The sequence below is a fragment of the Tigriopus californicus genome, chromosome 2, assembly GCF_007210705.1.
Source record: "Tigriopus californicus strain San Diego chromosome 2, Tcal_SD_v2.1, whole genome shotgun sequence".
Taxonomy (NCBI): Eukaryota; Metazoa; Arthropoda; class Copepoda; order Harpacticoida; family Harpacticidae; genus Tigriopus; species Tigriopus californicus.
Genome location: NC_081441.1, coordinates 11,819,268 through 11,876,558, shown reverse-complemented (window position 1 = coordinate 11,876,558; position 57,291 = coordinate 11,819,268). Strand labels below are relative to the sequence as shown.

The 57,291-nt window shown below is 41.5% G+C and overlaps 4 protein-coding genes across 4 annotated transcripts; all 4 read right to left on the bottom strand.

Moving 5' to 3' along the window:
- Positions 1-14,077: 14,077 nt before the first annotated feature.
- Positions 14,078-16,082, bottom strand: LOC131892681 (coagulation factor IX-like). The gene is made up of 6 exons (XM_059242506.1): positions 15,528-16,082; positions 15,258-15,330; positions 14,956-15,188; positions 14,715-14,886; positions 14,363-14,633; positions 14,078-14,285 (listed from the first exon to the last, which is right to left on the bottom strand). Exons 1-4 carry the CDS (start codon positions 15,851-15,853, stop codon positions 14,778-14,780), a joined length of 741 nt encoding a protein of 246 aa, XP_059098489.1. The 5' UTR covers positions 15,854-16,082; the 3' UTR covers positions 14,078-14,285; positions 14,363-14,633; positions 14,715-14,777.
- Positions 16,083-23,368: 7,286 nt separating this feature from the next.
- Positions 23,369-27,524, bottom strand: LOC131892810 (venom serine protease-like). Its single transcript, XM_059242662.1, has 6 exons — positions 26,971-27,524; positions 25,891-26,158; positions 25,576-25,814; positions 25,337-25,508; positions 24,950-25,223; positions 23,369-23,685 (listed from the first exon to the last, which is right to left on the bottom strand). The coding sequence occupies exons 1-6, from the start codon at positions 27,330-27,332 to the stop codon at positions 23,501-23,503; spliced, it is 1,500 nt and encodes a 499-aa protein (XP_059098645.1). The 5' UTR covers positions 27,333-27,524; the 3' UTR covers positions 23,369-23,500.
- A 659-nt stretch (positions 27,525-28,183) lies between these two features.
- LOC131892811 (aliphatic nitrilase-like) lies at positions 28,184-33,021 on the bottom strand. The gene is made up of 5 exons (XM_059242663.1): positions 32,895-33,021; positions 30,254-30,376; positions 29,981-30,126; positions 29,210-29,412; positions 28,184-28,468 (listed from the first exon to the last, which is right to left on the bottom strand). The coding sequence occupies exons 3-5, from the start codon at positions 30,089-30,091 to the stop codon at positions 28,243-28,245; spliced, it is 540 nt and encodes a 179-aa protein (XP_059098646.1). The 5' UTR covers positions 30,092-30,126; positions 30,254-30,376; positions 32,895-33,021; the 3' UTR covers positions 28,184-28,242.
- An 8,366-nt stretch (positions 33,022-41,387) lies between these two features.
- On the bottom strand, positions 41,388-54,211 carry LOC131892809 (nonsense-mediated mRNA decay factor SMG8-like). Its single transcript, XM_059242661.1, has 16 exons — positions 53,941-54,211; positions 53,572-53,719; positions 52,840-52,980; positions 52,184-52,335; positions 51,989-52,113; positions 51,781-51,922; positions 51,593-51,711; positions 51,357-51,526; positions 51,036-51,284; positions 49,630-49,901; positions 49,356-49,556; positions 47,900-48,087; positions 46,734-47,024; positions 45,567-45,747; positions 43,757-43,947; positions 41,388-41,832 (listed from the first exon to the last, which is right to left on the bottom strand). Exons 1-16 carry the CDS (start codon positions 54,054-54,056, stop codon positions 41,714-41,716), a joined length of 2,805 nt encoding a protein of 934 aa, XP_059098644.1. The 5' UTR covers positions 54,057-54,211; the 3' UTR covers positions 41,388-41,713.
- Between the last annotated feature and the right edge of the window lie 3,080 nt (positions 54,212-57,291).

Sequence of the window (57,291 nt, the reverse complement as noted above, 5' to 3'; positions counted from 1 at the left end):
GTGACGGCACTACTCCACAATCCACACTGGGCATTCTTACAAGATAGGGACAGACGTGCGGACGATCAATCAATTAAAACAATGTCGAATAGACAGGCATATCCACAACTTTACGATGGGATAATCATCCATTGAGCAGTGTACGGCATCATCCACAATCAGGGGTAGACATCCTCCCACAAAACAGTGTGGGCAATCTCATATATACTCTCGCGTGGCATTTCTTCACCAAAACAGTATGTAGGCATCATCCACAATTCAATTGCTTTTGGCATTCCTGCTACACATGTCACGTGCGGCATCATCCATTCGAACAGGGGGTATCAGATCAACACATAAACGGTTGGCATTCATCGAAAACAGTGTGCGCAACAAATCATTTCAAAGTTCGTGTGAATGGCACAACTCATTCTCTACAATCTCAGAATGACGACCATTCTCCACCATAGCAGTCGTGAGGACCCACATCCACAGAGTTTGCGCGTGGACCATTCTCCACAATACACGTTTGGTTCATCATACCACAATACAGTTGAGGGCCATCACTCCACAATCACCAAGGTGGCGCATTCTCTCCAATTCACGGTGCGAAATGAGCGCCACTCATCCTATGATACACACGTCTTCGACCCGGCATCAATCCACATATTCACAATGAGGCCTCACTCCAGTTATTAGCAGTGTATGGCCATCATCTACAACACTCATTGGGGACAATCCTCCACTTGAATACGAGTGATGACCGCCATCATCCACAATCAAATGTTTTCTAGGCCGATTTTTTGCCAGCTCATGTACCCATCTCTGCTTCGCCGTCTCTACGGACATTGTGGGCTGTCTCAATCAACGAAGAAGTGTAACCTCTTACATTCTACCCTTACCATCGATCTATTGATACAGTGTGATGACACCGGATCAACCAATACTACCGATTCTCGCCTATTCCTCCACGGGCAATACAGAGCGCTTTGTGGAACTATCATGCAGAATTCATGCCGTGCAGGCTCGCCTCACATTCCACTACGATGCCGAACATCTCCACAAAACACAGCGTCTGTGCGGCATCATACCATGTGACAGTGGACATTCCTGCCGACACAATAAAGTGTGGGCATCATCCAACAATTTCCAGTGGGCCGAGCTTTCCTCTAACAATCTCACGGTGCGGCCATCTAATCCCCCAATTCACAATGGGCCCATCATCCTATTAAGCGCCCATCTAGTAAGAGCCCATCATTCCACTACAATTCACGGTGGACTCGCTATACCCAATAACAGATGGAGCCATTCATCCACAGTCTACTAAGGAGCTATACTTCACAATACCAGTGTGGGGCCATCCTCCAGAATTCACGAGAAGTGGGCAATAATTCATGAATACAATAATCATAGCACTGACACGTAGACAATATACTCAACACCTATACGCTGGACAATCATCCATAAAAAAGTGTGGGCATTGAGTCCACAATTACCCCAATGGGTAATTCATCACAATTGAGCCAGTAGTAGGCCCATCATCCACAATTCAGGCGGTGCGACCATCCTCGACAACTACACTGCTGCGGCATCATCCGTCAGCATCTTCACAGGTGGGCCATTCTTCACGAAACGTACAGTGGTGAGCTGCTATCATCCAGAGGTTTATTGATGCGCCGGCAATTCTCTAGTCAATCCAACACTGACTTTAAACAGTGTGGCATCATCACAGGCAATTTCGCGGTGGACGAATTCTCCCATCCAATACAGAGTGCGGCCATCATTCCAACATTCACAAATGGGCCATCCTCCACAGTTTCACGATGGGCATTCTCCACAATACAGTGTGGACATCATGCAGAATTCCAACGGTGCGCCGGCACTTTCAAGTACAATCTCTACGATCGACAATTACCTCTTACATACATCAGTCGGGAATCATCCATGAAAACCAGCCCAGTGGCCCGTAGGGGAGTCATGCCACAATTGCAATCCACACGGCACGTTCTTCCGCACCACCATTCATCTGCACGGTCGGGAGACATCATCAATAAAACTGTGGCGATTATCCACCAATGCGTCTTACGAAATGGAATCATCCATTGAGCAGTGCTAGGCCATCACCCCACAGTTCAGCGGTAGAACATCCTCCAACAATACAGTCGTGGGTATTCATCCACATCTCACAGTGTGGCTTATTCTCTACAAATTCACAGATGGATATTCCTCCACAACACAGGTTGTGACCCCATCATCACATGCTAACGGTGGCCATTCATCAAAATACAGTCTGAATGGCATCTATCCACAATTCAATGCCGTTGCGCAATTCTGTACAATTCACGTGCGGCATCATCCAATAAACAGACCAGCGGGTGGTTATCAGTCAACAGATAAACCGCCGTTGGCATATCCCACAATAGCGAGTTGCGCGGGTGCTACCTCATCCATTAAAACAGTGTGCGGCCATCATCAACTAAGCCAGTGTAGCCATCAATTTTTCGGTGCGACATTCTCCGACATACAATACAGTTTGGCTATCCATCCTCACAAATTGATTGGGGCATCATTCCATAGAAACAGGTGCTGCGCCCATCATCAGTTATAGCAACGATAGTCATCACCACAACTGTCCATGGATTGCCACTTATTGTAACGGCGAATATCACGGTAGGCAATCACTCCATTAAACAGCATCGAGCCGAGTGGTATATTCAGATTAAATCAAGTTCACAACGGTTGGCCATTCTTCCACGATACATGTGCGACGCTCATCCTCAGAATTCACATATGGTGCATTTTCTACACAATCACAATGGACATTTCCTGTCCAACAACTACGCTCCAGACACTGGGACATCATCCACACAATTTGTGCTTAGCGTGGAACTATTCTACCACAATACTCATGCGTGATGGGCACTCACCAACATTCCAAATGGGCCCAATCCCAACACCAGTTCAACGGATGGGCATCTACACAATACAGTGTGGGCATATCATGCAGAATTCACGGTGGGCATTCTGTACAATTCACGGTGGACATTCTCCACAATACATCGTGGGAATCATCCATAAAACAGTGTGGGCATCATCCACAATTCCACGCTGGGCATTCTTTACAATGCATAGTGGCATCATCAATAAAACAATGTGGGCATTATCCACAATTTACGATGGGAATCATCCATTGAGCAGTGTAGGCATCATCCACAATTCAGGGTAGACATCCTCCACAATACAGTGTGGGCATCATCCACATCTCACGGTGGGCATTCTTCACAATGCAGTGTGGGCATTCATCCACAATTCATGGTTGGCATTCTGTACAATTCACGGTGGCTCATCAACAATACACGGTGGCATTCTCCACAATACAGTGTGGTATATCATGCAGAATTCACGGTGGGCATCCTCTACAATCACAGTGGATATTCTCCACAAACAGTGTGGGCATCATCCAAAGTTCACGGTGGACATTCTGGACAATAAAGTGTGGGCATCATCCACAATTCACGGTGGGCATTTCTTACAATCCACGGTGGGCATCATCCATAAACCAGTGTGGGCATCATCAATTAAGCAGTGTAGGCATCATTCACAATTCAGGGTGGGCATTCTTCACAATTCAGTGTGGGCAGCATCCATTAAACAGGGTTGGCATCATCCATGAAACAGGAGGGACATCAATCCACAAGACGTGTGCTTTTGGGGGAATAGGCTTGGTTTTGGGATTTGGCGATGATGGGGGAGTGTTAGTAATGTTGATTCAGGAGCAGACGACGAAAGTAAGTCGCAAAAACCGACGATTTTGCTGGAACTCCCTGCAGGCTTTGAGATCATGGATGAACGGCCATTAGAAAGGCGCTCAATGACCTGTCCTTCTAAGGACCAGTTCTTATCTTTTGGTGATTGAAAAAGAACTGAGTCGCCCGTAATAAGAGGGATTAGGTCGACACCACCTGCAGCAGTAGCTGCTTGGTCGCAGAAGCATGGCGAGCATTGGTGAATTCAGATGTGTAAGAGATCAAGGAGGCCGAGCATCTGGAAGTTTACCACAAAAGTGACGTCCAAAAAAACCCAAATGCTGGGCTCAAGCCATCAGCTCGCGGTCTTGTTCGCCAGGCAAAGAATGCTTCGCGAAAAGTAGGCCCCTCTCGTCCAACTTTATTCAAAAGGGACTGACTGATTTCACCGCAGCTTTTGGCAAACTGTTACTTCTAGAGTTGTATGGGGATGACGTAATGTGACGGATGTGGCGAACCTTTCAGAACTCTTCAAATGGGCGTCGGACTTGTGGCCCGTTGTCACTTTTGATCCAAAAAGGAAATCCATACTCCCAAAACCAGCCCAGGAGAATGGTGCAAATGAAGGAGGTGGTCAGTAAACGAAGTTCCGAAGCAGGTGGAAAACCGCTATGCTGGTCCCCATCAGGAGATAGTGATGTCCATTAAGCTCAAGAAGATCGACGGAGACTCTTTCCATTGGAAGGTAGCGACAGTCTGTTTAACAGGTTCACAAGGCACTGAAGGCAAAGCTGATAAACAGGGCTCACAACCAGCAATCCGTTGACGAATCACGGTGGTTATAATTCCTGATTAAGTGATTGCTCAAATGCCAAGATTCTAGTTTGCCAATTTCTATGCTAAATAAACAAAAGGAGCAATTTTTGTTTCTAAAGTATCTTTAAAAGTAGCTCTATTTAGTATATAAATGCACTTAAAATACATTTTGAAGTATCTTTGTGCAAAACCTAGCCAAACAATATTATCAGAACTCTTAGCTATGCTCTGATATCAAATTTTATCAATATCTATTCAGCAGATGCTTAGTTATTACACTTTGAAAGTTGCATTTTGCAATAATATAGATCGAAAAATGACATAAACCTAACTTAGTTAATTGCAAAAAAACAAATGATGTGCTTTTATGATAGCATGAAAATAAATGATATTCTTTCAGTTTCATAAACATTTCCCTAAAGCCTAAAATAAATTAATATAGGCACCTAAACTCTCCTAAGTATTTGAAATTTCCAATTATTCTTTCTTAAACTTGGCATGGTAGACTAGCCAATCTTGTGGTTTAAATTTTACAAGGATACATCTGCCAGTTTAATTTTCAAATTTGCCACTTTTTGCACGGATTATTTTCTACGTACCAAAAGCATTTTCATCAAATGGTAATAAAAATGCCTTAAACTTCACGATCACAAATAAATGAACTCATGGTTTAACGATTATGATATTATAGTTATGAATGTTTTATTTTAAGTAAGTTTTAAATAATATTATATACTATCTTTTGGTTGTCTTCGCATGCTTTGAGAAATGGAACGTTTTCATTTATTTTTGGGACATTGAAAAAGCAAATTATATTTCGTGGCAATTTCTGTAAGGTATAACCAGAGCATTTTGCAGCCAAATTTGGTGCAAATTACAACCTTTGAAGGGTAATAATATCAGAGCCTGTTCAATGGATTTTTTATGAAATTTGAATTGAAGACATAACTAAGGATGCTCACAATAGTCTATTAAAAACGATTTTAAAAAATACTATCTCTAATAGGTTTTCAGTGGATTAATATCCTTATAAGAGCTTATCTTAATGAAACATACATTTCCAAACTTGATCCTTGTGCTGTTTCAACAAGGAAAAACGCAATTAGAATGCTTGGCATTTGAGCACAATTTTTTTAAGTGTAGTCGGAACCACCGTGGGAATGTTATTGGACATGCAGGGCCATAAATATAATTGGCGAGCCAATTCACATGTCTTTGTCATGCCAGAGTGGGATGCATGGAGCATGTCCAAGATTGGGGAGCGGACAGGGCCGAGATCCCAAGAGAATCAATCCATCTTCAACTCGCAGAAGAGCAAAGATGCTCTTGTATGTGCTCAGGGCTGCCGAGAGGATCCTTCAGCAATACAACAACGTAAATCACGATACTCTCCATCGAAGTTATCACAAATGATACCAAGCGCAGGGTCCGAAACGTCAATAGCTGCACACACGGCGATATCCAGGTCTTGATCATAAGGGAAATATGGAGCTCGACTGAGGGCATCAACAATCAAATGGAGTTGCCTGCTGACCATTTCAAACGATGAAAGAGTAGACGATAAGTCGCTCTCTGATGCGTTGGAGGCGATCATTTGCCAAAGTATTGAGAGGTTTCTCAAAAATTCCGAGCAGAGGAATATGGTCCGCAATAACCCGAAAGTTCCTGAGACCCCGGAGATAAAAATCACACTTTTGAATTGCCCATAATATAGCCGAGCATTCCAACTCCACTGTTGCATAATTTTTCTGAGCAGGGGACAGGGCCCTGGACCCACACTGTATCAAACGAGGTTGTCCTTGTAAATTTCTCTGCATGAGAGCGTATCCCAGACCATTCAGGCGGGACGCATCTGTCAGGAGCTTGGTCCTGAGAGCAGGGTCAAAGGGAGCCACAACTGCTGGAGAACACAATAAATCTTTGGTGTGACGAAACTCTAATTCTGATTCTGAGACTGATCTAGGCGTGGGATAATTTCTGATGGAATCAGTCTTGGAAGGATTGGGTCGAACTCCCTCCGGGCTGAATACAAATCCAGCAAATTTCATAGTTTGGCCGACGTCTAGCTTGTTCAGTGACAGTTTGATCCCTGCATCACGACAACGTTTCAGGACAACGCGTAAACGGGGGAACAATTCATCTCTGGTTGGTGCTTGAATCAACATATCGTCAACTATTTTCATTAACCATTCCAGGCCAGATACAGCCTCGTCCGATCTGGTGTTGAAATGGTCCGAGCTAGAATTCAACCCCATCGGTGCCACGGTATATCTCCACTTGCCACCTTGCCACTGGGGAGAAGGAATACAGTGAGGAGGGAGTCGTAATCAAGTGGCACTTGAAAGTAACCATGCAGCGTCTATTTTAGCGAACCAACGCGAATCAGGTCTAATTTGTTTGATAAGATCCGGTGCTGAATAAAAGGGATGTATTGGGCGTTTAACTGCCTAATTGAGTTGTCTATAGTTGGTCACCAACCGTACTTTTGTTCCACTGGGCTTCTTAACAAAATGAGCAGGCGATGTCCATTCGGTTGCTTCAGTACAAGGCACCACTACTTTTGCTGAAATGAGTTCTTTCATCAACAGATCAGACGGCCTTTGAATGTGGATTGGGACTGGACGAAGGGTTGTTACTTTCAAAGGTTTAACCGTCACCAATAGGTCCAACTCAATTGTCATCTCTGGCCCCCTGATCGCCCCCGAGGCATTGCCCAAAATTGTGACCAAGACATCAGAGAAATCAGCCTTGACCTTCTCTATGGAGTACACATTCAATGAGGACGACTTCACCACCGTGCAAATACTCGCAGAGGGGAATTCTGGTGATAGAATGTCCAATTTGATCAAGTCATACCAACTGATTAAAGAGCAGGTTAGATCAGGGGACACAATGGCGGTGACAGCTGCTTAAGGACCACCACCAACAGAAAAGGACAATGGAGACAGTGCCCACATTTGACATCGGTGATCCATTGGCAGAAACAAGTTTGATTCGAGATGGGATGGGCTTAATGTCACACGGTATTAACGATCCAGGGATAACAGTTAGTGTAGTCCCCGTATCTGGAATAGCCCTCAGTAGAATATTAGCCCCCAAGACCGAAAACTTGCATTTCAAGATGATGGTGGCCGTAGGATGACCTGCATCAGTAGTCACAGCTGAAATGCGAGCTGGAGATGGAGTGCGATCACCTTGATCACGATGTCCCGGTGTGATATCCCTGCGGGATCCCTTTCGACCCCGACTCCACGAAGGATTTCTTTCCCTGGAGCCTTCGCGGCTACCCTCCCTTGATGAATAACGTTGAGGTGATGGCAGACGGTGACAAACGCGTGCCAAATGGCCTGGCTTGCCGTAGTCATGACATCTCATCTCCCTGACGGAGCGATTAGTACAACCATGACCTTGGCGCCCACACCCATCACATTCCAAAGCAACAAATTTCTTCTTCGGCATTCTTCTTAAACATGATAATGACCCAAGGTGTAGAGAAGGTTATGAAAAGACGAGGATTTTGATTGGAACAATCCACGTCCAAAGAATTGGAAGCCAAGGTTGGTAATTGCAAGAGTAAAAGGGCGAGACAGCATGGGCATCATCCACAAAACGCGCTGGGCATTCTTTACTCGTACAATACAGTGTGGGCATCATCCACAATTCACGTTGGACATCGCTCTTCCACAATACAGTGTGGGCATCATTCCCAATTCACAGTGGGCATTCTCCACAATGCAGTGTGGGCATCATCCACAATTTACGGTGGGATCATCCATAGAACAGTGTGGGCATCGTCAACAATTCACGATGGGCATTCTCCACAATACAGTGTGGGCATCATCCAGAATTTACGGTGGACATTCTGTACAATTCACGGTGGACATTCTCCACATACAAGGTCGGCATCATCCACAATTCACGGTGGGCATTCTCTACAATTCACGGTGGGCATCATCCATAAAACAGTGTAGGCATCATCCTCAATTCACGGTGGACATCCTCCAAAATACAGTGTGGCATCATCCACAATTCACGGTTGGCATTCTCCACAATACAGTGTGGACATCATCCATAATTCATGGTGGCATTCTCTACAATCAAAGTGGACATTCTCCACAATACAGTGTGGCATCATCCAGAATTCACGGTGGGCATTCTCCACAATGCAGTGTGGACATTCTCCACAATACAGTGTGGACATCATCCATAATTCATGGTGGGCATTCTCTACAATCCAAGTGGACATTCTCTACAATACAGTGTGGGCATCATCCAGAATTCACGGTGGCATTCTGTACAATTCACGGTGGCAATTCTCCACGATACAGTGGGGCATCCTCCACATCTCACGGTGGGGCATTCTTCACAATGCAGTGTGCCCATCATCCACAATTCACGGTTGGCATTCTGTACAATTCACGGTGGACATTCTCCACGATACAGTGTGGGCATCCTCACCATCTCACGGTGGGCATTCTTCACAATGCGTGTGCCCATCATCCACAATTCACGGTTGGCATTCTGTACAATTCACGGTGGGCATCATCCATTATACAGTGTGGGCATCATCCACATCCACGGTGGGCATTCTCCACAATACAGTGTGGGCATCATTCATAATTCACGGAGGGCATCCTCCACAAAAACACTTTGGATTGGTCTTGTAAGCTTTGGATTTGAATCTTCATTGCACCAAACTCCAAGATCCGGAGCCAGTTATATTTGATTTTGGTGGACATCTATGAATGCCTCCTGGGATATATCCATTCCCATGGCTAGATTCGGATCTACTTTTGATTGAACATACTTCTGCCATGTCTGCGAAAAGTTCTTGTTCAATTTTCTCTCGCAAAGAGAAATGAAAAGAAGGTTCTCAGGTCATCCGCCGTGAGTTGCAAACCCGGAAAACTTTGTATGCGTAGCTTGTTTTAAAAGGGAAGCCTTATTGCTTTCGATTGACGGCATATCAATAAGTATGTCAACAATAGTCTTAATCTGAACTGATGGATCATCATAAACTTGTCGGATCTGAGCGATAGCTGTGGTATAATTGTCGTCGATTTCAGGGAGAAATTCAACCAGTTGCAACGCTTGTCCTTTAGAAACCCGTTTGAATTCTCATAAAAGTTCAATGGGACCCTTGCCAATCTGCTTAAGCCTTGACTCCGCTCTATTCCATTGTAATTTAAACGTGGGATAGGCAAGGATATTCTCCCTAGAGAATGGCGCACGTCCCGGGTAACATCGTATTGTAAACCCATAACGGCTGCTAACTGAGGAGTGAGGCCCACTACGATTCCTTCCGATTGAGATCCCGACGATTCTTGACAGTTAGCAATTCCTTCGGAAAACTTGTCAACTTCCAATCGCAGCCCTCCGAATGTTTGTATTTAGGAATCAATTGCTTCGGATTCCGGTTCATTGCCACTGCCGTCGAACTCTGCCAAAACGTCTTGATGGCAATTATCGAGTTGTTGAAATTTCAGCTCAAGATCGCCCCAAAGCAATGATAGAGTTTCAATCCTATGAGGTTTATCTTCAATTGCCGAGGCAGCAGCTCTCAATCATGAATTTTTTCAAGGGTATTCGAAACTCGGGTAAACGTCGCTTTAAACACGTCGGCTCTTCAAAGCACTAGTTCGAGAGGCTTTAATCAGACAAATTTGCCGCATTTTGGCCTTTTTGGCGAGCACGCGCTTCCCCATTCTTCGACAAGTCTCAAGTAAAGGCCCGATATCGCCCGTGTAAACTAATGAGATTAATCTTAGGGAGGATCACACCCGCGTGATATTGGCAAATGGCGCCAACTTGGGGGTGTGTTTCCAAATATGTTCAAAAACTGATGAATGTTAATCGTCGAAGCTATTGAACGACATTGACCGACTGGGGGAGCAATTTCACTGTTAAGACACAACTTTCAAGGGTTTTACCGATTCAGATTTCCGATGATTGGGATGCACCAAGATTCGCCAATATGAACCATAAGATTGTATACTTCGAGTATCTCTTGCATTGAACTCTCCGGGGTAACTTGGAAAATAGCCCAAGGTAACCAATCCGAATGTTGTACTTGCCACCGGAATATCACGTTATCGAAGGGCCATGTAAAACTAATTATTGTGGGCACGTAATACCTACACTTACAGTTATATTTACTTTCAGAAATGAACACTGGCTCTCAAAATGGCTTTTTTTATTTTCCTATAATCCCTAAACAAAACACAAATTTGAACATTGGCCTTAAAAACTGTCATTAGGGTCAATTTATTTTTGATCTTCAAGCCAAATTGAATTTCAGGGCCGGTTAACAAATTATAAATGGTAACCCAGTTCATGGGCAGACCCTCGAGATTGTGACTTTCGAAATAACAGTTTGACAAGAAAACATATAATTGCAGCGGCTAATACTGTACATCTAATCATTAATATAGTCAATTGGGGAGATGGATGGATGAATTTGTCCTTCAAGTGTCAAAGCTAAATTTTGAAGGCAAAAAAAACAAATGGGACGGTGAAGACTCATAATTTTTCTGTTAGGATAAGTTGTCAAAAGCTTATCTGATCAAGAAAATGGGACGGTGAAGTTTGACTCTTAATTCTACTCTTAGGATAAGCTGTCAAAAGCTTGTGTCTCTGACCCAGACGCAGACGAAAATTCTAATCCAATGTTGTGTTTGCTACATAACTTTATCTATATCTCTTGAGTTGCCTAAGTTTAGTTGTGGGGTCAGCTTTGGCCAAGCTGATCTATTCAACAAGATGTACGAAATGCGCATTTGGAAACAAGTGAACGGTTTAGGAGATTACAATTTTTGTTTCTGTTCACAGTCCAAATATCCAGAAGTCCGTGGCTACACTGGCGATTAAAAGAAGTTGGAAATATTGCTGTAGTGCAAAAATCGCCCAAGGATGACATTCCAAATTTGAATGAGACAAAGAAAAAAGTGCATTCTTACACATATGCACTAGTTATGTCATAATGTCAAGCTATACTTGAGTAACATTTGACACAGGAAGACTTGTATATTTCATTTCAAGTACTTTTTCAACACTAATCTGAGTTTCCTCGTAAGGTTTAAGGTTGTGGCACGTCCTGTTGCTTTTGTTTTTGTTTAACTAAACAAGATATTAATAGAGTAAAACAGGCCAAAAGGTAATTTAAATAGAAAATGGGAAAATTCAAATTTAAAAAGGACATAGATTTTTCACAAATTCCTTGTCAGGACCCCAGTGCCTTACATGCCTTTAGGAAAATAATTTATTGAAACTTCAAACCTTACGTAAATACGTGGGTACATGGTCGAGTTCACCCTGAGGATATGACTTTTCTTATATTCGGCACTGCTATTCGATTTCAGGTTGCTAAAATTGAAAACAAAATTACAGTAAAAATTACGAACTATCATTTGAGATTTACAAACTCCTTGTTAAGGATGTCCATTTTAGTTTACCGTTGTCAAATCTGAACTTGAATATTGGCTTACTGCTTGTCCCAGATACGTCAGCTAAACTATGATGTTGGGTATTGTTTGGACTTGATTCAATTGGAATGTTGATTAAATTGCATCATATGACCTTAACCTTTTAGTGATTAAACCACACCACAAAAAATAACTTTCAATAACTGCCATAATCATGAAACTACGATAAATTTAACTGAACTATAACATGTTTCAGTACTTAAACCAAATTTTGACCAAATCTTCCCCAAAAGTGCACAGTTTAATGATGCACATTAATCTTCACATATTTGTTGTCAGTTCAAATATGTGTTGTGTTTAGGGATTATATGATTTTCCTGTGCTCAAGAAGGAACTAAAATCGTGTAAGAAAAAGAACGAAACGAAAAAGATATTGGGAAAGAAAAATAGGCTTAATAATCACGAAACTTCATAAAGGACGTGACAACTAAGTGTAAAGAAGTTTTCCGAACGCCCGGTATGGCCCTTTATTGTCCTGTTCTTGGACGGACCAAGTTCATTAGATCTTGGACCTTCATCTCCAACCGTGGAAAATCCCGCCAATCAACAAAACTATGCTCTAATAGCAGTGGAGCGAGAACTTATGATTAGGGTTGGTTTGGGGGGATGGATTGGGCAACTACATTTGAATAGGAAAGAATTTTAAGAATAGGGGTGGGACAACGAATATTAGCGAGAGAGGTGTTTATAGGAATGGGAGTGGATTTGGTACTTAAGTGAAGAGGATGGAAATGGAAATGGGAGAGGGAGTGGGAGGTAGAGGGGGGAGGGAAGAAGCCAAAAGGATTAAGAGATGGAGATGGGACGGGCTTAGTATTACAAAGAGGGGTTAGCTCTAAAACAACGAGACTGAACTTGTCTGTACCTTTGCTGCGTCCTTTGCGGCCACTCCAATTGGACGCAGGTACAACGTACATTAAAGCACGTCTTATGTTTCATGGACTGACGGCACATGTACGGGTGAAAAAAAGGACAATCTACCTTTGAACATCCCTACTTCCCATTGTATTTCTCAAGGCCGAACTTGAGAAGTTTTTGACACCATTTAGGGTGGTCAAACTGACAGCCTTTTCCCTCATCAGAATAAGGGTGCTTTCGATAAACTTGTTCTCAAAACTATCTTATCCTGTTCTACTTCAAGCCTTTTCAATCTCTGCACTAGGCAAATCAGCCGACTCGTCGACTTCTGGGTGAGCCTATTGGTCAAGCAGTACCTTGGTCTGGTTGACCCAAACAACTAAAGTCACAATGACAAAGGGCTTATTGACTACGGAAGGATCCTACCCTTCCAAGACCAAGTCTAAGCATTTTCTGGCCTCTTTACTGACTTTTCCCAATAAAACTTCCATCATGAATGCAATGAGACTATTGATTGCAAACACAATTAGCAGCGGGATCAAAAGATCAAGAAAAAAAGGGTAGTAAAAATGCTATGCATGGTCGTCTAGAGACACAGAAAAACAACACAAAATATTAATAAACTGTCTCATATCAAACTGAACATACAAAGACACACGGTGAAAAGGGAGATGGTGTGATTGGATGCTTGTGCTCGCACCTAAATTCTAGTCATGTACATCTAAATTCGTTCTAGCCAATAAACAACCAGTCTTCTCATGAAGCTCCCCATGAGAACATGACACAAAGTAATCAAGGAACCTAACCTAGGTAAACAACACAAAAAAACAACCAAACGAACTCAACAAACTGATCTAAGGAATATATGTACAATCAAGAAACTAATGAACAGTTTATCTAAAATGAACACTAATATCTGAGGCCGTGAATCAGCCCTCCGACCTCGAGGTTGCAAGATTTTTAGGATTCATAAATTGTCAGATATTTTACAAGCAGTCCTGAGTATATTTCGCATTATCTGACTTTTGACCCCAATGGAAGCAACTAGTAGTTTGAAACATTTTACCGAGTCTCAATTTCATATGTTCTTTCAGAAAACCACATGGACAATCTCTTTTAGGCCTTTTTGCAAACTTACTTATGATCCAGATGCCTAACGACTGAAATTAAATCTCAATGTTGCACAAGCAAAACATGTTGACTCAACTGGCACTTTTTTATTACGGTTCTAATTGTGATCGGATCCACGAAATGTAATGGGATACCTTGGAATAAACGCCCGGTCTCGAACCGCTTCCACAATTAGTAGGACCAAAAGCCACAATGCCAGCCTGATACCATGGATCAAATTCAGATTCACGGACAACCATTGGGCCGCCCGAATCTCCTCGGCAAGAATCCTTACCTGAAATTCAATCGCTACAATGAATACCAATCCAAATTGGTCAAATTTGGGTCATTTAACAATTGTTTAATGCTCACCTCCTAATATGGCGCAAACCAGTCTTTCGGTCACTAAACCCGGATATTTGCTTTGACATTGTTCAGGGCTGACCACATCAAGTTCCACTTTTTGCAGAAGCGGCTCTGAAACTCCGTACTTGTCAATATTCAACTGCTGTTGTCGTCTGGGTTTGTCGGTAACTCCCCATCCTACCACCGTCACTTTGGAATCGGATTCAAGGGAAAATCCGGGGTCATTCACGGTCCAAGGTAAACAAACTGGCACCACACTGGATTTCAAAATATCATCCTAAAGATATGGACAAAGATTAAGGCGATTGATTGAATTGATATTCTTCCTTCAAATGCGTTTCTACGATGATGGACTTACTTGAGCAAGGATAGCTTTCCGGTCCAAGCGAATCAAGGCAATGTCAAACCCTTGGGCTAGTGCTCAGATATCAAATTGAGGATGAGAGATGATCTTGGACGGGCTGAACTTTTGAACCGGGTGAGGACTCTCATTTTCTCGTGATACATCCACCTCTCCGATAAGAATTTCCCTGTTTAAAGACAAATTTGCCACTTATTAGACAGCTTTTATCCAAGCGTTGCAAAATATCCAACCTTACGTGACTTTTATTTCAGAGCTGAAGCAATGTGCCGCTGTCAGAACATACCACCCATTAATAAGCGAACCCCCGCAAAGTTGTCTCTTCTTTCCTGCTGAGTTGAATCCACCTAAAAGAACTGCAAAACCAAATTCTGCAGGTTTTGCCGCTTCCCCTTGAATAATGAAAGCCCCAGAGATTTGCAAGGAGCCACACTCGGCGAATTCAGCATTGGGTTCCCATGTTCCCAGAGTCTAATATGAAAAGAAAAAAAAAACCTTGGGTATTACTAAGCCTTCATGATTGAATTGCCAGATACTTACGAAGTCCATCACATCGGCTGTGCTTGGTACACTTGAAGTTTCGGTAAATATCAAATCTGATTGAATTTTTGGCCTTGAATAAATCATATCTGGATTAATTGACCTTAATCATGTTTTTGTTCAATAAACAGAGGCTATAAAAAATTTCTCTCCTCAAAGTCAACGACAAACCGTTTAAAATATCAATCATCCCTTTTTTTCCTAGGTCCCAACGGTATTATACGAACAAGCACAAGTTTCCCTCAAATACGTTGCTCATAGTTTACTAACCTGGGAGTATTCTCAGGGGCCTGAGCCTCGAACAAAAACTGGCACTCTGGATCACAGAAACCCCACCGACCTTTGCCACCCACGTGATGACCTTCTGGAGTGACTTCCGTTGAACACCAAAACTTTCCGTCCGGATCATTCTCTTGGGTGCACACGTTGTAGGGCTTAGCTTTGAATAGGAATGGAAATACACATGGCTGAAGTGTACCATCACTGGCCTGATTGACCCAGCATGTGGTATTTTGTCCAAGAGCAACTTTGTGATTCCAACACTGAATCCATATCAGAATACTCAGCAGCCCAACGTTCTGTAACGGCAGCATCATTGTTATCTGGGTGGTTTTTCATTCCTTCTTTAGCCCGAACTGCTCCGAGTTGTACAAAGTGGAAGTTGAGGAATCCTTGGTTAACTAAACAGGTTCTTATCGCTTTAGGTAAGACCGAAGTTGAGAGAAGTGCATCATTAAAGCGAGCCGTGGCCATGGAGGTGTTTGGACAAAATAATACACAATGGCGATATTTTCGAGAGAATTCCGTTTACTTCAGGGTCCCAGGTAGAATAAGATTTTTTTTTCAACATAAACTGAAATTACGACGATATGGCCATGGAGCACGCTCTCTCTCTCTCTCTCTCTCTCTCTCTCTTTCTTATTTGGTATTGCCAGCTTTTGGTTCAGCTACCAGTTACCATCCAGCCAAGCAAAAAACAGCCAAACGTCAGAAAATTGAATAAACGAACTACTGTTGCTCTCTAGGCTTTTCATCTTCAAACTAACTCCCTCCTTGGAATCTCATCCCAAGTATACTGCATAAAGTTTAGAAGATATCCAATACATTAATGGCATCTGTGGCCCTGGCTAGACGTAGATAGGATCTCAGGGCCAAGATGATCATATTAATTGTTAGAGCAACCACGGATTGCAGTTTTAGTACATCATGAGGACTGGAGAAAATAGTTTTTGAGCGAGAGATAATTTTTTGAAATATTTTTATTCACAATATTATACTTTTTGGGAGTTTTATATTGCATTTCAGAGGAAATATATGGAAGGTGTTACACAGCAGGTGATTATACTCAAAGTTTCTGATAATTTCCTCTATGGGTCCAACATATTTCAATGACTATCTTTTTTCAATATGTTTGTCTTCATAACCTTTCTTCCACAGCATTGCCAAGTTGTATAGAAAGTTCCCAGCTGGCACGTTGATGATTTTATAGATTATTATGGAATTGGCATTAACATAACGGAATTATATCAAAAGAAAGTATCACTTTTGTTGTAGGTTACAAGGTGCCATAATAGTGATGGACATCATTGATTCAAAAGTTAACATGGTCAATTGTTACATCATAACTTCAAAGTTAAAATTCTTATTCCTATATTCATTACTACTTTCCAAAGTGTGTGCTTCCATTCGAACACTGATATGAATTTATTTAACAAGAAATGAACAAATATGAAGTTCTGATACGTTAAAACTTATACTAATATTTTGCCCTTTTAGGAGAAAAATAGTATTTGGCGCAATTTTGATACAATAAAAAAGAAATACTTTGCCCAAGAGGATCAAATGTGTTCTTGACCCCTATTGACTTGTCAAATTCAAGAATTTCGCAGTATGATGACTAACGCCTTACAAAACTTCTAAAAGTTGATGAGGTGAATGTATGACCCATTTACGACCCAAAACCCAAAACAAGTACGAAAAAATGAATCGTCGGAACAAGGTTCCGTGAGACAGATTTTAAGGCATTGCGAATTTCTTAACTTTGACAAGTCAAAACAATTTACAAAAATTGCAGTTTTGCAGTTTTCCGCCAGCCAATTTCCCCCAAAACAAACTCCGGCAACAATAAACACCATCAACAAGCAGCCATATTAAACTCCGCCATAGTAGACTCCCGCAAAATGAAACTCCCCAAACAACGAACTGCTCCACAGAGAACTCCCTCACCGTGAACTCCCTCACCGCGAACTCCCCCGACCGTAATCTTCCCCAGGGAGTCATAAGGAAATTAAAGGAACTTTTCAAGCTGGGTGCGTCAAGGTTGGCCAATATACTGTTAGCTTTGAATTGTATAAGAATGAGAGAGCGAGTTGTCGGACCATCGGATACATGGCGTTGAAGAAGGCTCTGTACGACTGTACTAATACAATGGGCAGTTTAAGATATACGTAGTAACAGGTTTATTTGAATCACAGAAGCATGGTGGAACGTACACATACAACCATGGCCAAAAAATCCTAACTAGTTTTCACTACAATCCCACCTCATATAAATCTAGCGCTAGAATGATTGAACCTTAGTATAAAATAAGGTTTCCATCAATGGGATCAATCTCACGTATTTGTCACGAGCTTGACTTTTCTGCTGAATATCCTCGTCCCAACCCAGTCCCATGAGATGAAGTTGCAATAATTAAATCTTTGCCTTGATGACAAATGGCGCATGCAAACCCAAAGGTGAAAAGAACCCGGCTAGTTTCGAAAGCAAACCTCTTATAGTGAGTTTTGGCTTGTCGGATAATTGGGAAGCAATTTTGAGGGACCACGAATCTTCTGTTGTGTCCCAAACCAATCCTAAGGCGGTAGTTACTTTGTTAGCAATCTTCTCCAGACGTTCAAACCCATCAAAATTGGAAGTCCATTTTCCCAAAACAAAATTGGCTCTCTTCAAGATCTCGTCAATTTCTCCGGCCTTTTCATGAGCCTCGTGCAAGGTAGATACGGAATCTAGCCAATCGTCAACATAAAATCCGTTGTTGATGGTTTCTACTACCTCACTTCCCTTCTGGCCATAATCTCTCCTTAAGGCGGTTATAGCGACACACGGACTGGGCCCATCTCCAAAGGTCAGTCTATACATTTGAAGCACTTGAATATCCGATTCATTCGGCTTTTGTCACAGGAAGCGATGTTTCTTGGCATCACTTTCGTGAAGGAAGACCTTGGAAAACATGTCTCCAACGTCCGCGGAGTGAGCCACCGAAAATTCCCTGAATCTCAAAAGAACCTGTGGAATATCTACTGGAAGCTTGGGTCCTCAAAACAGCACTTTTTGACACTCAACCCATTGAGTTCGGCTGAACTATCAAACACTATCCTCAATTTTGTTTTATTCTCATTCTTTTACACGCCTTGTTGAGGCAAGAATAATTGTCCATCATCCAGTCTGGAGTCTTGCGGTCCTGGGTCAGCGAATGGAACGTAGGTATAAATAAGGCGAGCACAACCCTTGTCCAAGTACAGATTGATAGACTTCGAATAATCTTCATAAAACTTTGCATCTCGTTGGAATCTTCTCAATAACTTTAGTCGGTCGGATGGCACCAGGGTTGCCGGGCGTTACAAACGAAATGCCGCCTGGCACCAAAGACGCCCTCAGAAGACGTTTAAACGTTTGGTTGGTATGATTGAGGCTGGATTGACTCAAGCAGTTACTTCTAAGACCTTGAGGATCTCATTGCGAACTGTTATACTTTGGAAGGCTTACGACTGGGCCGATAAAAGTCTCCAAGACAAACCTCAATTTGATCGTCCGAAGGTTGTGACAGGAGAGATCAAGCATGAGCTAAACCTGAGCTTAGGAAAGGCTACAAAGCACCCGAAAACTGTCAGCTAGGCAACCCAAAAAAAGGATTAACTGTGGGGAGGATAATTCGAAGCATCACTTGGGCGACAGTGACCATTAGCATCAGACAAAGCCCCTCCTTACTGAGAAAATGAAAAACCTGACGTTAACCTATATCAAAGAAAAAAGTCCTGGACTTCAGGAGATTGGATCTGAATATCGTGGCCAGAAGAAAGCCCCTCCTCCAAACTCAAGGTACGACCACCTTTGGGCTCAAAATTCGGAAAACGTCTCACACAATGTCTTTAGCTCTATTGTCTATGAGTGGAGTGTTCTAAGGCGTTGTCCCATGGGTCATTGAGCGGTATTTCATTCCGTTCAAGGCCATATTACTCTCGGCAACCCAAGAATAGATTCGATCTAGGCCCTTTGCAAGGCTACTGGAAACCTGGTCATTCTTACCAGAAACTATCTTCGTGTCGGCAGCATATGAAGAGAAACTGGCAAAAATATCAGGCTTTTAAAGCGGGGCAATGAATATCATAAAAAGGAGCGGATCCCAAAATGGAGCCCAGGGGAACACCCGACTTGACATCCTAAATGACATTAAATGACCCTTCAACCTTCACTCTTAGCTTCATATCATGAAAGAAGCTTCTGATCCAAGCAAGAACCTTGCCTTGGATCCCAATATCATGAAGTCTTTTCAATAAAAGGCCATGATCGACTTTATCAAAGACTTTGGCAAAATTAAGTTAGAAAATATCAACTGACTGATCTTCTTCTTTGGTTTAGCCGATTGTTGCGATGGACAGATCAAAACCTTGGAGGTGACAAATTATGACATCTACTTCTCCATTAGACATGGGTACATGTTGTTCTATGAGAAAAAGGTAAGAGGGATGAAGGAGGAACTTTTACCCCCCCATGACCCGTAGAGTACTTAATGAACATTAAATACTCCATGCCTAAGCATACGATCTAAGAGATGCGTTGGGCACATAGCGTTTAGAGTGGGAAATGGCATGACTCTAAAGAAACAACAAAGACACTTTCAGATATTTCTGTGATCTGCACTAAAGTAACAGTTACGATCGATCACTATGACAAATTCAAAACGTATATCTTTTTATCATTACATAGAGGTTAAGTTTTCCCAACTCTTATTTCAACTCCTTGGAATCAATCCAAAAAATCCTTCAATTTTCAAATAAAATTAATTAAAGATATCAAATTTCCTGATTATTAGGCCGGTTTTTAAATTGATAGTTTGCCTTAGTTGAACCCCGTGCTGTAATTTCGTTATCAGGTGCTCAGAGGGAGGTTTTCCCGAAACAACTGGACAGCCAGTGCGTGCCAGAGGTTGGCAAATCAGATATCATTGCCCTATCGTCTCATGTACAGCACTGCAATGTCTCAATTGCTCAGGTCCAATGAAGATCCAAGTAACCAGACTGGCTTAGATAATGTCAAATTTTTTATAGTTACGCATTGCAAACCTGAATTAGAATTTACAATTAAGTGAAAATTAGAGTTTGCACATTATCCATGGAAAACCTTGCATGATGCACAAAAGAAGTGGCATTTCTTCATTTTCTGCTTCGCTTATCCTTTTAAATGGCTCCTGAAATTGACGATTCGAGCTTGTCGTTGACCAACCCAAGTATTAGCCAAGGTGTGACCCGCGGGAACCCATAATTCGTTCCCACATGGGATTGATTGCAAACTCCAGCCTTGTTGGCCTTCTCCTTTGGGTGAAGCTTGGTCTTCGAATTCATCCCCGTCATGTTGGCACTTATTCATGACATATCCGAGCCTCCCACAACGAAAGCACTGCAGATTCCTGTGTTGAGTGGCTGCTAGGCCCTTTTCGGCCTCATTGGCTTCCGACCCATGCCTCTTGCAACCCTCACCAAGTAAACGCTCAGTTACAACTTCCCAATCCGGGACCTCGGCCTGGGATTCCAGTGCCGTGACCAAAACGTTGTAGGTCTCAGGCAAACTTGCCTTGAGATAGACGACTTGATCTTTTTCCTCTATTGGGTTGCCCACCATTGCCAGCTCATGGAAAATCTCAGTGATGGCTTTGAGGTGGTCCTGAACATCCCCACCTTTGGCTAAAAGGCAACCAAATAACTGTTTATACAGCTCTAACTTGTTGATCAAACTCTTGAGCTGGAACTGACACTCCAGCCGAGGTCTGTGGGATCCCCCAACAGATAAAGTAAATTCGGATCCACTGCCAACACAATGATGGCAAAAGCACGATTTCGCCTTGTGACGAGTTTTCGAGCCACCTTGCCGGTCTCCTCCGTGGGCGTGTCCTCGGTCCCATTGACGGTTCTCTGCAGACCGTCCTTGATCAGCGTCATCCAACATTGAACCTTGATGACCTTGATGAGCCCAAATTTACGCTTAGGGCTCTCAGGAGATATGCCCAAAGTTATGTTGTAAACACTATTTAAAATTCGATTTTTTGGCCTGCTCTAGGTCAGCTACATAAGCTTTTTGACAATATAACTTTGAAACGAACCACTGTACAAGTTAATAATAAAAAAATGATATCGCTATGACACCAAGTTCAGGCCAATTTGGCGAGAAGCTCGTTCACAGTGCGTATTTCTAGAAATTCGCAGCTCAGTCCAAGTACGATAGCTACAAGTTTTGGTAGACCTGCAGTATCACAGACCTAGAGAAGGCGTGCGCACAAGGCTTCAAGTATGCACTAGAGTAGAGGCCACTGTAGCAGAGACCAAGCAGCACTGATAATGAAAGAAGTTCTTGCATCCCTTCATGTAACGTGACTAACCAAGTCATGTAAATACCAGTCTGATTGGAATTAGTGGGACATAAAATAGCAGGTATGAAAGTCGTCCCATAAAAAGACCGCCAAATTGATGGGCAAGGGTTGAATTGGCAAGTGATGATTGAAGAACCAAACCTTATAACTCATTGGGAAAAATTGTTTGTCCTTTAACATTGCGGAGGTTGGCAAATCCATTTCCTTCAATAACTCCATAACCAAGCCGCCCACAAAGATCAGCTAACAGCCCTTTCAGCTTTTGCTTCCAACATATCCAACAAATATCCATTCCAACCTAATAATATATTTGAAGCTATGTTGAAAAAAATATGTATCATCAATATCCTCATGTGATTAGCAAAATTCAATGTAGAATATATCAGCAATTTATGAGCACCCTGTCCTTCTGCCCTCTGCAAATCGTGAGAGATTCCTTGCTTATGGTATTCGATCACAGAGTATTCGATAGAAGGCTTGTGCGCACGCCTTCTCTAGGTCCGTAATACTGCAGGTCTACCCAAGTTTTGTCTGGCAAATGGAAGGGCATACCGCATCCGCACATATCTATTATGCTTACTGATTGACCAACAAAATCTATTTCACTTGTACAAAATTCTAGAAATTGAAACTGGTGATTTGAATTTTCGTTGGTATAAACGCTTTTCATTTTCATAGTCTCAGACGTGATTTGCCATTGCATATTTTATGTGTGAAAAATTCAATAAACAGGGGAGCAACGTAATGCAAAATGTTTTCAACTTGACGCTAGACCTTTTCAAGAACGTTCGGGACTCGGTTAGTAACACTCTGACATCACTTTATTAATTTCACTTGATCAAATAGGTTTCTAAACGATAGTCCTCTGGGTCCATAATGGCGTCCAGTCCAATCCCTTAAAAATGAAAGAAACATTCGCCCCACTCAGGGTGGCCAAAAAGTCGGTTCATCGACGAATCATCCTTCCAGAACGAAGTACCAAATTGAGAACACACAACGAGCTCAATCCAGCATAGCTTTGAGGTGGCGAAGTTTAATGCGTCGCGAATGCCGTCCAAAATGGAGTTGCATTAACAATAAGCCAAAGAGCAAAGAAATGAGGGATGGAGATACAAATGGAACATCAAAACATAAATCGTATTGCAAGCAAGACCAGTCAGTCCTGAATAATGCAAGGACTGTATCTGTAGACCTTTCTAAATTTCTGTGATTAATGCCATGAAAATCTTTTTAACTTCCTTCGTTACATTTCTCAAATCAATGAGGATCTTGTTTTCGTTATTTCGTGCATTTGCATCTTCCGAAAAGTTCACCTCAAGGCCACATTCAGAAGTAGTTTATTTTATTGAATTTTCAGGTGAGCTTTTATTGATTTAATATATATTGGCGAAGACCCCACACGCGTTTTAACAATGTATTAAAGCATAGTTTATGTTTTCACCAAATATCAAATATTTATATCTATCAATTATCTAATCTCTTTTTATTTTTCTTTTGATCCTCTCATCATATGAAAATGCGACAACCATCTTTGGGACGAAATTACAACCAACTTGAATGTGTTCTGAATCAAAATACATTCGACTTGACAATAAATCTTTTAGGGTTGCAATTGCGATCGTATCCATGGGATGAATTGGGAGACTTTAGAGTAGACCCCGGGCAATGGGGATTTTCCGCACTTCCTCGGACCGAACGACACGATGCCAACTTGATGCCATGAGTCGGCAGTGGAACCTCGTTCCAACAAAGGGCCCCCAGAGTCTCCTTCGCACGAATCTTGGCCTGGAAGGAACAATGTAATGCGTGACTATTCAGTACATCATGATAAAAGGTGCAGATTTCTGGCAAATAAAACAGGACCCTTTAAGCCCAAACGGGGCAAAGAAATTGGCAATTGCAAAAAAATAGTCAATGAAAATCATGAAAGTAAAATATCAGCTAAAGGTTTGATTGCTTCACTTATAGCTTTCATAAGCTAGGTTTGAATTAGTCACATATATTGCACTTGAAAGCTCTCTGCCTTAAATATTCTATCAACAAAATCACATCGTCCCAAAAACAATTTTGAACTATAGTTGAAACATTTTATCAACAAAATTACATTTTGGCGAAAGCAATTTCGAATTATAGTGTACGTTTTTTTCATTGATAGCTTGTGATGCAATATGGGATGAGTTGAGTAAATCAAATTTTATGGTCCACTGTCAAAGTTTACAAACTTATCTTTATAGTACTCTCTAAGATCAAAGTAGGGTTCAAGGATAGCAAACCATTGAACCATTTTAAGTAGCAAAATCTAAAACTGCACGACGGACCATGAGAATTCACCCACTGCTATTAAATTGTTCAATGTTTTCCGTATTTTTCTACAAGCCTTGAGGAAAACCAAACATGAACTCAAAAGAAACACCTCTTCAGTTACGAGAAAACAAAGTGTTTTAGGAAGACCAAAGCTTTACAAATAAACAAGGATGAATTTTTTCCACACGCCCATGTTTCTAAGAACTGGTAAATAGCAACGCCCCGTGTGGGACCTGAAATACTAATGCTTAGATTTCTGTACCCTAAACCGTCACACAAAAAATCGTCTAGATTTGCTAATTGTACACGATGTGGCTGCCTATCTTCTTAGTGCTCTTGGTTTGGTAATCGGTAAGGGATTTTGGTGCAACAATATTGGAGCATTTCTAACTTCAGGTTTATCTGTCATTTCGAACTTTCGCAGGACGCCCTCATTTTTGAAAAATCTTGCTAAAATCATGAATCAACATTAGCCATTCACTTTTGAAACAAATTAGTTGTGGGAGTCCCATCATGCCATTGGTGGTTGTTCAATGCTACTATATTCAGCATGGATAACTTGACATTCTCGCGTTGAGTTTTTAAAGTTAGACTGGATTAAGTATTCTAATTGTAAAGTTGACAACAACATCAATATCAAGGGCAACATATTTTTGTGTCAGGGTGTACTAAGTACATTCAAACGTGTACTGCGTGAAGTCTTTTGTTGTCGGATTAACAATGGGAATAAACTAATTTGTCTAACCTGGCGTTAAGGCGCAAATTGTATCGTCCACATTGATCCGGCCATATTCGGCTTCACAAGAGCTCTCACTTATCACACCAACTTCCACTTTTTGCAAGAGAGGCTCGGCTACGCCGAATTGTTCAATATTTGTACGCTGTTCCAATGGTGACTTCTCAGTGATTCCCCAACCAATAACTGTCAAGTTGGTACCCACTTTGACGGGAGGAGGACTTGGTTCCCTCGAACCCCATGGCAAGCAGACTGGAACCAAACTCGACATGGATTGATCATCCTAATACGTAAACGATTAGGCAGATTACAGTTCAATGAGAATAAATCATGGATTTCGTTTAGGGCCAAATCCTAAGGACCTAATTTTTGAAATAAGCATAAGTCAGCGCTTACGATGGACAAGATAGCCTTTTTATTCAGACGGACCAAAGCAATATCAAAGCCCTTTAGTAGTTCCTCAATGTTCCATTTGGGATGGACAATAACTTGGGCAGGACTGAACTTTTGGACCGCATGGCTGGTTTCATCTTCCCGAGAGAAATCGACCTCGCCTAGAAGGACCTCCCTAGAACGTGGTGAGTGATGCGACTAGAAGGCATACCGTATACACCCAAATTTGTTAGACCACTTACGTAAAATTTACTTTGAATCGGGATGAGAAACAATGGGCGGCCGTCAGCACGTACCATCCGTTGATCAAAGTAGCTCCACAAAAGAAAGATTTCTTTCCAACGGCGTTGAACCCACCCAGGGCTGCTATAAATGGAAACTCATTGGATTCGGCATCTTTACCATTAACGATGAATGCCGCGGTGGCATGTTCAAATCCGCATTCTCCAAACTCGTTGTTAGGTTCCCATGTCCCCAATCTCTGAAGAAAGTAACAATTTCAGTCAATTTTAGCCAAAAGCCATCCGGGGTAACGGTTTGGGAATCTTTGAATTTACAAAATCAGCGGAATCCATTTCCGGGCTTTCCGTGACAGAGGCATCAAAATCGATATCTTCTTCAGTCGTTTGATCAATGCTTGAAGATCCTGATGGACAGCAGTGGATAGTTTGATCCTTTAAGTCACAGATGCGTTTCCGGATGTGTGTCAGGAACAACTCTCTGGCTAGAGGGTGGCCCACGGTTGCCACGTGGCGGAAATCTGCCAATGGCTGACATTCGAGCACCTCCGTACAAGGACACGGAAGGGACAAGGCAGAGGCCGCTCTTAAAATAGATAACTCTTTGAAAATACAATTCTATCAAGCACTGGACCACTATTGACGAGAATGCAAGGGTTTAGAGTTCACATTTTGGAAGCGGGTAAAAAGTTTTGGAGACGAATCCCAGGTTGCTACACATACTACAATCACTTATTCTAACTTTCAGCTTGATCGAACAACTGGATCAAACGTTACGACTTAGGAGCTCTCAAAGCTCAGAACTTAACAAGGCACAGAATGACTCAACAAGCCCTCGTCCCGTAACCAATTATCACAAGAAAAGAATGTGTAGAGTTATGTAGCGAACTTAGAAAGCGCCAAAACTTTGGATTAAGTCATTCGATCGAGCTATAAATGGAACTATAAAGTGTAAAAACCTGGGGTCAGTCTGATTTGAAGCAGAACACTAACTCGGATCTGAATTGTCAATTCTCGACCTTACTCTCACTGACCATCACATCATTCAATATTTCCGATGGACTGTGTGATTGTCCAACCTTAAATTGGTTCACCGTGTGTGGGTGAGATTAGCGTCTAAAAGGTTGCTTGCCAAAGGTCAGGATCGAATCGAGACCTCTCTCTTACTAGGAAACTGATCTAACCACTCCGCGATATCCCTCATTTTTAATTGTAATTTTGATTGTTTGGATGGATACCCGGAGAGGGTCAAATTGTATCGTATCTTAGGCAACATAAAGGACGGAAACAAGTTTTAGACAACAGTTTGTGAGCCGAAGCTCGCTGAACGAAAAGAAAAGTGGGGCTGCTTCAAAAGGCCAGAATTGTTGATAGTTTCTCCGATAAGAATATCCGTACCTCTCACTTCGCACGAGCTCTTCGAGCATAGCCTTGGCTTGATAAAACGTTTCACACACTGGATCGCAGAACCCCCAAAAACCCCTGCCTCCAATGTGAGCACCATTGGGTGCAGTTTTCGTGGAGCACCACGATTTTCCATCTGGATCGTCTTCGTTTGTACAAGAACTATACCGACGACCTTTAAAATAGAATGGAAAGGCACATGGGTGAAGATTGCTATCACTGTCTTGATTCACCCAACAATCCGACTCCTTAGTTTGTGCACAGATTAGATCAACAGCGTATAGTAGCACAAATACCACAAGGAAGGCTCGGACCTCTCTCAAGGTCATGTTCCGAGGGAGGTTTTTTAATAACATGACTTAGTGACTTGGTTCTGACGGCTGAGGCTGTGGTTGGTGGTCAGTGTACATTAAATAGGCTTGACCACTGACTTGGCTGAAATACAGGTTTCAAATACGGTAGTCGACGGACTGGTTATGATGGCTGGTCCAATGCAAACAAAAACTCCCTTTGGGTGAGTGATGAAGGCAAGATTACGTAAAGAATTGGAATTTCCCGGGAGTAATTGACTTGAGTCATCCAAGTCGGGAAGTTTTTCAGCATTTGGTAATGAATACTCTTCAGTAACACTATGCCGATACTATAGAAAGTCTATAAGAACGAAAGAAATACACCCGTCACCTGAAGCAAATGTTTATGTGGTCTTGTAAAGTATATTTAAACACAAAGAACGAGTTACGAACCCCGCCACAAAAGTTCATTTAGTCTACCGAAAATACTACAAAGCAACGAAAAAAAGCAATTACAAGTAGTAGCAAGTTTTTCTTCATTTTCTAGATTGCTCTGAAATGTTTGTCAAACTACTCAAAATTGACGTCTTTCCATGCTCACATTGTTAGCTGATTTAAATCGAAAATCGACATGTTTTTTCCCTTTTCTACGGCTTTTGTACTTCTCAAATATCTTCTTCGTCTCGGTAAAACTTGAGAAATAGTTGCCAAATCATGGATTTCGGTGCTCCGTGGCAACTTTGGGGGTTGAATTGATTCGAATGTTTGAATATGTAAATGAAAGGTTAACAAGATATTTTCTGTTACATTGAATCAAAAAGATCATTAATCTAACTACAAAGAGCTTCGAAAGCTTTGGCTTCGAGGTTGAGAGATTGTCCCAAATCATTCATTGCGATAAGGAAGTATAAGCATGATTGAGATTATTTTTTATTGAATTCTTAATCGGAACCCGTAAAAAATCGTCATGCCAGGTTTAATCTTTGAACTCAACCGTGCTCTGGCGAGTTCGATTCACAATGAGCTTGGTCACATCTGGTCGGGAATAGTGTCCCACGGGATCAAAATTTTGACGCTCCTCTCGAACTTGTTCCAAATCTAAATCCGCTGTTAGCAGTGTGTCATGACAAGTCTGAGGCTCAATCAACCATTTGCCATTAGGGCCGGCTATACAAGAGCCTCCAGTGGCTAACACTTTGGCGCTGAAAACGAAAGTTAAAATACACTTATAAACTGGCCAAAGTAGTCACCCGAGCATCATGAGTGGAAGGTTGTGGTTTCATTCAATTAAAAAAATCAATAGAACATATGTTACCGATAAAATGCTGAAACTGTCGTCATCATTATCACAATCATCATCATCATCATCATCATCATCTTGAGGGCCGGCCAAAACCCGCATACAAATATGGTCTATATTGACAGCTAAAAAGAATTGCATAAAGATTCATCTGAACTTGCACAGAAATTTGCAAATAAACTTGTGAAAAATGTAAGCATCGACTCGCTCTGGAGGGCTGTAAAGGCTACCTTTGCCTTCCAAATCAAGCAATAGTCAAGGAGAAGAAAACATTTGTAATAATACCTCTTAGCACCATAATTTGAATCTACTGTACTTGAGGAGAAGAGGCTGGCTGTGGTACCATATTGGTAGAGCATCCCCTCTCCAATTGGGAAATCCTGATTTGCACCCAGGCTAGACAAGTCTAAGCTTCTTTGCAGTATTTCAATTACAGAATTTATTGCTGCTTTATCAGCTGAAATGGGCTTTTGCAGAACATTCTGGTATATGCAAGTTTTTTTTGCCAAATTTGCAGGATGCAAGTTTTGGCCTGCCCTAATCATCATCATCATCATCATCATCTTGTCTTCATCGTTATTACAATCATCATCATCATCGTGTCTTCATCATTATCACAATCATCATCTTCATCTTGTTTTACCTGGATCCCTTAATCAGGCTAAAGTGAGGAATTTCTGGGCAGAATTCGTTGGGCGTGAGATGATTTCCCACTGAGATTACGAACGACCTGGATTCCATGGCGATGAAACGAGTGATGTCCTTAGTGAGACCCACGCTTCCCGGCCAATGAGCAAAGTGAACATTCGAACCTTGCGCGTACAATGAGGCTCGAGGAAGTGGCATCTGCAATCAAATAGTATCCGTTTTGTTGGTCTCCATTCATTTCTCAAGCAACTACAAAAAAGCACTAAGAGAGAAAAAGAACGAGAAAAAGAGAGAGAATAGACCCCCCCACACACACGCGCTCCCCTTGATGTTTTTTGTCGATTTGTGTGAGTGTCCTTCTATTGGTTTTTCTCGAAGTTGTGCTCTAAGCTGGCCTCGTAAAGTGTCAAGAAAAGTCAAATTGAAGGTGCCTCGCTTAGACATCTTTGAGATGCATTTCCGTTTCAGGGAACTTCACAGTAAAACTAGGTACAGTTTGGGTTTCACTACTCAGGGGAGTCGCTGAATGGGAACTATGGCAAGTAGATCGACAGCATTTCAAAACTTTGAAACATCCTGTTTGAATGCAGGCAGTCGAGAATGATCGTCCAACGAATAAAAATGCTCAGGTCGGGTATTTTGTTGATCACTTAGAATAGATACATATTTGTAACGTCGGGCTTCCAAGTCAGGGATTGCTATAAGAAAATGTTGTCCAGCTAAAAAGTTGAAAACGAAAACGATCAAATACGATCCACCCACCCACCCAGTTCTCCCAACAATTCAATCTCGAGATCTGGAATCCTTTCAAAGGATGAACTTGAAGCCCATGGCCATCTCCAGGTCCCCAGACCAACCGCTCGTCATAAGTGGGCATCAGTTTACGGTGAACGGAGAGAATTTCTCCTTTGTCTGCAACAAATACAAATAAAGAGATTGTACTTGTGCTACGTAGTTATGGTTCCAAACCATCAAGTGGTCGTTCTAGGCTCTCTCCCCAAGAAACTCTGAGACGGGGGAAAAGAAATATTGGACATACCAATGTAGACACTAGAGCAATAGAGCGTTTGTCCGCCACGATCCTCGCCAACTTCAATGATTCCAAGAATCACCACCAGGTTGAGGTCTTTGGCGCTAGTGCAAACCCCTGTCAAGTCGCCATCTGGAATATCAAAGGAACACTTTGGGCTTAGCTAGTTAGTCAGTCAGTCAGATCCTCCCATCCTTTTTGATGCGGTCGTTTAGTAGAAGAAGTGGGGCATGTTGCGGTTTGGCGAATTAGCTCCCTCATTCCCTCATTTATGAGGTCGTTCATGATTTAATGAGCCAAGATAGATCAGAGAGACCAAAGTAGATGAACCTTTTAAGTACGTGGAAACTGGGAACAGGGTGTGTACAGTGTTGAGAGTAGGAAACACGCCGACGAACACATTCCTTCCAACGATAAACTATCCTGGCCACAGCTAGCTAGGTTCATGTTTATGAAAGGAAGAGGAAAACTTTGAAAGCATAAGTGGCCTTTTCAAGGGGGCGTATGGTTGACCAAGATTGACTCAAATACAACAAAAAGCCAACCTGTGTTCCATGGTTTAGGGATTTTTTTTTGGACAGCTTGTTATGCACGCAATACATTTCCTTGGATGGAACAACTGCTGAAGAATTGACCGCGTTCCCTGGCTTCTCTTTAATCCTGGTGATATTACCTTGAGACTAATTAATCAGTAAGTCGAACTTGTTGGCATTCCTGGTATCTATGTAGAAGGGAGCGATTCAGTGAGCGTAATCGTGTCAAGTGCTCTCATTCCATTTGCTATTTATGGAGTGAGAAGCAAAACAACGACCAGTCTATAACTATTTTGAGGGTGAAGAATGTGACTGGATCTTGAAATGGGAAAACACGCCAACACAATTGTGAAAATGCTCGTTCACAAAGTCTGATCACGCATTCCAACACGTCTCCTCATTTCATGCCATTCCGTATTTGTCCTTCTACCATATTTTCAACGACGCCTACAAAAGTTTCCACGCAATGCATTATTCAAGGGGCACATGAGATCATAATCCACCTAGGGATATTGATCGAACACATGAGCTACTACTATACCTACAAGCAAGGCATGAAAGCCATAGTGGATCAAATGCCGCATCAAAGTTTGACAGAAGAACCCAAACACATCCTAGCATTAGATTAACGCGCAAAATCAAAGGAAACAAAAAACTGTGATTGAAAACTGAACAAAATGGTAACAATTATCACCTTAAATCGACTACCTAATATAAAAAGGTATGGCAATAGATCAACGTTCAGTCACAATCAAATCATGATCTTTAAGAGAAGCTATTTTTAAATAATCGAGGAAAGTAACAATCACTTTGCTTTGCGGCTGGGTATCGAAGTTCATTGTAACGAGGCCATTGGTGGTCAGAAAATCAGCGAAAATAGAACCGATTTTTTTTGGATTTGGTTGCTAGGGCCGGAGGGATGAACCTCGCCCGGCCAACGAAGCCAGCCAACACATGGTCCTTATACTTTTTCCGATAAGCAGTGTCGTGTCCGTTTCAGTTTGGTTCTCTGTATATGGGCGGGGTTAGCGTCTAAAAGTTTCCTTGGAGGGTCAGGGAGGAGATTCAAACCGGGGACCTCTCTCGTATAAGGAAACTTTGCTAACCACTACCTGACCCGTCTCCTCCACGTTTAACATAAAACATTGCATAAGTGTAAAATTCAATACCGTTTAAAACAGTGTGCTCCTGATTTTAATTTAATAGCTTTTTGAAAATAATTGCCTTCACCATTTCAACTTTACAACTTTCAAAGTTGCACTAGTTAGTCGCATGTTGCAATGTCTTTTTGGGGGCAATAAAAAAAACTATATCATAAGCCTTGGAAAACAATCTCTTTCAGAGTTATCTAGAGCATTTCTGAGCATTTAGAGCAAGAAAATTGTAAGCTCGATATATGTCGATCAAAATTCAGCAATATTTGTCGTAACTAAGGAGCCTAATTCATATTCTGAAAGTTGTTTCTTTCATTCTTGCACTCATGAAAATCGTTGTTAGTACTTGCGGCATTTGGGAAAACTCTCAACAAGTGTTGCGGGCTGTTGTTTAACCGTGGTGCTCCGTCATTCCCATCAGCATTGCCCGCAGGCCTTCGCAGAGACTAAGATTTCCCAGAATGGCTACCTTTCAAACTCCAACATTCATGATTATTTGAGTGATTATGATATGTTTGCTTGCTTTGATTCCAAATATTCATTTTATGTGTGAGCCATAGACATTTATTTTTCGACTAATTACATGATGTAAAGGCAAGATTGGCGCTGAAATTGGATTCCAAGTGGTTGGTTACTTTCCATACTTTGCTCTAAAGGCTTCCAAATGGCTACTTTTGAGCTCGAATTGGGACTCCAACGGCGTTGGTGACTTAGCAATGCTGATTCCAACCTTCAAGCCAGGATTATGTGATAATGGAAACAAGAAACGATATTCACTTTTTTACTCCGCTCTCTTTTTCTCTTTGCTCTTACTCGTACATTAGAGCGAGATCAAGATGAATTCAGGTTTCTTTGTAAGCACTTTCAACACCAAAATGAAACAGGGCTAAGTAATCCCAAAGCATTCGTATTATTTGTGCCCATCTAAAGGGTCAGTTAGTTATGCGCTTCTTCTCCTCTCACCTTGAATTCGGACACTTTCCCGAGAGTAGTGGGCAAAGATCTCCTTCTGCACTTTATTATTGAATTGACAGCCATTTGTTGCCTCCAGCCAATATGGGTATCCAGGGACCAAGGCCTCCCCAAAGGCCACCACCCATATGTACGTATGTATGCACCATCATTTGTACGTAGATGGAAGCGAATACATCTGGCTTTTGACATTCTCTGGGAACACGAACTGCCTTGGGAATGGAACTGGGGGCCTTTTGATACCTCGTCATCCGGAACAAATTGAAATTCCCCTAAAACGGTTGGAGGCGGTGGTAATGTGAGTACTCCCTCTCCTATGTGGTATTTCAGATAAGACGTTGCCATGTGGCACTAGCTAAGAAGTTTACTTTTTATCCCCTGGCTTCTTTCACTCAGAGAAGAATCTCTCGCCCCCGCCCCCGGGGTCTGGAATTAAAAATGCTTCCCAAGGCACGCTTTAAAGGGCAAATATGTCGGCTTTGTTTGCTTTTCTCCAATCAATATGAAAGCTCTTTTAACGGGCATGAATCAGCAAATCGGAAGAGAACAAAGGAATTTACCTTACTCCACAAGCAGTGCTGATGTATTGCGGCGAGCTGTTGTAGATGTGTGGCAACGTGATGCTCCGTCAGTCGTAATCAGGGTCCATAAAGGTCTCAATGTCCTCGTCGTCGATGCAAATGGTCTGATAAACCTGGGACGAGCTTGAGTTGTGGCTCCCCATGGATGTGTACAAACAGTACAGAATCCCGCCCACCGTGCATAATGTCGTAGACACGGACAAAGCCACGCAAAATGAGACAAACAGATCCACCATCGAATTGGTAATTTGAGAGTGGTCGTATTGGTGGGTGGTTATTGGTGGACTTTTGTACAGAGACGAAGTGACAGCTCTTATTATGCTTCTTGACTTGGATGGATGAATCTGTAAAGGATGTTGTTGCAAAAAGGTTACGCATTTGACGTATGAAATGACCGCTGATGTTATTGCTTAGGCTTTGAAAGCTTTTGGAAATGGTAGATGAAGATTAGAACTAGACTAAAGATGGTAAAAAGACACGTTGGGATTTTATTTTCTCCGAATTTTAGTCATCCAATAGAATCCGATGGAATTGACGAAATGAAGGTCAGAGCCCGAATGTTAACCTTAGTGTTTTACTCTCCTTACAAAGCCTTTCTTGGAACCTAAAAGACGTCGGTCGTGTATAAACGAAACTCAAAACAAACTCTACTCAGTTAAAAAAATGTTCAAGCATTAACCACAAAATTGAAAGGTTATGTACTAATAACACAGAGCATTGAAAATTCAAATTCAACACTTCAATAAGAAATAGCAAGGAACTTCAAATTCGATACATGCAGACAAACAAGTGGAAATATATGTTAGATTAACGATCCTTTGACAATACTGAATGCGATTTAAATCCAATTTCGTCCGACATCACAAAACTGAGGAACAAGATAAATCTGAGTATTTTTGTGGACTTGCTTATCGCTACTGGGAATGCGCTTAACAGTAGTTCATATGATATCTGTTCCGCCAACAAATTAGAATTGGAGGATCTGGCTAGCCAAGGACGACGTCACCACTGGACAGACAGGGTAAAGAGGGGGAAAATAAGTTTACTTAAATGAATTGAAGGCATTTTCATTCGCAAAAGTTGGGCTTTTGTCGACAAAGAAAGCATTCGCCAATTTTGAGCTCAATCGAACATCTGTGTCAAAAGCAATGAGCTCTTGAAATTCGCTATTAGGTGGGCAAAAAATAAGTAAGAACTTACCAACGTGACACTAAGCCAACCATTGCGTGCCCAAATTCCACTAAAATTTGAGAGCATAATACTTTATTCATAAGCCTTCGCTCTGCCTTTTTTTAGTTTTCCAATTTGAAGATTCAATTTGATCTTTTTCAAATTTTCTGGTTTATTATTTCCACGGTTTTTTGGCATTTTTGAGCTTAAGTGCCAAATTTCTTTTTTACAGCCCTTCTTATGAAGCTCAAGTCTTTGACTTCCTAGTGGCTTCAGTTTGAGACTGAGGGACTTCTGGTATTGTGCTCCTAGATTTTCAAATACTATTCCTTTATCAAGTATCAAAATAGTAACGTAAATGACGTTACATTTATGATTCCCACCAATAAGGATGGTACTGATTGAGTATCATGGCTGAGTGTTGGCTGTTTTAGTTTCAAAAAGAAACTAAGTGGAACACTTTAGGAACTCCGCCCTCTCTCTAAATTAGAACGCTTCAATGGGGCATGAAACGTTCTGAAAAAACCGCTCGTGGACCTTCTGCAGTGTTTCAAAGTTGAAGCGAGGGAACATTTTTTCCTTTGAGTCTAATTGCTTGCTGACTTTCCCCCTTGAGACTTGTCAAACTTGTTCGAGTGACCAAGTTTTCGACAGTGGGCATAATGAGGATTGTCAATACACTTCGATGGCCCAGTTACCGATTGGTCATGAAAGCCTCCATTTTTCAGTAAACATCTGTTCTATTTTTTCGTCTTCTGAGTACTTTGTGTAACGTCATATTTCTATTAATACACTCAAAATTGAAGAAATTTCGAATGGCCCACCCATAGCAATTTGGTGCACTGTTAATCTGCCAATGGAAACATTCCTAATCGTGAGTGTTGATGTCACATTACTCTTGATTCTCTTCTCTCCTGAAGTAAAATTGCCAAGAAGAATGTTTAAAATAAATGGGTGTATTTGAAATGAAGATGATTATTCTAAAATATTAGCATGACTTTTGCTTACACAGTACAAATTAAAAGCGTGCTTTTAGTTCCCCGGTAGAGGCTTTTATACATCCTCCTTGGAATATTTCAGGGTTCCTATTTTCTTTTTGGAATGTCGGACTGAGACATGGAGTACGGCAGTAGTGGAGTGGAAAGCTCTCTGAAACTTCGCTAGAACACGTTTCAGTTTTGCGTGACCTCCTAATCGAGTGTTTGAACATGAAGATGGAACTCATTGAGCACTCTCTCAGCGGGAATACATAGGATCAGGAGGTAACGCATAGCTCTACAAAACCTCGCTAGAAGACGATTGAGTTTTGACCGAGCTATCTGCTCCACTGCTTACGTCCTCCATGACCGAGAGCACTCATTGGAATTGCGCTAAGACTATATATGGAAATGGGTGAGAAACAGGCTAGCACAACGCAATCAGTACTTGCACAATATACATTGTGCACAAGAGACAACACATGGGACGCTAAACAAGCTCTTCCTTTGTCAAGGAGGAAAAGGAGACCACAAGCTACATTCTCTTTTTGGGGGACATCCTTACCACCACTGAGAATGCGATCCTCAGTAGTTCACGGAATAAAAAGGTGTTAATTTTAATTGATTTTATAGTCATATAATATTTGAACCACCAATGAATTAAGAGTTGGCGAATCTGGTTAGCCCTTGAATGTGGGGTTGATTATTATCAGGTATTTGGATACAAAAATTGTCCAAGTCTGACTCAAAGGATGCTACGGGATCAACACCTACATATTCCCTACAAATATTTGTGGGCAGCAAATTAAACAATGAAGGAGCCGGAGAAGAAAGAGGGCTGGGCTGAACTTCATTGTTTGAACTAGCCCGGATTTGAAGGTGCTCTCAAAACGCACATTAAGCCTCTATGGTCACTGCAATTGATCCTAAAACCTGGGCTGGGACAAAGCTCATGGATGCTTCTGCAGAAGTACAGTATCAGATACCTTTCATACCATCTCTGAACGCTCTACAGTCCCAACAGTCTCATAGTTTTCTCTCCCAAGAGCAGTCCTTGATGGGATTCTTGTCATAAAGCTTTTTTCTGGAACATTTTGATGCTCAGTCCACACTCTAAGCACTGGATTGTAAAGTGTCAACATTACATCAGGCCTACATGTCAAGTGCATGAAATTCAAGGAAAAATGTGATCCGGCAGCCTGATTTTGGGCATTTTGGGGAGGGAGAACTAAGACAAACATCACAGTCAATTTGCACCATGCACCCATCGAATTTTCAATAATTGAGTGATTTTGAGTGAGCTGTGTTACAAAACCCAACAAAATGAACATGTTTGGTAAATTTGGTGAAAGCAATATCAAACTGGCTTAATACTACAATGCTATTTGCTTAGAAAAGCAGGTAAAATGAAATGAATGTCAAAAGTCAATGCATGTGCAGTGCGATTTTGCTGGGCATGTTGTCTTTGATTTTACACCATGGAATAACGTCAGATATTCATGAACACGTCTACTTGACAAGCCCTATACCTAGAGTCTCCATATCTTGCCTTTAAACCACTTATGCGCTTTTTGCCCTAACTTAGTGTTTAAAAATTGCGTCTGTCCTTTCCACTACTTCTTGAAAATTTTAGCACTACACACTGCACTTGAAAAGCATTATTTAATGCCTTTCAAGTTTCCCATTTTTTCTGCTAGTAACCTGTCAATACTGACGGTAGTTCCTTTTATTTGGGGTTACAGCTTTAGTTATGGCATTAAAGGAATGAAAATAAAACAAGAATAACAAATGTTTCATGGGACTAATTCAACTTGCCTAAAGCAAGATTTTACGAAATGTCATTGACCCTTGCTAACCAGCGTCAGTTGCCCTGAAAACATGCTCATCCAGTACAGTTCCTGTTGTGCTTAAGCATTCTGGTTACTTGCTTTTCTATGAGCAGGACTAATGATGATATGATAACCAATGGACTCCGCCAGGACTGGAGAGAAAAGCTTTTTGAAACCTCGCTAGAAGACGTTTGAGCGTTGCATTGCCTCCTAATTGGGTACTTGATTGGAAAATAAGAATTGATTAAGCACCCTCTGAGCGAGCATCCATCTGATTAGGATGTAACTCATTGCTCGAACGTCTTCTAGGAGGTTTTGTAGAGCTTTCCTCTCCAGCGGCCTCCATGTATAACCACAGAGTTATTAGAGCCATCTTTCTCAGGTAGCATCAGGCAAACTTTTCGAGAACACCTTTAAAATTGACCTGGTCTGAAGTTAATTTTACGCAACTGACTGGTAGGAACAACTTCCAATCAAATTTCACTGGATATCAGTTAGTTATCACTTCTTCATGGTTGAAGAAGTTTCTCAAGTTCTTCCCTACCGTGTTGTAATAACTCATTGACGACCAAGTACCAGACCAGTTTATGTATTGAATAAGAACTTAGCATGAGTATTCATATGGTAAACATACATTATAAGCGAACATGAGAGGTTGCGCATTCTCTTTCTAAAACTTGTAGAGCCCACTTATGAAAACAGGCCTGTTGTTGCTTCTGCTTCCTCGCTCATGTGCTCTGTTATGCTTCGTGTATTTGATTCATATTTTCATGATTTGTATTTATTCTTGCACCATCAAACAAGATATGCTTTGTTATCATATTGAAAATGAGGACTGAGACCTTTTTCTAAATCAACAATGAAGTTTTTTGCGAATCTTCAGTAAGCTATTTTGATCCACATTGAACTCAAGTCAACGTTGTGAGGAGCTTCAACCATTTTTTAGGCACAACCTTTCTGCTCCCATCAATTGCACGTTTTGTCCAGCAAATTGAGCATTAAGCCGGATCTGTAGATATCTGTGACGATAAGTAGGTTGGCTGACCTGGTAAGGCCCAACCTTCTAGCACATACAATCGAACAAAACCACAACTTGAGACAAATCATTCCATCAGTTCTAACGTTTTCTGTCGTTGATAGTCAACAAATATTCAATGCCGTTTATCCACATTTAGCGAAAGTTCGATATTAGAACGCGTTTTTCGGTTCGGCATAAGAAGACGCACTTTGCCAATTCCGTATCGTCCTGTAGGGGAATCATTCCATCAGTTCTAACGTTTTCTGTCGTTGATAGTCAACAAATATTCAATGCCGTTTATCCACATTTAGCGAAAGTTCGATATCAGAACGCGTTTTTCGGTTCGGCATAAGAAGACGCACTTTGCCAATTCCGTATCGTCCTGTAGGGGAATAAGTGACTAGCCAGGGTCCATCTTAAATATAGGGCGTACTTATTATCACTCAAATACAAACCTTACCGTCGTTTAGGGGGGCTGAATGCGATTATTCTTCAGTGGGACTTCAAAAATAGTTGAGTCAAAATCCCAACGAATTTACCACGTGGCTGGCGACTGACGACTCTTACTAGCATTGTGCTGCAATTGATGGTTATTCTCTTGTGATTACAGTTTTAGTTGAAGTAGCTGGTGTTGACGGGGATGTACTTGATGATCTTAATCAAGTTGTGCTAAGTCTTCTTTCGCCTCTTCCCCATTCCAGATATCTGTCTGGCCTTTACTTCTTGAACACCGGAATGCCTGCCACAAACAACAACGGAACTCGCCTTCAAGATTCGAATCTCTGTGGCGAGTAAACAGAGCTGCTCGTTGGAACATTCCTTCGTCGAAGATGAAAGAGAAAAGGTCTCCGATTCTACCTCGTGCTCCTCCTCTCCTACTTGGGCTCAATTCCAAGTGAGCGCTGCGCTCGTTCGGCTCGTTCGCTCATTCGGTCGGTCGGTTGGTCGGTCGTTCGCTCTTAATGGCGCGGAGCACCTACATTAGACCACCAAGAAAAGACAGCGCTCCAGACTTGAACAAGCGAGAGACTTCCATTGCAAACAGAAGGCTTCTGACAGAGCTCAGAGAGGAATTCCATTAAGATCCTGTCCGACATTCCGTATTAAAAGTTCGGTGATGCGTTGGAATTACTTGGTTCGAGCAATGGATGTGACTCCATATTTTGACCAAATGGTCCCAGCAAAGAGGCACAAATGCTACAGATGAGTGCCTCGTCCGTAGTATCCATCGTCAATGTAAACTGGCTGAGACACTTGAGGCTCAGATACCCCTGGTATATTGACAATGAATCAATCGGCAACCTCCAAATCTCTTCTCTAGTAGGTTGGTTCTCTTGATGTTCAGGCTTTGAGATGTCCAAGACGCAAAGAGCTTGGCGATGGTAATAACAAAAGGGACTGCACATAAGACCTGAAGATGGGCACATCGAGCAATGAAAAACCATTGCATTATTATTACCCTACACTTTGCGACAGAGCCTAAGCACTTAGGCCTTGATGGTGGAGTTGGTGTGAGCTTGAGGCTCCTCCATGAACGCTGAACTTGTTGATCCATTGGGTTCTATTGGATTATTCCATCCTTCGAACGTGGCCACATCTGGCGTTGGCTCGGGATTTTCCTTCCGTCACAGATAAAAAGACTCAGAATACCACTATAGGAAATGGACAAGGAATTTCGTGGGTAAATATGCAGTGTGTGTATATTGTAAATTACAGCACGACCACCACCCAATATGGCTGCTCTTTTCGTATCAAGAGATTTCTTGACTACAAACCACAGTCTTACCATGTCAGGGTTCGGCGCTGAACGTGGATATTGCAGATAAGTGCTAAATTTTGCTGTCTGGCACCTCGCCTGACCTTTTGGCTCAAACGCCCAAACGCTATCTGGTTCAATTGAATCCCTCTAGGTCTATCACAAATGCCAAACACCCAACCATTCGCTTTGCAAAGTTCCCTCAATTTTGGTGTAGATCCCAAACAGATGAGAGTGCGTGTGGTTGTGTGTATTTTTCTGTATTCCGGTAAAAAGAAATGGATACAAAATATGATGGTACAAGTTCGTTCTTAAAAATGAAATAGGCCTTTAGGTTTAAGTTCTCCTAGCCAAAGAGGCACGGGACAAACCAAGCCCAATCCAAACTTAAAGATCACAATTGGTTGTTGTATTAGTTTATTGAATCACTTCTCCACCCAATTTTGCTTTTTCATTTGAAACCATGCTATCCCCGAGTTCCTTACACCAATGATAGCTTGCAAGTCCCTTGACGAGGGAAAAGTGTTTGGCAAAAGTGTGTCCACAAAAATGGAAAAAACTGATGTTGATAGAACCAGTGAGGCAACCAAGTTATGCAAAGTTTGAGTTCAATAGCGATGCGTCTTGTAAGTAGAAAATAAATTGAGCCATACATACAAACACTCAACCCTCAATGTCAAGCCCGAGATTATACCACAAAACGGCTACGTCTTTGACTTTGTACTGTTGTAGCAGGAACTTCAGTGTTCCATGCTCCAAATCACAAACATTCTACCTCGGTAACTAAAAGCTTTTGTTTTTCACCCGTGAAATTTGGGTTAATGCCCAATTTTCTTCCCATTTAAAATTCGGAGGATGTTTTATTGGAATTTGAACCGTAAAATTAAAAAAGCAAGCACTGGTATCTTTATTAAGCTTTCTAGGACGCTATTTTGAAACAACAACCACTACAAGAACAAAGTTAGAGGTGCTTCATATTAATACCGCATTTGCTTATCCTTTATATACCTACCTTTCTTTAGACCACTTTAGTCCATGATATGACCAGTCGCAATAAAGGTATTCTGTATTAATCTCAAGTCCTTCAAATGCCAAGCCAGAAAAGGAACGGCAAGTTATCAGGTTTCCTTTTTTAAAAGGACTAAAAGAAAAGTCTCGGAAATGCTGCTTTATTCTATTCAAGTCATGTTTCCAGATCGAATCAATTGGGAAGGTAAGTACATTGGAAATCGTTGGGTACAACTCGGTGTCGTTCTACTCCAGAAGACGGGTACTACTGTAATTACCGTGGAATCTTCTAGTGGATTCCCCGGAGTTAATTAAAAACGGGCCTTTTCCTTTCTTCTGGGAACCACATGCTCCATCACAGAAAGCCTCTTGTTCCAAGTGGTACTTCACTTTATTCCGCATGCCCCTTCGTTGCCAACAAGCAAGCAAGAAAGCAAGCAAGCAGGGATCTGCTCACAGCACGTTCCACAATCACTTGCCTCGATTAAAATCTTCAAAGTCCTCTGAAACATTTATCACTCCTTTGAGGATTCGACCCGCATTTTGAGGCGTGACCTCTTTTTGAGGCGGCAAATGAGCTCCATTTTCACCTAAACGAAAAGCAAATCAATATATGAATCATTGCCTAGTTTTTAAGGAGCAAAGGAACAACGATGCGTCATTTATTCTACTGACATCTGTTAGTATTACGTCTATCTCCTAAAAAACCTTTTATACGCGAACTAGTTACCCCGGTACACATGGTCGCCGAAACATTTGACATCAACGACTCTCTTAAATTGCTCGCAAAGCACAACTTAAAAGAATCAATTTAATGGAATTTTTAAGCCCACTTAGCTTCTTATAATTCATTTAACCAATACTGAGTTACATAGTAAACAGTGGTCCCGTTTTCTTGCATTTTAGCCCCAAAATGCCCCGGTTATATCTTAACCTAAATTCCCAGACAATTAGTATTAATTTTCATTCGCACAACAGTAAGAGAGTTTTTTATATTTTCTTTGTCTTTTTTAATCGTGTACTTTTTTAATCTGAGCTAGAATTCATAAAGCAAAAAATTTAAAATTGTTCCTTATGGTTTTGTGAGCCAGGAAAATGCCACTTTTGGTTTTGGTAAGTTATACCATTGTGTATGATCAGGATCTAAACTTTTGGAGCAACATAAGAGCTTGTAGTCATTGCAAAGGATGGGTGAAAAAGTGTGATGTGTTTCGATTCGGAAGGTCAGCTTTTCAGCTTAAAGTAGAAGCTTAAAGGTCCTCGGTTAGGGCTCCCATCACAAACTGAAGAGTGTACAATATCAAAATAACACTCCTTAGATCAGTGGCAAAACGCGACCCTCGTTCTAGGTCTCGGAACCAGGGCTGCTTTAAAACTCGTTCCTGATCTTGGTTTTTCATTTCTTTACCCTTTTTCGTTGGAATGGGAGCTTTACCAGTGGTTCTTCAAGCTAAATAGCTGATTTTCCGGATCGAAACCCATCACTAGTGAATAGTAGATCATCAAATATTGATTCGCTATTATTCTGTTCGAAATTCGCGTTTCAGTTATTGATGTTATCCGCTATGAAAGAGCACCAATTTATTTAAACATTTGTCTTCTTTATAGATGTACATAGTTTTGATGAAGTCCATTTGTCCATTCTCCCTTAAACAGGCTTCAGTTTTCCATGTTTTGTAATTTCTCTCGTTTATATCTGCCATATCTTCTTATTCATAAATGTATTCGTCAGGAAATTTAATCATCCATTTGTGAATGGTTAGGTCGACTGGCCAAAACATACAGGCAGGTAAGGAAGGAGGTTCGATAATAAATCAGGGAGGTTATTTTAGTGAAGAATTTGCTGGTAAATATTTCCATTTTAAAGCAATGATGCTTTTGGATTTGCTATTCTTTGAGAGTTGAAAGTTGTTAAATTTTGTACTGTTTTCTGGCTGCTCGTTTGATGCTTGAAATTTCATTTTAACTTTACAACAAAATCTGTTCCTTTATAAGGATGTATGATATATGGAAATTCAGTTCATGCAATCAATTTCTTCTTTGAGGCATTGCCATGTTAGAGCGGTAAATCATGCCAGGTCACTACGTAGAATCAACAATCGGCGATTTGAGCATCTCGCTATTGAATTTACGGACCACTTAAGTTGGTTTCGAGTTTAAAATACTTACCACTTAAAAAGGTTTAGTTTCGGTGAAATATAGCTATCACTTCACTCAAATGTCACAACATTCTTTCTGAATCCCAAATCTCTTTTTTGCTTGAGTGGTTTTGGTGAATCAAATCTGGTCTAAAAAACAAGTCAATTGGAATCCAGCCACCCTCATTGCACTTTTTCCGCTTTACGCCTTTGGGAACAAATATGTTCGGGACAAACAAATTGACGAACAAATGCTAGGTAGTTTGTGACTGGATACATACACGTGGGGGACAAATGTCGCGTGAACAAATGACCTACTACGGGCAATCTGCGTTGCGATCTAGGTTGAGTTCTGTTGCTCAACTCTTCCACTTACCGCAATATATGAACGGCAATCGTAACACCCAACAACTGTTATGGGGCAACTTCTTCGGCTCCTTCCAACCACAATGAAAAACGGGACCATCTTCAGCGGGCTGAACTTCTGGCATTAGTGTTACATGAATGGGAGCTTTGGGTGTGACCACATGAATCCTCATTAATTGGGCTGGGAGACACACCCCGATGCTGGAATTCAAAGTGCCTATATGTAAGGTGTATATCCGTACAATCGCCGAGGAGAGATCATCGATTAGCTCGTATGATCAGGCACGAACTGCTAGAAATATGGACTGTGAACGAGCTTCCCGCCAAATGGGCCTGCTCTGGGTCAAAGCGACTCTGAGCCATTTTTTGAATTAAAGTAGTAAAATAAAGAATGTCGATTTCATCAATTTAAGGCGGGTCATTTTTATATCATTTACTTGTAAAGTAGTTCGTTTCAAAGTTATGTTAACAAAAGCTTCTGTAGCTGACCAAGAGCAGGCCGAAATTAGAATTTTATGTATTATTTACTACATAACATTGGATACATCTCCTGAGTTTCCAAAGCATTGTTTTGGGCTCATATTTGGCCAAGTCCGTCTCTTCGACAAGATTTTGTGGTCGTATCAAGTGCTTATTTGGAATGAAGTAAACGGTTTAGGAGATAAGAATTTTTTGCTTCCTTTCGCAGTCCACATCTCTAGAAGTCCGTGGATTAGGCAACGAATTGCCTGCATCCCATCATACCGATAGGTTGTCTTCGCCCTGCTTGATCAACTTCTGTCCTGTATATCATCACAAGGTGGTCTAGGTGCCAACGAGCAAAATAATAAGTAAACAAAAAGGCCACAATGGGAAAGACTATTTTCAGTTCTAAATTAGCCATTATCAGCTTTGAATAACATTTTTGTTGCATTAAATATCAACTCTTTGGAATGTCTCAGAGTCTGCGTACTCGAATCTCATTGTATCAGAGTGCATTGACTAAATGAATTGGCCGCCCAAATCACATAAAACATCAAAGAGGTATAAACTTCTCCATTTCAAATTTGCGAGACATGGCACAAATTCATACTAAGGTTTGCTCAGCACAGGATGGATGTTTCTTTCATTACTCTAAAAGAATCATCCTGAGCACTAGCACGGAACTAGTGAAAAATTCGCTTCGATTCTGCATGATAGTATCTAATTGATTACGTCCATCTCCATCAATTACTTCAAATTTTGCTTAGATGTGGCATTTCTTTCAAGATGACGAGCGAGCAAAAAAATATTTCTGGTACCGAGGCACAAGAAATTCGAAACTTTAAATGGAGGCTTTGACCTTCAACGGTTCTTTCAAATAGTGAATTGCGACACAAAGCATTCTTTTCTTCGCAAGCTCTTCCTTCGTCCCCAAGATAACAAATGGAAGAAGAGGTAAGCCATGGAGAAACTGTCACTCCAAGAACCCTTAGCATTATTTGACTAAAAAATGAATATAATGAACTGTCGAGTATATACCGTATATACATATATGTCTATGGCAACTACGCACAATTGGTAGTCCAACTTGTAGCCACGTGAGGTTGGGCAATTTGGCCCGATAAGTACAACCCAGGACTTGAGGAGCGCCTGCCGAAGTCACTTTTGAAGTGGGATTTTTTTTCAAGGACCTGAAAGCTACGGAACGTTGGAGTGGACACCGCCTCTCCTCTGGGTCATCAACCTCAAGTATTTGAACGAAGCAAGTATGCAAGTTTGCAAGCTAGCTAGGTAGGTAGGCAACCACAACCAAAAGCGATATTGTCGTTCCCTGCACAAAAAGGTGTGGTTCGTCTTACCGTCCAGGACAAGTCATGAATAAAGGCATGTCGGAGGCCAATACCTTCCCAGCGGCTTCCCTTAAACCGCTAGGGTTGGATTTTAGAGCTTGTCCAGGAGCCGAGGCCATGAAGCGATGCCCGCGTGGACATTCATATTCAAAACCCAGAAAAACTTTCACGGTCATGCCCATAGCGGTTCCTGTAAGGGGACAAGACATAAAATGGATCAGATTCGTTGTAGTGGCGCACTCCCACGATGGTTCGATAATGGGTCATTTATCTAGGCTGGCTATTGATTCATTGGCATACTCATGTCTTTTGGGAATACGTATTGGTTGAACGCGGAAATGTTTATATGCTCATTCAGACTAAGTGAACTCACAAACCCGACAGACTGATTTGGTGTGCACCATTGATTACACTTGGAAATACCCCGTTTTTTCGCTACATTGCGTCTAATTTTGTTTTATTGTCACAGGATACGATCATAATAATCCTTTTTCTCGAAATACGTTGAGTATTTGGCATGCAAGTCTGAAATGTTCGGGGTTCTTTTAGTTGTCGAACACAATGGTTTTTTCCCCTGTCATTGCAATTGTGAATTTTCAATGTTTACGGTTAACATGGCTTCCAAGTTGAGGAGCCTGATTTCAAGATGGACTCAACTTCTGCTACATATGGCTAAAGCAAAGTAAGAGAATAGCAAACAGGTGAAGGAAGACACGATATTTGGTTGATTTCACAAGAAAAAACCATATCTTGAACACTTGTTTCATGCCTGGGGCAATCTCTTATTCGCCGAAATAATGTTTGAAATGTTTGTGTTCAATTTTCAAGAGTTTTTTGAACCCTGTGAGACGACCTTCCCTTCCCCATTTACTCTTTTTCTCTTGTGATCAATGGAACATAATGCAATGGAGATGTCATTTCCTTCCTTCTTTTTCTCTTTTGTGCCCCTCTCAAGACACTAGAGAGGAGGAGGAGGAGGAGGAGGAGGAGGAGGAGAAGGAGGAGGAGGAGAAGGAGGAGGAGGAGAAGAGGTAGCAGAGGATGATGAAGAAGAAGCTGAAAACAAATTTGTGTCACTTTCGTCGTGAAAACTGTCTAAGACGAACCACCTAAGTGAACCAAACTAACCAGCCAACCAGGTATGCCTCCTCCACCTTCACAATAATGAAAACTTACCAATGGCATTTGGATTGAAATTGAGTTTTTTCATGGCGTTCTCGGCCAAATTTGGCCATTGTTCTTTCACGGTTTTCCATTCCAGCTTCTTGAGAGGGACATCCCACGGGAGTAATGATTTGGACCCTTGAAGGAATCCAGGTTGGTTCATACCAGAGGAATGCGAGTACAAATGCGAAGATCCCAATTGAATCAAAGACCAAGAAGGGAACAACGGTAATCGATCGGTGGGCGTGGTCTTGGTAAGCATAAATGAAATTGGATCGGCAAAATTGACACCAGGCCGATTTCCTATGACAAAGAAACATTGAATGAACGGACCCATCTGAAACAATTCCATTCCTCTGCCCAGGGGCAGAATTCAACAGATTTGAACACGAAATCATAATTTATTTCAAAAGAATCTACGTCTGAGAGGATTGGCAAAACTTTTGTCAATGAAACTTTCTTCAAGTGGGAAGGAGATTGGAAAAGAAGGGAAGAGGGAGAAATCTTCAAGAAACAATTCGAGATAAAACTCCAAGTTGAAGAAGTGACAGATCTTTCTAAAGATCCAAAGACAAAAGGGTAGAAGCAGATTTTGGAACAAGATTGAAATATTTGAAGCGGGATAACAAAACCAACGTACAGCTCGCTTAGGTGTCAAAAAACTTTAAGAGTGAGAGCTATATAATCTGTAGTTCAGAAATAACACTATTTGTTTGTCGTTTTAAAGACACCCAATCATCTCAATTTTCAAGTTTTTTTTTGGGTGAGTTTCATCAATAAAGAGTGAATGTGCACCTTCAAGTCTTTTTCGAAAATTTTCAAAGAACGTCAAGACGGCTTTGGAAAAGGATATATTGCATCGAAAGTCGAAGGGCAAAAACACGTTCAATCACACAGCATGCACTCACTTTCTAAAGAAAAATCAACAGCAATAATGTTTTTGCACCATCATATTGTTAGTTCACTCTAAATTTGAAGTTTGAAATTGTGCAACTACAATAGCTTGTTTTGCATCATTTATCTTACATTATGAGACCTGGTCCTCGATCCTCTGAACTTAGCAATCTACATGATTGACCCACAAACATTCTGGTTTGCGTCAAAAATGGCCCTAAATCACACTCTAGCGAACCGCGAGTTGAAAAGGGTTTTTTCGTTCCCTATTTCTACTGACTTACCTTGGTTGGTTTGAGCCAGATCAGCCAAAGATTGGAACGGTGGAACCGAGGTAGACGGCAAGTCTGGTTTGCCTTTAGTTGTTGAGGTTTCATCACTGTCTTTGATCTCCAAGTTCTCCAAGGTCTTCACAGCATTTGGATCGGAGGCCAAGTCTAGCAAGGCCGAGGATGATAAAGCAGCACTTGTCCTAGAACCAAGGGTACAAAGATTTAAACATCATCCGTAGGGAGGTAGAGTCGTTCCCTCTCCTTCCGGTTGGCCATTCTTCCACTCCTTCTATCTGCATCTTGCATGCAACCTCCTACTAACATTACCACTACCAACACCAACGCCAACAACTCACACGCACACACCCAAACCATACAACCATGGTCTCATCCATGCATGCCCTATATTCGTGACGAGGTGGAGTTTTCGTAAAAGAAGAACAAAGTGTCAAAATTATTATGCTCATGAAATGTGACCGTTCGGTGCAGTTCGGGTGAAAGGCATCAAATATGTATTGCTATTTTGTGCTAGAGAGGTCTGTTGCTCTCGTTCTTGCATTGCAACTTGGGAATTGTTTGAGAGCATCTCAAATATGAGGCCTCAAACCGCGCAAGAGTAACTCATCGGCGAAACTTTCCGCCGCCTAAATTGATATTGATGATCTCCCGGAAGCGCCTCCATATTGCTCGAGAACATGCGCATCTTTTTTGTTCAGTGGACCCTAGTTTTTCTTTCTAGTTTGTACATGTTCATGAATGATGACGTGTTCGAAGTTGATAATGGTCATATATCACGTTATATTCACATTAAAGGTGGAAACTAGCTATGAGTATGGTCATATGCATTGCAAGGAACAACTTTCCATTCGTCGTATTCTTCACAATCATTTTTACTTCAAATCGACCGACAAATCAAAGTAATAACTAATACAAGTACAACCCAAAGATCATTGCCCGTCCTCAATTTGTTGTGACTTGAAGATTGTTGCAATGGAACACAAGGCCTCTCATTGACAAATGTAAAAAATAAGCTTCTTTAGGTGGGCCTAGATTATGGGTCTTCAGAATTATCATATGACAATTTTCTAGGTAAATGCCGATGAAAAACTTTTGGTTCTTCGCAAGGCCAACCCTCTTTGCGCTTCAACTATGCTAGTCCTAAGAGAGTAATTTTAGGACGACCTCAAAAGATCTCAATATCGAGATACATGAAGAAATACAATGTTTTTATTGAACCTCTCACAAATCAAGACATTAATGGCATAAGGAGGTAGCATAGTAACACCTCTTTCTCAAGCAGAAATTTTTGCTTTATAGAGGCGGCATTGGACCATAGTTACATAGATAGTTGGTAAAGCTTTTTGTCAAATATTGGGCTCTGAATATCATACCTTCGAGGAAGGCGTAAGATCAGTAGGGGCATTAGTCCTCAACGAAAAAATCAGGTAATTGTTCTCAAAGTGCCTACCTGATAGCATTTGCCTTGGCTTCGCAGACGGGAAAGTCCAAATGAACCAAGGCTTGACAGCATTCGATCTCACATTCGGAGAAGAATCTCCAGTTGGCCTCAATCAACTCGAAAGGATCCGATCGGTTGCTTTGACGTTTACCGCAATTGCACGCCGATACAAAGGTCAGCCCGGACTCATGGTGGATGGTAGGCAGAGTCCTGGTCAAACAAAACCTCCCGCATTAGTACTAAAGCAAATCAGCACTCAATCATTCCCATTCGAAATACTCACTTTTTGTTGGTACTTCGCCGTCGCTTCCATCCGGAGTCGTCGTCTACTTTTGCTTTTTGCTCATCGGATGTTTCCATTGGAGGCTCTGAGGGTTCCTGTCCATGGATGTAATGTAATCGTTGTTTGCAAGGGTTGCCAGTTAAACTGTACTCTTCGCACATTTGTCGGCCGTTTTCCCAAAATGCGCGACAATCTTCAGCTAGCTTTTCCGCGTATTTGCTAGTCGAAGGACCTCGAGCTTGAACCGAGAAAATGGACATGGCTTGCATCAGCTGTGGAAAAATCGACGAAGCATTGGAATTAGGAGCATATGTGGGGCAAATTCAATTCCCACATTGGTCTCAACGCACTTTACACCCCACCCCATTCAGTTGAAAATTACTCTTCGCACATTTGTCGGCCGTTTTCCCAAAATGCGCGACAATCTTCTGCTAGCTTTTCCGCGTATTTGCTAGTCGAAGGACCTCGAGCTTGAACCGAGAAAATGGACATGGCTTGCATCAGCTGTGGAAAAATCGACAAAGCATTGGAATTACCAGCATATGTGGAGCAAACTCAATTCCCACATTGGTCTCAACGCACTTTACACCCCACCCCATTCAGTTGAAAATTACGTCTGCTTAGTCATATCTCCTCATTAACATTGTCAGCGTTGGTCGTGGCACAATTTTTCTTAAAGCCAAATCCTTGGTCCAAAACACTAAAAAATGCTCGTTGAGGCCAGAAAACGAATCAAAGATTTGTGAATTTTAACGCTCATTATTTAGTTTTTATCGAGGGACAAATCTTACACAACACGTTTTACGCCGCATAAACCTACTTTTTGATTCCATTGGTACTTTCAGATTTCCACTATTTTTAGGCTACATCGCATTTTTACGTAATTTGGACACTGGTTCATTGAAGAAAAAACGTGGATCCTCACACAGCATGTGTGGCGAGCGTATGCTTGCTCAAGTGATAGCTCATCTGTAATATGTATAAATAGCTAGGATCTCAATGGAATAAACCACTCAACTACCATCTCATGACTCATTGACATGGCGGACCTTGCGTCCGCCATACATGTAAACAAGTAAGTTTTCTGTCACCAGACTGTCAAATGCTTTTAACATGCAATAAATTCTGATGGTTTAAAACTACAAAATGCAATTGCTCAATATCCAAATGTAATTGATAACTATTTCAACATTTCTTCAATTGTAATCTAATTGCATTTCAATTACGTTCTTTCCAATTTGTTATTGATTTGATTACATTTCATTAGTCTCATTTCTCTGGCTGAGAGGAAGAGAGATTGAGGATAAAAAATGTTATCATTGCGAGTGGAGACAACTGCAAACTAGAAACGGTCCGGACAGTTGGTCGCTTTCACATTCATTACCCTACTCAGTATGCGTACTTACTTTAGCGTTGTGAAAATCTTGGGTGAAATACTGTGGCAATCCCTCTTTATATGCATTGAATGCCAATGGATGAGCTTTGGAGCAACGTTGTTCCGAGAATCGGATATCCCGATCGTTGTAACTCAAAAGCGCCAAGGAAGCTCGCTCGGAAATCTCAGAGGATTTACCTCGGATTTGGAACCCCGAATCCGGCTGGAACATCTGGAGCGAGGCCTCCACTGTGGCCAACCACACATGAATCGAGGGTAGCTGAAAGATAATTTACGCAAATCTATCGTTTAAACTATGTATGGGTTTCTTCCACCTTTCGCGTCGATTCACCTCCAAGCCGCCCAGATTGCCTTCAGCATCCGTTCCTTTAGTGGGAATGGATTGAAGATGATTGTCGAGGAATTGCGAGAAACAACGTGAAGATCGGGATTCCTGGACTTTTTCCTCGTAGAAATACGGCTTGAAGGGTCCGCGCACCTCCGGAATTTCGAGAGGTTGATCTACCACGTTCAGTCACAATTACCGTGTATGGGATCATTCGTAAATTCTGTGCGGCTTGTACTTACCCAGCAAATTTTGCAAGGCATTGATCGAGTCCAAAGACTCATCCCCAAAGCTCGCGTCCGTTCCATTATCCACGTATACAAATCCATCTCGACCCGGAACATTGAACAAGTTATTTGAACTATAGGCAAAATACCATTGAACGTGACAAAGTAAACTAGATCAAGTAACATTTAATTCGAAACCGAACCTATTTGTGATTAATCGGGCTTTTCGAAAGATTCGGTAGATTTGATCTTCCAAGGAAAACTCGAGTTTTCTGATAGGTGGGTGCTTGGAAATCGTTCCATCCTTCTTCAAAATTCCGGCAGTCCCACGGGATCCCCTCAAATCTATGTGATAGGCAGCGAGGCATTATTTGACGTTTGAAAATACTCCCAAGATCTCACCGGACTCACCAACGGGGGCGGTTCCAAAGAAGAAGAGAATTCGAGGAGGGCTTTGCCGCCCGTACACATACCAATTTTTGTTCAAATTAGGGATCGATTTGAGTGCATCCGAAAAGCTGGACTGTAACTTGGTTCTACATGAGAAGGACGCACATTCGTCTTATCAGCTTTTCTCCGGTTTTTGTAGTAAAGCCATAGTCTTACCTGACGGATTCGATGGATTGGAATAGCTGAACGTAGCTGAGATCGATGGTGTGATTCGGATGATAAAGGATGATCAAGTGGCAGATTTGGAACATAAGTAACATAAGCTTAGATCCCTCGAGCGATCTCTCAGACAGAAATGCGTGAAAGCCCTAAAACGGTTGGTAAGCTATATTCCAGCAATTAATTCACGACAGATCATTTCGAATCAATAAAGGTACAGCACAAGCTAAAAGTGAGTCAAGTAATCCGGGGCGGAAACGTGTGGTGTAACGGTTAGCGCAATTTCCTAGCATGAGAGAGAGCTTGATTTGATTCCCCTCCTCGACTACAGTACCATCCTCGTTGTTGGAAAACCCTCGCATCTATCAACAAAGAAAATATCAAAACTATCCCTCAACTACATTAGGGCTCATTTGAAATAGCAAGACAAATCTGGACGTTTCCATTGGAATTCCTTGGCTTTAAATTGACAACGGACATCATGAACACAAAAGTGGCTTAATAGGGTTTTCATTATTTTTCATGTCCAATGCTTGATGTCCACAAAAATGGTCATCGTAGGACATTTTCACCCCCTTGATAGTGTGGCATCTAGGTAGGGCTGATGTTTCAACAAAAGAAAATTGAGGAACTGCCTCGGATTTCTCACTTACTTGGGTTTGAAGAACGTCTTCGGCGTGTTGGGCTGCGGCCACAAGGGCCTTCATGTCTTGAATACCCTCCAAATCTAAGTAAACGCGTTGGCAGCGTCGATCCACGAAGCCGCGAATACAAGCGGAAGAAGGCGCGTCAGGCTAACGGGAGAAAAAATCAAATAACACACCATGATGGAACATATTCCATTTTATCATCATCGGTCAACTGCACTAGACGATGATGCCATGGTATTTTTAATGGCTCTGTTTCGGCGGAACCATGATCACGTGGATAAGACCATTGATTTATCCCTTAAGCATAAATCCGGCGAATTTTAGATTTAATCTGTCTGGCTTAGAGACCTCACTAAAACGCAGCCAAAGTGAAAGCAATCATTGTAAATTGAGGGAGATTTGATTGATTTCCTGATTGGTCTACATACATTGTTCACGAGTGGCATGTCCAAAAGCCAACATTAGCACAACAGCATAAAGGCATACTGCTTGATGCTTTTGGTCAGTATTTACTGGAGCAGGGTCTCAGGTACTGGACACGAGATCGCGGAATGAAATTGGTTCCATTTCCCACATTTTGTGTCTTCACGAGCGAGTGAGGATTTCTTGAACCCAATCCAGACTTTCCTGATCATTGTCGCTCCATTAGAGAATCAAACTACCAGAGTTGTCCCTTGGCTAGTCCCTGTCCTCCAAACACACAAACTTAAAACAGAATCTCAGTTCATCGCTTACTTGGGTGTGTCTGTGGTGGGAGAGTCGAAAAATGGCGCGTTGCGTGAGCGTGTCGAAAATTCGTATGCCCTTCCCGGGTCGCTCCCCGCCTTTGCCCACCACGCCCACCACCGTGAAGCCACCCGGGGCCAGGCTCTGGATGAAAGCACTGTCAAAGAAAGAGCCACAAGTGGCATGAGAACGAGGGATCGATAGCTAGTTAAGTGGCTCATGGGTCAGCGCTGAGTAAGGGGCAATTTCAAGTTCGGGACTGGATTGGGCTACGAACCAGGGCGAACCAGAGAGTTCTAAAAGTACCGCAGCAATTGCTTGACTGATTGACAGCCGGCCGGCTGGCTACTCGACCGACCGACCGCCCGCCCGCCTTACCTCCGCGAGAAATCCCGATCCAGGGGTAAAGTGAAGTGGCCTTGATGATCAGAAATGCGATACCCCAGGCACGTCTTTTTCGGCAGGAAGGCCGAGCAATTCTCTGTTAAAGTCATGATGATGATGATGACGGGGACAGACACAGCCAGTCTCTAGCCCTTGAAAAGCAGCTTTGAACAAGGAGCTCGATGTATGTATTTGTATTTGTGTACAATCTTCTTCGATCCTCTTTGCGACGTTTCCTCTCCCCACTTCAAAGGACCGTGTCAATCAAATCAGTGTGACCTTTTGATTGCAGAAATGCCAATGGAGCAGACAATCTACGTGTGACTTACAAACAACATAGGCCATCCAAAGGGATCTAAAGTCATGCACCAGGACGAACTCGAGGTTCTTTCGTCTATAGAAATAGTCTGAGCGATTTTGACTTGTATCGGAGATCTTGGGTCCGTTGATTCAGTCATCTCTTTCGAACCATAGATCCACCACCCTGCCGCCTGCCGCCGCTCATATATTGACAAACAAACGGACCCAATTGCCAAGTAATTGCAGCACTTGGTCGGCGTGAGGTATCTAAGTCACGCAACCTTAGGCCGGAAACACGTCAGCCTTTTATGCTCAACTGCATAACTGATTAAGACTTACGAGTAAGATTTAACTCGAGTAAGGGATGATTTTTAAGGTTCGGGTCATTTCATAATTATTTCATAATGTTCTTTCCGCCAACGACCGAAAGCGTGTCATGGGCCGTTTGGGCAGCCTTAGGCGGCTGGGACTAGTTTGGGCCTCTGCTTATCTTTTATTGTTTTCTTAGCCCTACCTTATCCTTTAGCCTGAATCATGAATGCTATGGTTTTGAATATCATCAAAGGCGCCCAGGTTCACGTTTCATTCAAAAAATATGTCAATCACTTGTCTGAAATATTTCTGTGTTTTAAGTACTTTCAAGTGGTTAAATCGACGGAACTGGTGACAATCAGGTCAGTTGATTGAAAAAATTTCAACCTGAAGTAAATAGGTTTGACTGTCGGGTAAGTAATTGATATTTTATTTGCTATATGTTCCTAGGTGTCTACGTTTTAATTCAAACCCTAGGTGAAACAAAAAAAAGTAAAAATTGAGAAACACCCATATTATTCCTTGCTGCCGAAAATTCGAAGTTTATGAAGTGTTTCCTAGATAACTTTGAACATATATCCCGAGTTCCGTAAGCATCGCTTTGGGCTAAAACTTGGCCAAGTTCATCTATTCAATAAGATCATGTGGTCGTATGAATTGCTTATTTGAAATGGTTGATTTTTTGAAAAAAAGTGAATGGTTTAGGAGACAAGAAATATTTGCTTTTGTTTGCAGTCCAAATCTCTGAAAGTCCGTGGTTAGCCTCAAAATGTCGCACTGATTTTCCTCTCGTCAAACCAGTGGAATGCTTGCCACTTGCGTACTTTGTTCAAACCATGAAAACAAAGATGGAAAAATACTTGTCAAGATCGTTACTAAAAGTGAAAAAAGACTGAATGCCTGAAAATAAAACTAAAGAGTTTTGAATTGGGTTTGAAAAACCTTGTTCAAATCATGAAAAATATATTTCATGCTCACGCAAAGGTTTTCACGTTTCATTGGGGCCTTTACAGTCTTAGCGTTTAATATGGGTTGAACTTTTGGATGAAAAGATCATGTATACAAGCGCATCATTTGCTTGCTGTGACTTTTTTCCAGATGATTTTTGTGTGTTCCTAGTTTAGCGTTGTTGATTATTAGCATTATTCTAACATTATCGAATTATAATGAGACAATTACAATACACCATTGATTTCTCTCGAGCTAAAATCGACAGCGACTGGTCAGGTTTTTATTGCTTGCATCATACTTTGAAAGCAAACATCGGTAAAATGTAATGCAGCTATATGTTAGTTACTTTTCCTTAAAGTTAGATGGCCAATATTTCATGACTGTTAACTTATCATGGTCAGATTTCAGCCAAATATTTCTAAAAAGACAAAAGCTCCTAAATAATAAAAAAATGTACCTTAATGTGCAATCTAAGACTAAAACCTAATCCATTTCGCCTATAAGAGATTCTTGGACCTCGGAAAAAAAGCTTAAACCTGAAAAAAACCATTATAACCTCTTTGGCCTTTTTTGATCGAAAAAAAATATTTGAACCAAATTTCCGATTTTCTCACTGTTTTAGCCATTTTTCCACTTTTTCGGCGCTTTGTCGACTTTTATCTAACTAGTTTCCACATTTTAGACTATCCTTAGCCGTTTTGTCATTTGGGTCCTTTTATACCTCTTATTTGCTTACTTATTGTTCCTTGTTGGGGACCATTTTATTTACTTCCATGCAGCATGATAAAATGAAGAATGAAATCCTCTGCGGCTTTTTTATTTTAGGTTTTCAAGAGCTTCACTAACCGTTGCAAGGAATGTAATCCCTGGTATCATTCAAATAAAAAAATATGTCTATTACTTACTGCTCAAACTTTGTGCGGTGTTTGGTCTATCAATAACTTGAACATTCTCCAATTCAACTCCCTGTTGACTGTCTGGGAGAGGCAGCAAAAATAGAGCTGTAATTGAGCTAGAGCAACACTATACTCCAAAATATAATCAGTTGTTTTCCATATCATCCGTGTCAATCGAAAACGGGTCCTAAGTTCAAAAGTTTTGTGCCTAGAGTCTAACAGATAAAAATGAAGTAAAGAGACTAAAAGGGGCTAAAAACGATTGCCAATGTAAAAATTCGTTTTGCATTATTGCAATTCTTCTTTTTGTATTTTCACACCTATTCTGCGCATTTCTCACAGCTTTTCTTGACATTTACAAAACTTTTTTTTTTCTCAACTTTTTTTCTTTTATCCCTTCTTCGACGAAAGTCTTTTCGGACAAAATGGCAGCTATTTTTTTTTTTATGTTTAGTGATTGCCAATAACTATTGGAAGACTTGTAACAATAATAGTAAACCCGGTGATGGAAATAGCGTCATCAGAAAGTCAAAAGAAAATTTTCACCATTGACCTGCACACAAGACACGGCAAAGCGAATAGGCTGTGCAGCATCCTCAAGCCAAAGATTGATTTCCTAAAAGTGAAGAAGTGCTTGACAACTTTGCTTTGAAATAGGTTTTTTGGTCTAATTGTATGTTTAATCAAGGCTACCTATAACAGGAGGATTGGACATGGCTATTGGCGAAGGTAGGGCACTTTGTGATAACAATATTTCAACTCCTCAAAAGTTACAAGAGATACCACCATTCGGTATGAAAAAGCAATTTGAAAGAAGGAAAAAAAGCATTGTTTTTAAGATACATTTTTGAGCTATTTTCCTTTTAATGAAAATGTCTAAAGTTTC

Bases quoted from the DNA above. Each gene is read 5' to 3' on its own strand.
- LOC131892811 (XM_059242663.1), bottom strand. From the start codon at position 30,091: ATGCCCACTTATGACGAGCGGTTGGTCTGGGGACCTGGAGATGGCCAT. The intron at 29,413-29,980 runs GTGGGTGGGTGG...ATTTGATTGCAG, and splicing joins TGAATTGTTGGGAGAACTGG to ATGCCACTTCCTCGAGCCTC. The intron at 28,469-29,209 runs GTAAAACAAGAT...TTTCGTTTTCAG, and splicing joins AGCCTGATTAAGGGATCCAG to CGCCAAAGTGTTAGCCACTG.
- LOC131892809 (XM_059242661.1), bottom strand. From the start codon at position 54,056: ATGACTTTAACAGAGAATTGCTCGGCCTTCCTGCCGAAAAAGACGTGC. The intron at 51,923-51,988 runs GTGAGTCCGGTG...CCTATCACATAG, and splicing joins CTTTGGAACCGCCCCCGTTG to ATTTGAGGGGATCCCGTGGG. The intron at 51,285-51,356 runs GTGAATCGACGC...ATTATCTTTCAG, and splicing joins GCAATCTGGGCGGCTTGGAG to CTACCCTCGATTCATGTGTG.
- LOC131892810 (XM_059242662.1), bottom strand. From the start codon at position 27,332: ATGTTATTAAAAAACCTCCCTCGGAACATGACCTTGAGAGAGGTCCGA. The intron at 25,509-25,575 runs GTAAGTGGTCTA...ACCACGTTCTAG, and splicing joins CGATTCAAAGTAAATTTTAC to GGAGGTCCTTCTAGGCGAGG. The intron at 23,686-24,949 runs GTTAGACAAATT...TGTTCCTTCCAG, and splicing joins AATTTGCGCCTTAACGCCAG to GCCAAGATTCGTGCGAAGGA.
- LOC131892681 (XM_059242506.1), bottom strand. From the start codon at position 15,853: ATGATGCTGCCGTTACAGAACGTTGGGCTGCTGAGTATTCTGATATGG. The intron at 15,331-15,527 runs GTTAGTAAACTA...GATTTATTCAAG, and splicing joins GCCCCTGAGAATACTCCCAG to GCCAAAAATTCAATCAGATT. The intron at 14,887-14,955 runs GTAAGGTTGGAT...GTCTTTAAACAG, and splicing joins AGCTCTGAAATAAAAGTCAC to GGAAATTCTTATCGGAGAGG.